Here is a 63,762-nt window from a genome sequence, read left to right as displayed (position 1 = left end):
TAACAAACTTAAAAAGTAAATTATGCCTCTATGCTGATGATGCAAATTTAATAGTTTCTGGTAGATCAAAAAATGACATTGAATATATAGGCAATAGTAGCCTTGAATCTATATATGAATATTTATCTTGCAAAAACTTATTGCTTAACTCAGAGAAAACCAATTATATAAATTTTTCAACTGCCCAAAAAAAACCTTTAAAACCTAATTTAAAAATTGATAACAATTACTTAACTCAAGTGACTCAAACTAAATTCTTAGGACTAATAATTGATCACCATTTATCTTGGTTGTACCACATTGATAAACTAAAAAGTAAAATTTGTTCAGGTCTATTTATGCTGCACAACTTGTCTAAACTCTGCTCGTTGAATGTTTTACTGAAGGTTTACTATGCTCACATAAACTCACATATTGCATTCGGCATTGAATTATATGGTGCAACAACCATTCAAAATTTAGATGGTATATTAATTTTACAAAAGAGAGCCATACGTATCATGTTAAACTTGGGAGAAAACCAATCGGCAAAACAGTATTTTGCTAAATTAAATATCCTTACAGTGTATGGATTATATATTTATAAAACTATAATTAATCTAAAAAGTTTGAGGTTTTTTGCCGAAGCAATCTGAATACACATACACTTCCAAAATTGGGAATGTCACATAATTATAATACTCGGCATCGGAACTACCCAGCCATCCAGAGGCATAATTTAGAGTTTTATAATAAAAAACCCACTGCTGCAGGTACTAGGTTTTTTTATGCTCTGCCTAAAGATTTAATGGAAATTAATAATATTAAGACATTTAAAAAGAAATTGAAAATATTTATATTAAGCAAATGTTACTACTCATTTAGTGAGCATTTTGATAATATTTTATAGAATTAATTGTATTTATTGACGCCATTCTGCATTTATATTTGTAAAATGTAAATCTTGAATAAAGTGTTTCTGAATCTGAATCTGAATCTGAAGTGGCAACGTTGCAAGTAGGGTTGTAGCATTGACTTTATATCTCTACACAGAGTGTAGAGATATAAAGTCAATGGTTGTAGCAACTGTTTTGTTTGGAGAAAGCTAATTGAGCTTTAGAATATGAAAGCTTGGTTACTGGGCTATGAACACGGCTGCCTTTAACCACGGCCGCCTTTAACTCCAAGCCGCGCGGCCTTCGAAGTGGCAACTGGCAACGTCGCAAGTGGTGTTGTAACAGCTGTTTTGTTCTCCTTCAATGTAGCCAGTTCCTCTAACTTTTACATTCAATTTTAAAGTGTACTCTTACTGTAAAAGGCTAGAGGAACTGGCTACATTGAATAAACAACATCTTCAGACAACGATACAACAATACAATCAGCTGATTATTTTGTAAACAAGTACATTGACTTTCAACAAAGCAGCTGTTTTAAAATGTTTGGGTGTTTATTGTGAATTTTAAAGACAGTAAAAAGGTGTGCAATTTTTAAGCCATACTAATGATTGATAATTGATAAAAAACACTTTTAGGGTGATGTAATATTTTATTATTGTTTGAAATAATCTAAAATCGTTTAAAAATAACTTGCAAAGCGGACGGAGACTGTTGCATTGTTGTGGCAGACAGGCCACATGCCTTGGCATGCACTACACCTAACCTCTAGCGGTCACGTATTACTAAAGCTGCCATATCTCAGCTAATATTCATCCAATCTTAAAGTTTAAGGTGTCAATAGATTTGTAATTAAATTTTCTTAAAAAAGTTAATTTTGTGAAGTTTTTGTAAACTCAACGGTTTTTGAGTTATTTAAGAAACAAAATTTTAAATGGCCGCCATTTTGTTTTATGAATTTTAAAAATGTTCATAACTTTTTCGTAGCTTTGTCTAGTTGTCATAAATGTTTTTGCAAAGTTTCAATTTCGTATCTCTTACCACTTTTTAGAAGACAATTTAATAAGTGAAAAAACAAAATGGCGGCTGTGTGAGTAACTAAGGACTTCCGGTCAATTTAAATATGATATTTGGATTTGTTTCTTACCCAGGAACAATACCCTAAAATATCCGACAAGAATTCTGAAACACCCTGTATATTGTGTATTTACGATGGTTAGGACTGTGAAAATATTGACTCGGCTTTAAATGTACGTTTTAGCGAATTTCCCTATAGGGAAGTAGCTATTACCGTAGGTCTCATGGTAAGACCTAAGCCCGGGACCAATTTACTTTTTCATTTTGATGTCCCCAGAGGCCAAAAACACCATTCGTTCAAATTTTTATATATATATATATATGTCCATCCGCACGATAACTTTAGTAATTTTTGTCCGATTTTGATAAAATTTGGTTTGAAGGTGTAAGGCGGGATAAACTTGAACGAGTTCGCGAACCAGCATGATCGGACTATGGCAATGGGGGTTTACGGGGGGTTTTATGGGGTAAAAATTGGTTTTTCCCATTTTTGACCCAAAAAAACATAAAATTTTGCAATTTCTTTCCAAACCATTTTGTAGAGCTTAAAAAAACAAATAATTTAGTATATTGAAGTGTTATTATGCGCCTAATGGTTACGGAGAAAATTCCAAAAAAATTTAAATTTTAAATTCCCATGTTATTCTTATGGAGAACAAGTAAACTGTTGTAGTTGGCTTGTTTATGAACATATTTTGATCAAATTTGGAAAATGTTTTTATTTCTTACTAACTATTAACATTTTACAGAGAAAAAAACAGTTTTGCCCTCCCTGTTGCAGCAATCCTAAGTACTCGTTAAACTAATTACATTTAAATAAGGAATAAATGTGATATGATTAAGGAAGCATTTTAGTGTAAATCCTATCAGGCAAATGGAAATTCGCTTAGTCTGCAGGTTTGCTGCGGCGGGGGTATTTAAATTTTCAATTCATTTCTTTTGTTTTCAATTCTGTATTTTTTAATTTCAATATTTTAATAAGTTTATGTTCATAAATTTAAATTCAAATCAATAAAGTGTAAATTAATGAGCATTATGTCACCTGTCTACCATGTTATCTATGGTACTGTTTATAATCTATGGCAGCTCTTCTGGTAGCAACAATACGAACTATCTGCTCTGTTGGTGGGAGCAGTAACAGAGTATTGGCTTTTTGGGTTAGCAAACTGTTGAAAATAGCAATAACCCCCTAGCAGCACACCTTCATATTCAGCCAATTTTCTGTGTTGTTTTTTAACTGTAAATAAGAGTATTTTGTATTTTATGCTGTTACACATACATGCTTCTTTTATTTAGATATGAATAAACAAACTAAGAACTTCCCAGTTTTTGTGAATTTGTCTGGTATAAATATTTCATTAATTTATAAGAAACCTCCTAATCCCTAATGTTGCCTTGGGTAAAAATACAGGTTTTCTGTAAGGCATTTGTTATCGAATATCTACTAAATTATTCTTGTTTTTTAGCTCTAACTGGTAGCCCCAAAATTGGACAGTTGTATGATTTGAATGTAAAAAATTTTGAAGACCAGTTTTCCCAAATGTAGTTTGGAGGTTTAAATGTAGAAAATTTAATCAAAATCGGATAATTTTTTATCGAGATATGTACTTACGGGTTTTTAAGGACTTCATAGTAATCGTCTCACACATGTCTTACCATGCTACTCAACTTGAGTTGAGTAACTTGGAGTTGAATCAACTACAGGTGAAACTATAATAGGTAGTTGACGATTGTGTTTACACAGCTAATTAGTTACCAACTACTAGAAAAAACTACTTTTAAAAATCATATCAGAAGATTGTGATATTTTACAATTTTGTGTATAATAAGCTATTGCAGGAAGTATAGGCGGTAGGTAATGTTTTATCAAGAAAAAGTTTAACAATCAACTGTTCAACAATCAACTTGAAACAAAAATATCAGAGTCATTCAATCTGAGTTGGCTGTCAACTTGAGTTGATCAACTTTCATTCAACTAGTGTTTACATCATAGATAAAACATAGTTTACATGCTTCAACATTAATTACAACAATTAATTGCTTTCAACATTCAACTTAAAACAGGTTGCTCAACTCAAGTTGACCCGTGTAACCCTTTGCTTCTTCCCTGTTGGGGAAACTTGCTAAAAATGGAAATAAATTATTTTCCATGTGATGATGTTTTGTAGTTAATTGTATTCAAAAAATATATACATTTTTTGCCCAAGTAAACAAATAGTGCAATTATATTTATTTGAAAAGAAGAAACACTGCAGTTTTATTTATACAATACTGGATATATTCGTTTTGGGTCCTCCTGAACCCAAAAAGTGGTTTTCAAAGTGATGTCTGTGTGTGTGTGTGTGTGTGTGTTTATACATAATTTGCCTCCAGGATTGATATATTGACATAAAATGAGGTTACTAACCTGTCGTCAATCAATCCTCTATTGTCTTGGATGACTAGTTTCGGGGTTAAAACCCCATTTTCAAATCTCTTCAGTCTTCAAAGATCTTCGAAGACTGAAGAGATTTGAAAATGGGGTTTTAACCCCGAAACTAGTCATCCAAGACAATAGAGGAGAGGATTGATTGACGACAGGTTAGTAACCTCATTTTATGTATGTGTGTGTTTGTATGTGTGGATGTGTACAGATCAATTTTCCTATAAAGCCCCTAAAAATAGTGAAAAATTGGATTTTTGTAAAAAAATCTGGTTTTGATTAAAATTAAATTAGTATGTTATGGTCCTTATAATTCTAAAAAAAATTTAACTTGCTGTAAAAATTAAGGCTCAAAAGTTATTTGTGATTTTCCCCATAAAATATCACAGTTACTCCCACCGCATACCCATGATAAAGATTGTTGACAAGCTAATGAGAGAAAGTATATGTCAAATTGCTGATGCAATTTATTTTATAACTTTATGAAATGGCAACCATACAAATTTTTTTGCTAAGGGTGTTTATTTGAATTATTTTATATATTTACAACATCACAATACATCATTAAAATTGACAGGTGAATAGTCAAAGACTACTTGAATATATAGATGTCTGATTGTTTAATAGAATAGAAAATAAAATTGTGTTGTACAAATAAAAACAATAAAAAAGAAGTAATTATAAAATCCCATCAAAAGAGAAACCATTTAGGAATACTGACTTTAAAAAAACCTTTCAAAGAATTAAACACCTTCTCCAATATTGTATTTGTATAGATCGTGTATAAAGCTTTTCTAATTCTGAGTAATACTTTTGAATAGGCTTTAAATTTGGTTAGGGAGTCAAGTGGTTTTATATTTTTATTTAGTGGCAGTTTAATGTAAATTTTGGGCCCTATTTACTGTGTGGTGAGAAATGGAACTAGTTTAGCTTGTGCAGGGGAATGCAGTTTTGTGAGAGTTTTAGACAATTTTGCATATAGGTAATACACTATTACCCGAGGTCTCATGGTTAGACCTGGACCCGGGACCAATTTACTTTTTAATTTTGAGGTCCCCAGAGGCCAAAAACACCATTCCTTTAAATTCATTATTTATTTATATAATATGTTTCCGTTAGCACAATAACTCTTACAAAAATAAGCCGACTTTTGATGAAATTTGTATAAACGTGTAAGCTTACATGAGGCGGTCCATTCCAAAACTCACTTTATCAATTTTTTTTAAATTGAGTTATTGGTATCATTGCATTTAGCAGATAAAGGCACATTTGTTCATTATAAAATATTGTATCAAAACTTGTTTAATCCTACTAATATTTAATGTTAAAAAGTGTGTGTCATTTCCAAAACTCACTTTATTTTGATTGAATTATTCGAAAACTCACATAATCCACCAGCCAATATGAGGGTGTGTTTTTGCTTTTTCAAAACCATCCTAATCCTCTTACCCAATCGGTGGCCTGAATTCAGTCATGTGACTTTGTTGTCATTTTGGCTCTGTCGTCTGACTAACACATGAGGAGGAGTATTATGAAGGATACCCTGCTCAAGATGACAGTTTTGTAGTTTAGAAGGGTACGGTACTCTTGCTCTTAAAGTACCAATCAATTAATGTGGAAGATGTTAAAACTTACTTAAAACTCATTTTTCTCAAAAACTACACATATTAGGACGAAAAGGCATGCAATAATACACAAAGACACATATCTTTCACTTCAGATGAAACAAAACATAATAATTCACTGTCAGGATAGTTAATGAAAGGTTTTTTTTCATTTCCTGCAAATTTTAAAAATAAGGATAATGTGAGTTTTGGAATGGACCGCCTCACATATTCAAACAAGTTTGCGAACCAGCATGATTGAACTATGGAAACAGGGGGTTATGGGGGGTTTTAAGGGGTAAAAATAGGTCTTTACCATTTTTGACGCTAAAAATATAAAATTTTGCAATTTTTTTCTAAACCGTTTGGTAGAGCTAAAAAAATAATTTAGGATAATGAAGTGTTGTCATGCGCTTAATCGTGAAGGAGACAATTCCAAAAACTGCAAATTTGGAATTCCCATGTTATTTTAGTCATCTAGTTTGTGTTGATCAAATTTAGAAAACTTATTTGTTTCATATTTTTCTAGCAACATTTAACTATAAAAACTATATATTACCTCCCTGTAGCAGCAAACCTAGGTGCCGTACTTGTTAAACTTACGTTATTTAAATACAGAATAAATATTTTCAAAAAGACATTTTAGTAAATATTCAAATAAAGCAAATTGAAATTCGCTTACTTTGCAGGTTTATTGGGGTGGGGATATTAAAATCTTGTACAGTATCATAATTGTGTTGAGATATGTTTAGTATGAATTTGCACATGAACTACCCATGGTCAATGATAAGCACTTTAAGGTCCTTGTCATTCCTATTGTTAAATTCTGCCTGCACAACTTCAGTAATGCACCTTTGTTTATTGATGACCCCAAATAACCGGATGCTTATTTTAAAAAGAGCATTACTCATTTGCTTGTTATATGTGTCAATTTAAATAATTTTTACTACATTAAAATGTTTTCAAACTCTTGCCATTTAAGAATACACTATTTTTACTAAACATATATTTGACTACACTTTGTCAGATGCCCTTTACTTAGAAAATAATGTCAGTTAGGTAGAGTCCACTTTCATTCATGCAGCTTTTAATAATTTTCTTAAATTCATCCATTACACGACACGTCTACTATATAATTTTCAACATTTACCGGTTAACATAACACTTTTGGTCCCTAAGATCCATCAGGGTTCGGGGTTTGTTACACACACTCAAATTCGGAGACCTTGGGGCCACAGAATACAATTAAAGGTAAAGTTTAATAAAACCTTCCTAAGAGCATAATAAACACCAGGGCTATTGAGTTATTTTATGTTTGAAGTAAATACATAAATTGATAGGTAAATTTGTTTAATAAAATAGAACTGAACTAATTCATGAGTCAAAAACTATCAACAAAAAAAATTAGCAAAAACAAGTTAAAAGTCAACTGCAATTTAAATAATGTTCAAGACATATCAAGTCATGCATTTTGTACTATGTTCGTAACTATGTAGTGTACTATGTTTGTATCTATGTTGAAAATAAACATAGATATTGTTCATAAAATGTTTTTGTCTTACCTATGACCTCAAAAGAGTGCTTGAAAATGTCAACAATTAGGAACCAAAATGCTTGCCAAACCATTAAAATCTTAAAACCATTTAAACAGCATCCTGACAGTTATTATTCAGCCAAGAAGCTTCAATTCAGAGGGATCCCATTTTCCTCAAATTGTTAATCCACCTGAGAATTAATTGTATTTTGGCTGAATAAAATATCCTGGCGTCTAAGATGAATGGAAACTATATTTAAAAACAAGTCGGTGCACTGTTGTGATAGGCTTGTCATTTCGCATACACATCATGAGCAAACCTGGACGGAGATTACTGTCCAATGCTTTATGGCTAATAAAAATGGCATAATATGCAACAATGAATAACAACTCTCTCCCCTCCCCCCCCCCTCATGTCTATCATAACACCTCTCCTGCGCATATACTATCCGTTTAAAAAACGTCCGGTTCCTGTTGGTCACCCTGTATATTGTTAAGTTAGCACACAATATTCATAAGGTAAGCCATTGTTTTCCGTTTCCGTTGACTCTTCATTATCACACCAGTATGTTATCAGGACTGTGTGATTGTGTTTGTTATTTGCGAGTCTATTGAAATGTGTAGCAATAATTAAAGGTAGTTCTTTGGGTTAGTTTAAACAATTAAAAACTATCGTGAAAATGATTGGTTATATCAATTAGAAAAAATAATTTTGCTATACTTTAGTGATTTTACCCTAGAAACATGAAATACACCAAAGATGATAAGAACATGCTGGAAATTTATCGCAGAAAATCAACATTTAATAGTAAACACCTTGAAGAATTCATCGAAACAAAAGAGGCAGTTGACATAAAGGTAAAATTATTAAATACAAAATATTTATACAATTTGTATTTTAATTTTTGACTTCTGAATAAAAGAAAGATAATATTACAGAATTTGTTTGGAAACTGTCAATTCAATGGGAATAATATTTTTATCACTTGAAATTATGTTGACTCTAAATATTGATCTTGAATTCCTGAATATTGTGAACGAATTGAAAGCTACTCTCCAATTATTGATGATTTTATTTTACCTAAATATACCACATAGCTTATTGGATATTCACAACTCATGTATGGGATCAAAGAGTACCGGTAACTTTGTACTCTTTTTTTGGATGGACCATTAATGGTGTTAACGTTGGTTTTAGAGAGAAGTGTTCCGAAGGCTTGAAAATGATCCGCTATTTCAAAAGTCTAACACCTCAGAAAATCTGGACCAGATAAGAAAGATTACTCATTTACGAAGTAAGCGAATCGCTGACTATGGAATCCTTACTGATCCAAGACAAAACAAAATGCCACTGTGGGTAAGTATAGTGTCGAGCTTGACATACGACATGCAAAGATTGGGTTTATTTGTATTTTCAGTACAAGAAAACCTCACACTCTAAAATTCTAATATACAGGGTGTTTCAAAAATAATCATCCAATTTTGAAAAATCATAGCTATGAATCCGATTTGATCAAACAATATACTAAAATAATATAGAAAGATAAAAATATATAATATAGAAAGATAAAATAATTAGAAAGAGGAAGTTCTCAAGTTTCATGGAAAATATTCAAAAGTCCCATTTTCAAATTTTAACCCCACCAAAAATCCAAAATGGTGGACATCTGAAAACAAAGGTTTTTTTTAACCGGCTATAACTAGAACACGTTAAGATCTAGCAAAGACTTGAAACATTTTTTATGGTCAGAAATTAAATTTTCTACAAGACACTCTTGGGCGTTTTCTGAAAATCGCATCCCTTCAACCCCAAAAAACGCCCTACTTTAAAAAATTGGCATTTATTTTCAAATTGTCAATTATCTTAACAACTTTTTTCTACCAAAGTAAATTTTTATTGCAAGTTGTACATATGCTGTGCATCTAAAGGGGACCATATTGAGCACCTGTATGTAAAAAAATCTTTTACCTAACCCACCATGTTAAACTTCCCTATCCCAAGCGTGATGTATACAACTTCCTTACTTCTCGAGTGATGTAAAATATCAAAAACTCACTCGGTGATGTAAAGAAACCCATTTAAATAACATTGAGTGCTTAACTTAAAAAATATACCTCTATGGAGCCAACGACGTTCAACGCTAGAAATCAGCTGTGCGCTTGAATGTTATTGTTATGCTTTAAAGTATTTTCCTAACCTAGCTTTTGTTTGTAAACGAACGTTACTGTTAGAAGATGAGTGAAATGGATAGTGAAAAATATTGTTCGTAACCCTATGTATATTGTCGGGTCAGGTAAAATATTGTACGTTACACGTTACGCAACAGCGTACGTATTTACATCACTTGGGTGAATTATGCTCGTTGCACAACATTCACCTGCGTGATGTAAAAACGCTCTTACTACACTTGTAATGTAAATAGCTATATTACTTACTCCTTAATATAAAATTTACTTCATATCCATTATTCATGAGATTATTAATCATGTGATTATTAGTTTTCAAATTATAAACCTACGAAAGCGGATGATTCTTTTTTGAAACACCCTGTACTACTTTTTATTTGGGGTTTTAGTTTCATATGTTGACAAATTTTTGCATGATAAAATAAAAAATGTAGGTATTTAAAATGAAATGATATTTTGATAAAGGTATATAGGGATAAAAATAACTCCTTTAGCCCCGCAACACATAGGCATAGATTGAATACATACGTTATATCTGTAGAATGGGGAAAAAACATTTTGCTGCCATTAGAAAATAAACACATTCATTAATAAGGCAGGATAGGACGGGAAAGTTCTTAGTACATTGTGTCTCTTTACCGTACTTAATTGATTGGGACTGAAACAGTCAAACAAGACCAAGTCCCAGCCTGCAGTCTTTTTTATTCAAAAAATAACAATATAAAAATGTCTCTCTTGTCTTTTGAACAATGCTGACTTTGCTAGAAGTGTACAAACAAACCTTACTGAGAAACTATTAGGTGCTACTATAGCTGTTACCCACAGGCTTGATCCCGTTTGACTTCATAAGTATTAATACAACTATTTATTGGTTAAGTTAAGCTGAAATAAACAAAACAGAATACAGTAATACAATTGAATAAGTACAGTAAGTAAGTAAGTTTACACCTATCTAGGGACTAAGTTTCATCGGACCAACGGTGTTCGAGCTCATAACGTTCAAATATATATACAAACTTCCTCTTTTATAAATATATAGATGATATGATACTTTTATTTCCAAAACACATTGTCAGCATTTAGTTTATTTTTACAAATTATTTACAAATAGAGTACTAATGAATGCATAGACATCATATACAACATTATTATGCCAGAATAATCAGAGTTAATTATGCAGCAATAATTTGCTGGTGAGCAATCATGCTTGTCTTGTAAGCACAAAAGCCACTATATTTTCTATGTATGAGTTAGTTATATTTGACTTTAAATTACAACGTTTCAGTTTCATGCAGTTGTCAGTGCCTTAGTGCAATATGACGTCAATCTCCTCATCAAATCCGCAATATCAACTCATTTTTTTGGGGCGGGTGTCAGAGGATTGGGCAATCACGAGCAGCAGAAACATCTTGAAGACGCTATGGATGAAAAGGTATATTTAAGAAACTTAACAAAGTACCGGTACATATTATGTTTTCTTTTTAGATGTTTAGTTTGAAAATAAAATAGAACCTTTGACTAGGTATATATAGTAAATGATAGAACACATAGAAATCTTGTTAACAACTATGGACATTTGGCTTTATTAACTGCAATTATTGTATGTAGTGCAAAATCAAAAAAGTACAAACTGTGAAAGGAAAATAAACGGTATCAGTAATCTGACACTATAATTTCTCCCATTCGCCTGTCATTGTCACTAACCCTTATCACATGGGCAAGCGGAGGGAGTAATTAAGTATGGTAAAATTAAGTTTCAATTGAACTCAAAAATTCTTTATTCTTCTTTCATAATTAATTTTGAACCGTAATTTTTACAGAATTGAGGGGTTGTGTTATTTTGTCTAGAGTTGAAAGACCATAACATGCTAAATTCTATCCAAAATCATTTTTGTCTCATTTTCCTACTGTAAGTTTATCAAACGCCTGGAGATTAGTGCCCAAGTACCAAGTTTAATCAAAATTTGACCACAGAGGTAGTCTATTCTGTAGCTCTGTACTGGTACATATCCAGACAAACACACACACATAACTCGGAAAACCACTTTTTCGGTTCAGGGGGACTCAAAACAGATCCAAAATTCAAACTAGAAAGTTTTACAAAAAATATTTCTCCGTACACTATAAAAGGTAGAAAGTAGAAATTGCTAATGATAACCAGTTTTAAACTAAAATTTTGTTATTGCTGTATTTTAAATTAAAACTGTAATAACTAAAGAGGAATTTATTTCTTCAAAATCCTGAAAAATTTTGTTTATAAATGTGTACAAAAATTAAAAAAAAGATTATTAGAAACTGAAATTAAATAAATTAATCAGTAAAAAACTTTTATATTTAAATTATTTATCAAGGCAAAACATCTTCTTTTAAATAGATAAGTCACCTCCACATCGTGTATATTCCTTTAGAAGAAATTTTATCAGAACTGAATTCACTATCAAAGTTGTAAAAACTGTTGGTTTGTTTAACTTGCCATTATCAGTTTTAAAAGTTGACCTATATCGCTATATCAGAAGTCTTTAACAAGAATCAACATTCCTTTTACTAATATAACAAATAAAAAATACCACTGTAAATAATCTGTCTAAAAGTGTTTTAACACTTTCAAACACTTCCTTATGGTTTAATGAGAGATGCAAATTTAGCATGGAATAATCTTTAAAGTACCGTATAAGAGTGAAAATTTAAAAACGTACGTTTTCAGGAAACACACTTTGCAAATTTTTTTCCCCTTTTTTCAAAACTTTTATTATTTTTTTGATTTCATTAACATTTGAAGTTTCATAAAATGTCCATGGTAACGCAAAATCTTTGGTAGTTTTTTTAAAAAAAGAGCATCTTTAGTGGAAAAACACAAAATCCTGTCACGACCATAACAGACGTTTAAATGAATATTAAAAATACTGTAGTTAATATTATTTTTATAACTATGTTTTGCTATAAACTAATTTACTTTTATGACCATTATACATTAAAAAGGTCACTGAGCTTTTAGTATATTTGGTCTTTCTAGAAAAAAATAAAAAACTCAAAAAAATGGAAAAAAAAACCAATAATATCTTTTTAAGTTTGTATAACTCCGAAAAAACTTACCTGAGACCCGAAAAATCGTTATGTTTGCATAGAGGCGTGCTTCTTTTGTGTATAAAACATTAAAATATGACGATATTTTAATTTTTGAAATTTTTATGACAGAAATCATAAACGTGATGGTCAGGGACAAGCGGTACGGTCGTGAATTTTATAAAAAAATCTAAATCTTTCTAAACAATCCTTTAATTATACTGTTAGTTATAATAAAAATATGTGTTTCAATTGAACTAAACTGTTCAAATTACAATTATATTAAAGTTATTGTCACGACCAAACACACTATAATCCATAAGGCTGGATAGGTCGTGAAAAAACCCGCGATGGTCGTGAAACTTTGGTCGTGAAATTACGTGTAATTTGGCTCTGTTCTGGCGGTAGCTCTGCACCTCATGTTCGAGGATACAAAGTGGACTTCTAGGTTAATCTAGCAATTGAAATATCTTATAAACAAAAATTAACACCATGTCTACTTCATCGAATGACTATGTACGGTCATGGACACACCAAAATTACAAAAAACACAACCTTTCCTGTATTAATCTTGTAATTCCTCCTTTCAACTCGAAACGACCGGCACTACAATCCTGACGTACACCCCGAACTAGTCTCTAAAACCAACTGACTCCATCAACGCCAGGCTTGCCACTGTCGTGCTCCAAAGTTGAAAAATTTTCCCAAATGGTCGTGACGCCAAATCGAGGGACAGACTTATTATGTCATGGTAGTCAGTTTGCAATGACAATAAAATTATAATATGCTCCTTTTTTGTAAGTTTAATAACCATTGATGACATAAAAATATGGCTTTATATATTTCTGCATGAATAATTAGTCTAAAAACAGCGTGAAAGTTGGAAAATGTACCCTAGTAGGGACACGTCATGGTCGTGAATTTCGAGACTTTAAAAATACGAAAAAAATACCTAGAACCTATTTAAAACCAAATAAATGTGTGTAACATGTTGCCCCCATCCCAAAAAATATTAAAACACATAATAGTAAACTACAAATCGAGTAGCTACGAAGTAAAAGGCCAGGGACATGAAAACGTACGTTTTTAAATTTTCACTCATAAGATTATTTCATGCCAAAATTTGCATCTCTAATTAAAACTGAAAATGTTGTATCTTGGCTCAATACTTGATTATCAACAAATATATTGTATAGACTTTAATTTGTTCCTAGTTGTTTTGTTGAAAAAGATACAAAGTTTGACTTGTCTGAATATAGAAGGAAATTTTTGCTATCTAAAAAGTATTTAAGCTATAGAGAGCAATATAAATATCATCCCATATCTCCCAATATGGGATGATATTTCAATATTATTAACAGTGTCAGCAGAGACAACCATTTTTGTCTTCTGTATAAAGCATGTTTTTGTGTCTCTGCCTCAAGTAACTCCTGGCAGACCCTTCAGGTACCTAGCAAAGGAACCTTAACGGGCCTGCATGTATTAAAAAATGTACAAACTGCCGCAGTGAAAATGCACCTCTAACAACTGAGACATTTGGGATATAACTTGAAGCTCAGTTGCCATTAATATTTGTATCCAAATAGTAATGTTAATGTTGGAGACAATTAATTGCAAACGTAGACAATATTTTTGGGTAATCTATCAGTGTTTACTATTTGTTGTAAAACAGCAGGATTTAATGTTGTTCATTTCAATTTTTTGAAGAAAATTAGAGCTACATTATTGTACTATTATTAATCTTTAGGTGATTTTAACTTTATATACAGTAACATATTATTTATTCAAATTAGTCAATAGTTTTATAATTGCTTTACTTTTAGCGGAGCCGTGTTGTCGAGTTCGATGTTATATTTTATCGGCCGTATGTGTGCGCACTATGTGTTTATTCGTCGTGTGTTTGTGTAAATGTAAAAAACTGTTACTGACGACCTTCATATGAAGTAATATCATCCTTGTACACACCTGATGATGACCTCCTAGCAGGTCGATACTAGTTGTGAAGACAACAATCGGATTGCAAGAATAAGGTATTTAAACCACTATCACTAGTTTAGGTTGGAGCTCGTTCGCTACGCTAACTTGCCTCCAGGTTGAAGTTCGTTCGCTACGCTCACTCACCTTTTGGTTGCAAGCTGTTGTCATAAATGTAAAAAAATAATAGTGCTGCACCCTGTTGGTAAACCTATTAACTCTTTAATGCTATTTAACATCACAGAATCAACTTTTGTTTAGTTGAACCAGCTGTTAAGATTCTTTAATTCCATTTAAATATGATTACTCATAAGGTTAACATGGGAAACTCCAGAGCCACTGGGCCGGAGCGCGAAAGCCCGATCAGAATAAAAACTACTTTTCCTATTTAATGCCCAAAGAATCGGTGTACCGAATTTAAGCCTCCTAGGTAAATTTGAAGTGGGAGAATTAGTGATGAATGAGTGAGTGAGTCAGTGAGGGCTTTGCCTTTTATAAGTATAGATAGTCAATAGTGTTATTATTGCTTTACTTCACATCTCGGGGCCCTAACTGTACCCCATCAAAACCAACTTTAATAATCAATAATATGTTAGCTGTAGAGTGTTGAACTATTATAGTATATTTTACATTCCAGATAGTTGGTTGCTTCGCTCTGACCGAGGTGGCACACGGTACAAATGCGAGAGCAATGAGAACCACAGCAAGATTTGATCCAGAAACACAAGAGTTTGTACTACACACAGAAGACTTTAGAGCAGCCAAATGCTGGATTGGAAATCTTGGTAAAATATATGTTTACCGTACACTAAAGTACACATGCAGGCTGAGTGACTCTGGCTTTTATCCAATTCAAAATTCAATGAATATGATTACATCTTACATAAAAACTTTTGATTGTCATGTGGGATAAAACTAATTGGCATTTATCATCAACATACCAACATTTTATTCTGTGGTATTTTTTTTGCTGGAAGCAAATAGAGAAGGAAGAACCTAAACGCTTTTTAGAGGAAGCGGTCCAAGCCCATATAATATAACATATTTTGTTGTGGGTGTGCCGGGAATCAAATCCGTCCCTCCCACATCAAAGTCTGAGACGCAACACACAGATTGTATGACAAAAAATAAGATTTAAAATGTTATCAGGTCAATCAGCCACTCATGCAGTGATTTTCGCACAGCTCTACACTCCTGATGGAAACAACCAGGGTTTACATGGCTTCCTTACTCCGATAAGAGACCCAAACACCTTCTTACCCTTTCCCGGGGTCATCATAGGGGACATGGGAGAGAAAATCGGACTTAATGGAATGGATAATGGGTAAATATGTAAATTTGGTGTTGACATTCAGATCGGAAAATGAGTTGTGTGTCCTAGATAAGAAGTGTCCAAGAACTTATAAAGTTTGTTTGCAATCATTATTCTTTTCAACCCAAAATTTCAAGATGATTGCCATGGTCATTCATACACGGTAAGCAAGGAGTATAAACTTTGAAGCTAAGCCTAATGCTTTAATTGTTCTTGTACAAGGCTGTCTATTTTCAGTTAACAAAATAAATTTTTCTTTGACTACCACAGATTGTGTGAAAACTGTATCTAATTTAATTTCCCTCCTTTTGGTTCTGGATAATAGTAATAAAAGGTTTAAATCAAATTGAGCCCTGCTTTACCTTATAAACTATTTTTATTTTAATAATGCCTCTTAAAATAATGCCTTTTTAATAATGCCTCTCCTCGTTTACTTGTAAACTTAGCCTAAACACTGTAGAACTTTATATCCAAAACATTTTATTGACCTTGTTATCTTCAACAGGTTTTGTATATTCAACCAATATCGAATTCCAAGAGAAAACTTACTCAGCAAATATGGGGAAGTCACTGAAGATGGCCAATATTTTTCACCTATCACAGACCCTCGGAAAAGATTTGGTGGGTTTTAAAAACATATGAAAATCCTACATCAAATGATTCACACATGCATCAACATAAAATATTTAATGTTGATACTCCTCCAATATTAACATAATTTGTTGAAAATGCTCTTGTGAAATGACCGATGTTTTAAAAACTATACGTTATCTTAATTAAACAGAATTTATCTTAATGGACATAATTTATTATAAAAAATTAAACACTCTTAAATTCCTGAGACACTAAAGTTTTTTGTGCATAATTTGTAGGATAAAGTTAATAAATATGAGTGAAATATAACAGAATGAATGTATGACATTACATATTATTGTTGAAAGAACACTTTTTGCCCGTGTGATGAACTATATTTTTCGTTATATTGCAACATTATTTAACAAAATAAGCTAGAAAACAAAAATACTTTTCATCTAAAAATACCTTTCAAAAAAATTTTCAACTTGTTTCCAATTATGCTAATGAGTCCAAGCAAACTAACAAAACTTACACAGGGATCATTAAAAAAATTGCAAGAAAACGTTTTATGGTTTTATTTTGTAACTAGCTGTGTACCCGTTCTACGCACGGGGATCTTATAGTAATCAGTTGAAACCTTCTTATATAAAGAACAGCAGTTGGTTTGCATATTTTCATATATGCTGGCCAAACTATTATACATAACTTCATTTTATGTCGTTTGTTGTTGTTCCGGATCGGTATGACAATCAATAAAAGGCTAAATTACCTGTGTCCGCTGGTCGATCCTAATACAGGAGATGCATTTAGGCGATCAGTCCTAAAGGTCTTTAGCTTCCCCATTAGGTGCGTCTTGGAGTTTTTGAAACACATTATTATTATTATTATTATTATTATTATTATTATTATTATTATTATTATTATTATTATTATTATTATTATTATTATTATTATTATTATTATTATTATTATTATTATTATTATTATTATTATTATTATTATTATTATTATTATTATTATTCTTTGTCATGAGAGCCGAAGCCCCCTGACTACATACCCGGTACCTATCGGAGACATACCCGGGCCCCATGATGTAGGCCGAAGCTTACGCATCAACCTTTAGCACATCATGGGCGGATGACTTAAGGTCATCAGGCTCACCGGCTGCCGAAGCAGACCCTTCGGAAAGAGGTTTGCCCCTCAATCCTAACCAGGGATTCCGGCTACTTGTTTAAGCGTCACTCCACCTGGGTTCCACCAGGTACAGAGCCCTAGAGGACCATAATGGAGCGCCCCGACGCATTTAGTGCAAGCAACACTCGGGACCTATCTAATCCCTGACAGGCAGAACCCGCCATCATAGCCAGAAGGAAGGGGACCCCTCCCATTTACACCACTACCCGATCGAGGTCTTACCCAGTTGCTGGGAAACCAGAGATAACCAGAGCGATAGATCCCCAGATACCCCTGGCGGGCTCGGACCCAGCACCCGATCTACTTCGTTTGCCCGTCAGACCCAACATCACTGCCAGGCCATCAGGGTTTCCCAAAAGGAGGCAGGTATAGAAGTGGGACCCACCCGGATGAACCTATCCACCAGAGGTGGCGACACCCTTGACTCAATTGAGGTTCCGGGAAGAACCCCCCACACTCAAGATAACCATACCGTCCGTGATCAGAGACAGGGATTGGTTTGCATAAGTGCCTACAAACCGTTACCCTCACACTGCGGAAAGTTACGTTTCCCTTGAGTGTCCCCGTGAGCTTACGGGTACTTGCCCGTTTTCACCTCCAGGAAAGGCTACTTCCAAAGTCGAGGATTTGCCACACTGAATGCTGGTCGCACACAACAAGCAGGCCGAAACCCAAAGAACCACAGACACAGGTAGGTTAAAGATTATGATGCACTTCCATCTCTCCTAGAGCTAAACACCCCTCCATCCTGGATGAAGGAATGTCACTGGGACCCAATGCCCAGTCGTCCATGTCTGTGGCCTACTTGAAATGCCGATACCAACACCGAGCAGTTACCTCCCCTTTGGGGGCTAGGTTTTTCACCTCCCAGGACGAGGCTACTTCCAAAGTCGAGGATATGCCTCACAAAATGTCAGTCGAACACAACAGGTAGGACGAGCCCGAAGAACTCAAGTCACAACCACAGTTACAGGTAGGTGAGGAGTGGCGGAATTAACGGCGTCACTGAGAGCTAAACACCCCCCCACCCTGAATGGAGGGAGTGTCACTGGAGGCTCCCCCTAAGGGGCTGGCGCTTACCAGTCGTCCATAACTGTGGCCTACCTGAAGTGCCGGGTCAAACACCGGGCAATTACCTCCCCTCTGGGAGAAACACATACACGAACTGTACACTTATACACATGACGAATAAAACATAAATACACAGTAGGCCTACTTTTATTTTTACTATAGACAAGTAGACGCGCGTCGGTCGTGTGCCGAGTCTCGACTGAAAACGCTCATTTAAAAAATGTAAGTTTCCCAGAAATATACAACATTGATTCAAGGTCTATTTCCCGGTTATCAAAACTCAAGAACAATTTTATACACAAAGAATCTCTATTTTCATTTACTGTTACCCTACATATTATTGCACTTGCGATTAATTAAATCCGTTATGTAAGGAAAAACGTTTTTAATCTTAATTGGTTTGGATTTGCTTTCAAGACGTGATCGGAAATGGTTGCGGTATTTGTAAACAACATTCTATGTAAAAATATCAGTGACAGCTAGAAGAAATAATCTTGATTTGGACAGCTGTTCGTTATTTCATAGAAGAATATGTGCTAAACATTGGGAGAAAACTTTACAAAACATCGCACAAAATTGGGTTTTTAAACGTCCGTCATTTTATTTACAAAGTGGTGACGCCATATTTTAATGGCTAAAGACAATTTCGCCAATCCAGTGAATACATTAAAATGATTTGGAACTTGATAGGTACTCTCGTTTTTCAGGAGTAGGCCGCGTAAAATGGCTCTTGGGTCGTAACAGACATGAAGACAGACAGAAATTTAGATGAGACTTGTTTCGGTTTCTCTAATGTATAAAACGTAAAAATAACCTAAAAGTTTATGATTCTGAGCAATGTACAGACAAAACTCTAATTTTATTTATATAGACAAGCAGCTGTTTAGTGAGTGATTTCAATAATTTCGTCTATTACAATTGTGTGTCAGTGGGTATTTACCGATTGATATGTCAATCTATTGAAAAGAATGCAACAATAAGCTACCACCGAGGTAATAAGTTGATATGTACATATGATTGCTACATACGACTAAAAAGGCTTTTTACTCGCTAGGGAGTGAACAAAGCTATTTTAGATTGCAAGGTATGTACTAAAAACTTGCTGTTTTTTCTGCAGATGACTAAAAATACAATTTATCACACATAAATCATTGCAAAAGTTTATGACCAGATATTTTATAGCATTTTAAAACTGTTAACCCCCTCCTTTCCACCAAATTGTCTGTTCAAGATTCTCAGTAGAAGCTGGACACCCTGTACTGTATTTACAAATTTCAAAACAATTTTCAATTGAGAAATCTCATCACATCACAGAACACGTCAGCTGTCAAGGGCTCATAACCAAGGCCCCACTAGAAAAAACAGGCCATGCTGCAAGGATCCATGACGTCACACTAGTGGATAGGTTTCATTGATAAATGCATTGCCATCACCATTCCCATATGTTTTAGGTAAAAAAAAACAAGCTGGCTGTTTGTAAGATTTTAATGGTAAGAGTTTAGTACAACTATCCACCACTGTGACGTTGTGTTGCGATGCCCGTGCTGCAGCATGGCCTGTTTTTTCTAGTGGAGCCTTGTCATAACCATCCCAGTGATGCTCAATATGAATATGCCATAAAAATATCAAAATTGCCTTAACAGTGTTTCCCTACCCCTATTTATTGGGTGGGCATTTATAAAACAACCATTGTTGACGAGAGTGTCTTGGGGTGTTTCAGGGTTTTCCCTGGGTGCCCTGCTGGTGGGCAGAGCTGGAGTGATAAGCATGTGTGTATCTCTATTGACCATCTCTCTGACGATTGCCATCAGATATTCAGCCATCAGGAAACAGTTTGGTCCGTCTGATGACAAGGAGCTTTCAATCATCGAATATCCATTACAGGTTGTGTTTCTGTGATGAACTATTTTATATCTGAGAAGTGTATTAAGTTTGTTCAACCAAAAAATATTTTTCATGGATGAGCTTTTGAAGGTACATTTTCCTGCAACGATTTTTTTTTTTTATTGTATGGAACATTTTGGTTTTAAGAAATGTTTTACCATTACACTCTTCAATATAGTTGCATCATTCCATAGTTATTACGAAGATACGATTCAGAATATTTAAGTGGAATACAATCAAGTAAATGAAATAGAGTCATTTTACAATCTACTACAAAGACTACAGAGTAAGCCTAAATGTTCCATTGATTTAAATATGTTCCAACAAACATAAAGCGAAGCTCATTGCTGAACTCTAAATAATCAAAACATCTTTATCTAGAAAACTCCACAACATATACCAGTTATCTCTCTAAAACCTTCAAATTATTTACTGGTTTCAAAAGCCTCTTTTTGTCATATGTTCCCTTTATCTTATGAACCCAAAAATCCAAGTATGTATTTCCATGTATGTAAAACACGATTTCATCGGTGTACACAAAAACACAAGGGGTTATGAATGAAAAGGAGAAAGGACAATATGAGAGTACAACAGAATTCACTTACCCAGAATTGTTGTCGAATTACTAGCTTCCGTCCAAGATGGCCATACCTTTTGTTTAAGATGCCCTTTTCTACCAAGCCACAATTAGCTGAGCTTGTCACACCATGAGTTGCACACCAGATCGATGTGGTGTGAACCTGTAATCTACTGCAGTATCTCCTGGTACCACTTAGACCTCTTGGCCATTGATCAGCCCTTACAATCCACCCCAGTAACAGTCCTGGTAAAGCCGATGCTAAAGTGGCAATATATTCCAAGTAAAGTTTTAAGTAATTTTTTTTAACTATGCTTACTTGAGACGGCTGTAATTGAAGATATTAGGTTTCTTATGTTTGTTGTTGTAATGTAATTTAACAACTGAATTTCATTACAGCAATGGAGGTTGTTCCCACATTTAGCAGCGTTGTTTGCTATGAAAGCGTCAACCAGGATAATGATGGAAACTCAAAGTCACCTCTCTCAATCACTTGGGGATCCATCAAGAATTCTTACTCAGGTAAAATTCGGCATTCAAATTCAAATTCTTTATTGACACAAACAAATTTTATAGACTGTTATAAGCAGTAACGGATGTCACACTATTGTATTTCAATAAAGTTTTTGAATAATTATTTTCCTCACTAAAATAGCTATATGTGGTTACAGGAAGAGATGGATACTTTAACTGAAGAACACGCCCTGCTGTCTGCGTGTAAAGCAGTTTTCAGTTGGAAGACCCAAGTGGCAATTCAAGACTGCAGGGAGTCGTGTGGTGGACATGGGTATCTCAAAAGTAAGCAATGGAGCACTGCGCTTGCCTAGAGATTAAAGCACAAGGAATGTGAAAGCCAAAGATCAAATCCCACCCGTTGTCAGCTTTGGCTAAGTGATAATGCTGAGACCCGCATGTCGGAAGCCCACCTTTATAGCTATAGTTCCACCTATCAAAAATACCAAAAGGAATGATATTTCAGATAAGGAGAACGTTTCTCTGTGTTGTATAAAACTCCCTCTACTATAAGTTGTATGATAACTATTTAGCAGACACTTGTTTATCCAAAATGTTTATCCTATCCATATGGTATGAAAAATATAGTCATATTTGGAATAACTGACTCTTCGGCTCCGACTGTGTGTAAACTGTCCTAGTGTTATGTGTGAAACGATCCCGGGCTAGAGTCAGAGTTCTAAATGGTAGGGTAAAAAATTGTTCCATTTTCCTGCAGTCAAGGTTATTTTGCTTACACCACATAATTTTTATTAAGCGTTTGCGTTGTTGAGATCCTCAAAACAGTGTTAACAGCTGTGCTACAGTATATCACACAAGTTTGCAAGTCTCCTTTGTGTGATAATTCAGAGACCATTCCTTAATAAATATGTACATACCAGAGGTTTTAATACACATCCTTTCAACCCTAATACATTATTTAGTTTTATTTTATTGACACTTGTTTTGAGGTTCCAGACTGGGGGAGTTGAGGAATGACAATGATGCCAACTGCACATACGAGGGGGACAACAACGTGCTACAACAGCAGGCTAGCAACTGGCTGCTGCGGCTGTGGCGGTCCCGCGGCAGGGAGATGTTCCCTTCACCCCTCGGTTCTGTGAAGTTCTTGTACCAGAGTCACCCAGACCATCTGAATGCCACAACTGAGGAGGAAGTTTCCCAGCCCTCTGGTGAGTTGGGAAACCCTAACCCTCTTTGACAGGACAACATGAGTGAATAAGTAGCAGCAGTTTATAGAATAATATTAACCACATAAGCTAAAACTATAAAAAATATAATTTGTGTAAACGGTGGTTTTCAATACATGTGTTGGGTGATTAGGCATGAAGAAAACCCTCTCTAAAAACTCTCTCTTTTCAATTCCTATCTTTCTTACTTTGAAAATGCTGTCAGAGCCAGTGAAGATATTCTATTTTTTGTGTATAGTACGAGTTTTGTGTTTCTTATGCCAATTTTGACTCTTTCCCATTCAGGCGATAGCCTGCCATCCTCACAAAAATATGTGATAAAACCGAGGATCTTGAGCTATATGTTACACCCTTAACGTACAAAATTATCGTTTTATGAATTATCCTCTATTACAAAAACTTTTTCCATCACACAAACTAAAAGTGTTGTTTCAATTCTCTTTCTTTTTTTTTTTTTGCTTTGCCTTGGCCCAGTCGCCCTGTTGCGTTACGCTGAATGCACCGGCGCACAACCAAAATACGCTTCTAGGAAAACAATCAATAGTGTCTGACTGGGTAGCACAAATAATGCATTGTACACCACTTAGAAAGTGCGTTGCTAGGAAAACACGTCTTAAACTTGAGCTTGTGCTGAAAAGAGTGAATCACTACTGTATGCTATAGTAACTACATTACATGCCTATAACAATAAAAACCTCTTCCTCGTAATTAGAAGAGAACTTAGATTTTAGATGTAATAATGTATCCCATTTCTCCAAAGATTTAACTGGACCTGTGTAAAAATCCAACATTATAGTGTGATTCACATTACTTTGTGGTCTCAGTGATTATTGCTGCATATCATTGGCTGTTGTGCTGGCTCATGGAGAGGACCAATGAGAGGTGTGAAACACTGCAGAGCTTTGGTCATGAGAGGTTCTCTGTTCTGAACCATTCCCAAGTCTATAGAGCCAAGAGCCTGTCTATAGCTTATGCTGAGGTAGGTTGGATAGCTTAGATTAATAAACTAATTCTTCATAAAACTACATTGCAATGTTTGACGCAATATGTGTTTATTATGTAATTAAAGAAAAAAAAATTGGTTTACATTAAAGTATTACCTCAACATGAAACACACAAAAATAAAAAAGCTTCTTATTTTACTATAGGGTGAGAACTCTAAACAAATTCAGTGGCAAAATGGAGTTAAATTATCTGTGTAGCATTGTTACCGACTAAGATCAGCTGGTTATCTTAAGCATAGACAAAAAAAAAATATATATAGACTGACAAAGGAAGGTTTCCCCGATGTGCCGCTAGAGCGTGCTCAGGGTTCGTCAATTTTGCTGCCATCATCGATTCACCGTCTGCTACCAGCACTACCCACCTTGCAAACAAAATGCTCCTATGCAACATATCAGACCCACTTTTCAATATGGGTAAAGTACAAAATTCTGAAACCCCGTAGCTTTAATGGAAAAGCCCATTTTTATAAATCCCCAGAAATTGAAAAAAGAAACTGATTAAACTCCTTCCCCCAGATTCCGGGTAATACTCAACCCTGGCTCCAAATACCAACTTGTCATGGCAACGCTCGTTTGCGCTTGAGGCTGAAGCGGTATGCCTCAAAACTACACGGCACTCCTAGCGGTGGATGCCAGAATATATGATAACTGCAGCACTGCTGTCAGTCTATATTTAATTCTTTGGTCTATGTCTTAAATCAGGACCATTCTTCAAAACTCTTATTCAAACAATCAAAAAGCCTCTGACATTTCTCAATAAACTACAAGTTTTACATCCAAACAGGCTTTAGAATTTACAATAAGATGAAAAATGCACTGAATCATTAAGTTCCAATCGTATACGAAGCTTCTCTAATTAAAATCTAAATTATGCTTTAGTATTTCATGCTGAAGAGTTTCTGGGGGTTGTGCTGTCGTGCTGATGGTCACAGTATACAAGCACAGGCTGTGCTGACCAAACTGTGCTCACTCTTTGGACTTTCTTGTCTGGACAAACATCTTGTCTACTTGCATCAAGGTTAGTTGGCACAGCATGTCAGACATAACAATTTTCCTATACATTTTTAGTTATTCCAGGTTCTAGTATTTGATTTATAATACAGTAGTTATTAAATTTTTTGTCGGCATTTTGCCCAGCTGTATACATAAAAATGTACATTAAAATATTTTAAAGAAGACTACACCAGCTCTATAATTTTCAAATTAATCTACGACAGTCAACAACTGACAACAATGAAAAAAAAAACAGCAACCCACTGGCAACTTCATAAAGATCAGAGCAACCGCCCGAACATAAAGCTGAAAATTCCTTACCCTCAACTTAAATTGAACGCCAGCTCTAGTCCAAGAAACGAAACGAAGAAAATAAGATCTCATCATCCACCATTTGTTGAACATCGTATTACTAGCTCGATCTGACTATTGTGTTAGTGTGACAACAAGAAGACACTCTGAAGATACCACACATGCTGGAAAATTGTGCATAGGTAATAGGTTATACAAACTACCACTCAAGAAAAAAAGGTGCTAATAATAACAAAATTAATCATAACACGTCAATTGATACCTATTACAAACTAGGGTAAACTATTGATTCCTCAAATTTATTTGAAATGCTATCTCCCCATTATCTAATGATTTATTGCTAAATTAATTAAATTTCTACTTGGGTAGTATTTTGTGAGCTTTAATAAATTTTTGTCCCAAAATTGAGAATTTTTGCATAGACGTTGTTCCTGTGCAAATGTAACTATTTTGCTCATCTTATTGTACCCATTGTATTCTTTTGATATTTTCATTCTTGGTTACACTATTGTACAGTTCTCTCTCTGTGCTTTCCTTTGTGATTTTTCAGCATTAGCTTGGTTTGCATGTATAAATCTTGTGACATTTCAGTTACTTTTTTACCTGAGGGCAAAATAAGATTCAAGATTACATAGCGTCAAAATACTTGTTTTCTCCTAAATCACAGTTTAAAATGTCTGTAATAGTCTCTTAAAAATATAAACTTACAATTACCAAAAATAAAATCTACCAATTTCTTTACTACTGCTAACATATTACTTTTTCAACTTTTGCTTGATAGTTTTGCCATAAATGAATTCTAAGTAAAACAATTAAAGACAATTCCTTTGATGTTCTTATATTTGGAATAATTTATTTGTTCAGTGTACAGATAGGCCTACCATAAGTCAAAAATAGATTGACTATTTAATTTTTTGATATTCCAATAGAGAGTCGGGTTCTTTCTTTAAGTATCTTTAAACCTGCCCTTAGGTGGATTCATAGATGGCCATCAAAGCCAGTTGATACAAGACACTGTTCTGAGTTTATGTGAGCAGTTGAAGAATGAAGCCGTTTCGTTGGTCGACGCCATTGCTCCTCCCGACTTCATTTTGAACTCTGTTCTCGGAAATTCTGATGGCGAAGTAAGTTATGTGAAGTGAACTCAATCGTATTACAACTGTAATTAAAGCACTTTTTTATTTATGCAGCTTCAGATTCCAGATAACAATAAGTGGCAACATGATAGAAATCAGGAACATTTATTTTATTTTCAAAATAAACGGGCTTCCTGTAAAATCATATCATACTAATATTATAAATGTGAAAGTTTGTGTATTTGTTTGTTTGTTTGTTTGCAGTTCCAAGAGATTTCAAAAATTACATTTTACTTTTTTTATTAGTCTCTACATTGAGAGTTTTGCTGAGTCTGACCACACAAAGAAATTATGTGATTATCGCACTGTGCCTGTTTCCAGTGATTTCAATTATGATTGATTTTGTTACAGTTATACAAACACCTGGAACAATCTCTAATGAGATCAGCTACTCCGATGGGACGACCTGATTGGTGGAAAGAACTCTCAGGAAAATTTAGATCTAAATTGTAACTCAATAAAAGGTATCAGCAAACTGACACATAACTTACTTTCTCCTATCAGCTTGACATGACATTAAAATTGAACGTCCTACTGCCTTTTTAAGGGGAAAAATAATGGGTTAGTAATAGGTAGTATGGTGAACAAGTGTAATCCTATACAAATTAAGAATGAATAAAAAGTATCAGCATCAGCAACTCTGAAACATACGGTACTTTCTCCCATTAGCGAGTTTTTTTTTTATGGATCAGCTGGAGTTGTATTGTTAGTTCCACCCTGTTTACTGTAGGGTTGTGTTTTGTTTACAATTTGCTTCTTGTTATTTCAGTTATTTAAAAACTTCTTTAACCTAATAAAACATCTAAACAAGAACTCATCCCTTAGTTATATAGCTTAAAATAATAGAAACAAATTTTGTTGCCACAAGCGATCAGTGTTACCAACGAATTAGACACAGAAAACAAGCTTCAAAATTTACAATGGGATAAGAAGTCTACTTGTGTTGGTGAGTCAACGGTAAAACGTAAGAGTAAATGTGTGTCCAATTGCCCAAAACTTGGACGAGATTGCATAAGAGGATTCAAAAACACAAGAGAGGTTCCGAAAACACATGAAGAGTACTATTATCTAGCGGATTCCGCTGCTGCAGCCCATCACATTGCCACTGACCTCCCTATCACGTTTGTCTTATTGAGGCCAGTGAGCCAAGTGGTAATTGGAAGGAAATGTGGTGCATAAACAAGTTTATCTGTACCTTATTGAGGTCATCCATGTTGAATGTTGAGTCTAAGGCCTACAAATAAAACTAGAAAATCTCACTATCAAAGTTCTCTAGCTGCAAATTTTTTCAACCCCAAAAAAAATTTCTCGACTTTAATGATAGACTTTTTTTATGATCTTTTTGAAATTTTCCTTAAAAAATGGATGAACTCCCAAACTAAAATAAATGCACATCATTTTAGCGAATTTCCCATATAGGGAATAAGCTATTACCGTAGTACTCATGGTAAGACCTGGACCTGGGACCGATTTAATTTTTCATTTTGAGGTCCCTAGAGGCCAAAAACACCATCAGTTCAAATTCATATATATATATATATATATATATATGTGTGTGTGTGTGTGTCCGTTAGTGCGATTACTCGAGCAAAAATGATCCGATTTTAATTAAATTTGGTACAAACGTGTAAACCTACGTTTATTCAAAAGATTTCGCGATCCAGCATAATTGGACCATGGGAACAGGGGTTTATTTGAGGTTTTATGGTGTAAAAATGGGTTTTTCCCATTTTTGACCCTAAAAACAAACAGTTTTGCAATTTATTTTTAAACTGTTTTGTAGAGCTTAAAAAAGAAATAATTTAGTATATTAAAGCGCTGTTGTATGCCTAACGGTCATGGAGAAAATTCAAAACTGTTGTAATTTAAAATTCCCATGTTATTCTTATGGAGAAAATGAAAATTGTTGTAGCTTACTTATTTATGGATATAACTTATATTGATAAAATTTGGCAAATTTATTTATTTCATCCTATTACTATTGATGTATGGTCAAAAAACACTTTTTACCTTCCCCGTAGCAGCAAACCTAAACACTCGTTAAATCTAATGTTATTTAAATAGGGAATAAATATATCGTATTTACGGAAATATTTTAGTAAAAATTTACCTAATCAGACAAGTTGAAATTTGCTTAGTCTGCAGGTTTGTTGCGGCGGGGGTATTTATATGTATTTTAGGTATATTTTCAATGAATAAGTTTCTTCCAAAAAAGAGCGATTTAACGACAGCACATCCACATTGATTGGAATACAGTGTTCCGCTCTACGCTTCTGCAAATTCAAACTCAAACAGTTTTATTCATGCAAATCTTAAATTAGCTACAAAATCCCAAGTGCCATGCAAAGCACGAGCGGGATGAAAAACATAAATTTTTATTACCTAATACAATATTTATTTTCTTGTTGCTGGCAGCAGTGGCAGCAAACAGTTATTTTTTCCTTCTTAATCACTTTTACTGAACAGTATATGCGAGTAGACATTTCCTCTTGCAACAGTTTTAATCATATAATTAATACTTATTTTATAAATAAATCTAAATATATAAAAGGCAAAGCCCTCACTGACACACTCACTCACTCACTCACTCACTCACTCACTCACTCACTCATCACTAATTCTCCCACTTCCCATTTACCTAGGAGGCTGAAATTTGGTACACCGATTCTTTAGGTATTAAATAGGAAAACTAAGCTATTTTTATTCTGATCGGACTCTCGGGCTCCGCCCCAGTGGCTCTGGAGTTTCCCATGTTAACCTTATGAGTACTCATATTTAAATGGAATTAATGAATACTAGTCCCAATCGATTTAAAATAACTAAAACCATCGAAAACCACACCTCACACGACCTTAAACGTAAAAACAAAATTATTCAGGATTAAGGGCCCTTCGGAACAAAAAGGGCCCCAAAAAGGGCCTTAGCACGCCCAAAATTTTGGGGACTCATCGGATCTTCATTTCTCATATTATTAGTAACTCACGGGTGAAATTTCATGAATGTACAAATTTTGTTGTTTATATGGAGTGTTTTTGTATTATTTTACCTGTACTATAAATAAATGTACTCAATGCGTTTCATTGGATTGAAAAATAAAATAAATAACAGCAATTAAATTATACAGCTGATCAAAATGTAAACAATTGTGTTCTCCATAAGGATAACATGGGAACTTTCAAAGCCAATGGGGCAGAGGCCAAGGGACTTTTTCAAAAATGTAAGGCCAGTTTGCAAATCTACGCGACACGCTCTTTCCAATGAGACGTCAATGGATAAAATCAGTTAAGAAATGGCGGAGGAGTTCAACCGACAAAGTTTCGTGTAGCGTATTAATTATATAGATTAACTGCTGTTTCAATTTTAAACAAGTTGGTTCTGTTCTATGATGTGCAATATCATTTAAGTTACAAGGATTACCAACAGGGTGCGGCACTATTTTTTTTTAAATTTATGACTACAGCTAATTTGCAACCAAAAGGTGAGTGAGCGTAGCGAACGAACTTCAACCTGGAGGCGAGTTAGCGTAGCAAACGAGCTAACCTGAAGGCAAGTGAGCGCAGCGAACGAGCTCCAACCTAAAGGTGAGTGAGCGTAGCGAACGAACTTCAACCAGGACGTGATTGAGCCATGCGAACGAGCTCACTTATGAAGTAAAACGGGGTAAAGCCCGTGGGTACAGCTAGTAAGTTATAAATAAATAAATCAGAATAAATTTAATGAGAATATGCTTCTTTTTTTTAAAGTCTGCAAATAAATAGTTTGCTAAATAGCTAAACAAAGCTAAAAATAAGTTACAGATTATTTATGGTATATTATGATTGACAGAAAACAGCAAAGCTTTTGACTTTATCACAGACATTTAATAATTATAAACTTCATTACAAAACATTTTTACAAACACATTAAAACATTTTGGACCAACACAACAAAACTGATTCCTACTATAGTTCAGCCGCTTAGAAAACGACCTGCGTTCTAATGCTAAACCAATGCTGGAGGAGGTCGCTTTCTAAGCGGCCAAACTATAGTTTCCTTTTTAAAAAGGCTTTCTGCCAACAAGTGATATTTTGCTGATCAAGATAATCTGACAGGTTTCTAGACATATACTGATATTTAAAAACTAACATACAAACAGTATACATGCAATTGATTCGAGGTTACCCTAAAAAAAACTTTTCTTGTTCAAAAAGATAGCTCACTCTATCAGATTTTTTAAAACCAAATACTGTCCTCAGTGCATGTCTTTGGTTCATGATGACAGGTTGTAAGATAGTAGGATAAGTAACTACCCCCAAAATGCATTACCTATTCCATATTTCATCACACATTCAAACCCTGAAGTGTACACTTGTTTTAAATTTAATTCTTACTAAGTGATACAAAAGCATAATTTATTTTCATTGAAAGTTGTTTTACATACTGCTCCTACTTAAAATGATGATCAACAAACAATCCACTATATTTGACATATTCTACTACTTCAATACAACTGCAAGACCAATTATACATACAAGAGTGTTTATGGCACAATAAGTAAAATTCATTTTGTAACAATCTGTTTTCAATCAGCCAATTTGATATCTTTTCTAAATCCCTTTCTTATTTTTAGTTTCAGTGATTCTTTATTTGAAAGCAGAGCACAAAAGACCTGTGTCATCAGCATAATATTTCTGAATACAAATCAAGCTGCAGCTCCAGCAAGTCTTTTATATTTTTTTTAAATAATGGGGTCCAAAACCTCTCCTTGAGGGGTGCCAAGCTGCAAATCAAGCACTTCACTCAAAACACTATTAAGATTAAGTTTCACAGCCTGCTTTCTTCTTTTACAAAAAGATTGCAGCTTGCAACCACTCCAAAGCCCTAACATCACATATGCCATATTTTCTAAATTTTGAAAATAGCACATTATTATGATCCAAAACATCTAATGCTTTTTGAAAATCTAAATACACAGACAATTAATGTATATTTATGTTTGTCAATGGCATCAGTGATAGTAGGCTACTGACATGTCTTAATTGTTTAAACTAATTACCTACCTTAAAAGTGTTCATAAACAAGCAATTACAACAGTTTTATTCAACATAAAAATGACATGGGATTTTTAAATTTTCTCCTTAACGATCAAGCACATGACAATGCTTATTTAAATAATTTTTTTAAAGCTTTATACAATTGTTTAGAAAGAAATTGTAAAATGTGGTGTTTTTAGGGTCAAAAAAGGGAAAACCCGTCGTTTTACCCCATAAAACCCCCAATAAACTCCCGTTCTCATAGTCCGATCATGCTGGTTCGCGAACTCGTTTGAATAAATGTGTAGGTTTACTCGTTTCTACCAAAATTCAAAATAGTATCAAATTTTTACTTGAGTTATTGTGCTAACGGACACATAATTAAAAATTGGCATGTTTCATACCTTTAGGTAATTTTTTCTAACATGGGTCTCTTTCACCGTACATAAAAATGGTGTAAAGACCGGAAACATAGAGTTTGTGAAATAAAAAAATCATTTCGGGGTGCTGAGTTGGCATCCATACTTTAATATTTATATTAGCGCCCCTTTATCCGAACAATTCTATATTATTAAATAGTATATGTATATATTTTTATTTAAATTTTTGGATATATAATATGAATTTGGTTGGATGGTGATTTTGACCTCTTTGGGAACGTTTGAAGCTCAAAACGAAAAAGTAAATCCCGGGTCCCGGTTCTAGGTATTACCATGAGACCTACGGTAATAGCTTATTATTCCTCTATTTGACGAGCAGCCACCCTCGGTTGAGCTACGAAGGAGAGTACTTCGAGAAGCCAACCCCCAGATTTAGCGGAGCACGACGAGTCATCCGCCACCCCACCTGAGAGACCCCTTCTAGAGATGATAACCCCAGCAAGATCTTCCAGCAGCACAGCACCAGCCTGCTACGCTGCAACCGCCCTCCCGGGAGCAAGGGCAGGGAGGGGGTAGGTGGTTTAGTGGGTATACTACGGTGGCACCCGTAGGAGTCCCACACTCCCCCGGCACGTCGGACGCTCCAGGAGGTGCGGTCATCGTATCGGGAAGTGCGTAACGCATTCCACCTACCAATAAAAAAAACCTCTATGGGAAATTTGCTAAAAAGATGTACAGTATAGTTTTTGTCTGGTTCCATTTTGCCTAATCCATGAAATGCAGAGACGGCATCACAACCTGTGATTGCAAGGAAAATAAAAGATTGCTGCAGTTTTCTGGAGAGAGTTAAAAGACAAAACATTAAACAATGTTTAATTATTTTAATTATTAATGGCTGCCATTTTTAAATGACCTAATCAAACTTGACCATTGACAAACTTGGATTATATATCGTATTCAAGCCCGTGTATGCCAAATTTCATTAAAATCGGTTCATACATTTTGGTATAATAACCAATTCATAGCGACCCAGCATCCTCTTCCGAGCGCCATATTGATGACGTCATTACGGGCGACCAAGGTCCTTAAAAATTTCAAATTTATCATACAAAAAGGGTTTTTAAATATATTTTATAACATTTTTAAACTTAATTCAACCTTTGTACGTGTTCCAGTGGCTGACAGTGAAAAAAGTGCTTGTACCAGTAGCTGACTGTCAGTTGTCCCAGTAGCTGACACTGGAACTATAAATGTACTAGCTGCTAAACCTAAGGGTTTTATAATTTATAAGACGAATAAAATCTAACTTAATCAATCAATCGTTGAGATGGGGACGCCACCTAGGTGCGTATTTTAACCCAATATATGAGTGAAGTATGAGTGTAGAATGGTGTGATGACCTGTGTAGCTTTGTTACTGACTAAGATCAGCGGTTTCATTAGTCAGGATCATTTATTTAAAGCCCAATGATCAGGTAATAATTAAATTATAAAATCATGTAAAACGTTATTAAGAAAATTTATTTTACATAGGCCTACCTATTTTAAAATAAAAAATATACATTTTTTTTTAAATAATTTGGATTAACTTATTAATTAAAAAATTAAAATGTGTGAAATCAAACACATAATATTAAACATTAACTATTCATTAGGTTAATGCAGGATGGGTTTAGACTGCTAAAAACATGTTCTTTCATGTACTCTCATCTTCACAAAATATCCTCTGTTAGCTAGTGGAACTTGTATGGCTTTTGCTACCAAAGCCTGACATTGATATAATTTTAAATCCAAAACCCCTAACACCCCAATTTTATCATGAAATTGTCAACAAAGGTATAATTGATAAAAAATAATGAGCCTAATCATTAATACTATTTAAGAAATTTAGCGAAATGACAAAAAACCAAACTTACCTTCTTAACAATTTCATTAAGGGAATCAACTAAATGTGATGTGTACAGACAGGGTCACTTTCAAACCACCACCATTCACCGAGTGTGTGCTAAATTTCACTGATTTGTTTGTAAACAAATCAAGAATAAACATATTCTTCTAACAATGCAATCATGTGTACATATTTTTAAGAGACCACATTATAATGTAAAGAAACTCAAACGGTCAGCTTCTGGAGCACTGTCAGCTACTGGTGCATTTACCCTAGTTTTTCATTAATAAATTAGTCTTTTTATGATAAACTGTCGGTTTTATTGCTTTTATTATGTTCTTTTTCGATTCTGCATCCTAAGAAACATAGAAAACGACACCCCACTTGCTTGGATCCCATAAATAAAAATTTTCTCAAAATCACTACCCCCATAAACGTAAAACCCCATAAAATTGTACTTCCACCCCCCACAATCACTAGGGACTCTTCAGATTCCAATACTGGTAATTACTACGTTTCCTGAAAGTTTCATGAATGGACTAATTTTTATGTTTTCTACTGGGTTTTTAGTATAATTTTACCTGTACTAACAGTCATCAGCATTAAAACAATCTGTTTTGTTCATTGACTATAGACTACAGACCTCACCTAATGTATAATCAATGGTATCTGTCACTGAGTCTATCTGCAATTCTGTACTTTGTTTTGTGACTCTACTGTCTGTTTGTAACTCGTCTACTAACTCGTCTGCTGCGTCTGCTGGTATTGTTTGTTATTGTTTTATGAATAATAAACATCAAACTTTAACCTTAAACGTCTTAAATCCAACACAATTTCTTAAAGACACTAAAAGCTATTGTTTACACATCTTTGGGCAAATGATAGGATTGTAATAATTAAATATTGTTTGATAATTTAGTTCCAATATAGGCGTTCCATTTTCTTCTTGATTTAACACCATGGGGAAAAGACAACATCAAAAGGATAAATTGTAAGTTACCTATCTCTTAAGCTGTTGAATTTATCTTGGAACATTTTTCAATTTATTAACAATCGAAAAATTGAGTTCACTCTAGCCTATGTTCATATTAGTGGTGCTCTAGGACATTCTGTTCTAATTTACGGTAAGAAATTCAAAGTTCCAGAGAATCAAACAGGTAGAAAGTAACTTATCGGGATTTCCCTTAGTAAAAATAGAAGTAATTAAAGTTAAAATATGCATCCACACAAAATCTAAGCCATACTAACTTATAACTTCCTTAATTTCTCATTAAATTGGCAGTGCTTTTCTTAGTTTTATTTCCTGCTCAGCATAGGCCTTACTTATGTGAAGAACCAAGTACTCCCAACACAGACCAATAAACAGTAGGCTAACAACAACAAACATTTTTTGATCAGTTGCCAACACAGTGATCTTATACTACAGTGTGTGAGGGTCGAGGGATAGGTTCTGTCCCAGTTGTGGTAGGGCCTAGATGGTAGGGTTGCCACCTTCGGTTAGGGAAAAATCGGGATATGCCTCCCTCACCCCTGGATTAATATAGGCTTAAATACAGGCATAAGCTAAGGAACTAAAATCGGGGCTGTCCCGACAGAATCAGGACGGGTGGCAACCCTGGCCTATGGTAAGAAAGGGAGCAGTGTGACTCTTCCTACTGCCAGAGCCTAAGTTTTTAATGGAAATATGAAAAAAATATTATAGATTGAAGCTACACCAGTTCTCTAAACTACAGAGCAAAAACTCCTCAGGAATAAAACACCATCTCCTGATTAAAAAACAGCGAAAACTGGCAATTAGCATATTCGGTAAGCTTATTTCCCACAAATTCCTCACACAAAAACGTCATCTGATCGAGAAACAGGTAGGCCTTCAAAGCACTCTATCTCACCAACTTATATTTTTGTTATTTCACACAATATTTTGTTGATGTTTGTTCATATTATTTACAGAGGAGTTTAGGTTTTTTTCCAAAATATAATTCATGCCGTCACCATGTAGCCTAATATAAATTTTTTTTAAGAAAATTAAAATATTTAAGAATTATATCTTTGCGCTGGGCCTAACTTGAATATATTTTTTTGTTGATTTTATCGTAACACGACTGATTAAATTTTGCGCCAGTTAAACTTAGTTAGTGAGCCGAGAAGCCAGGAAAGGACTTATTGACAGTTGGCTTCAATACCTACGTGATGTATTATAGGCCATAGCATTATATAGGCCTAGTTTAGTTATTGCGAGTCTATTTTATTTCTTGGTCACTGGTAGTTTATAGGCCAGATCAGTGATTGTTTTTGTGTTAGGCCTCTTGTGTTGACTGGGTTTGTGTTTAAATTGTGACATCACCTTAAGAATTTGGATTTTTTTGTAGTTTGATGCTGGTGGAGTCTTAAATAACCACCAAAACATGCCGAATGAACGTTGCAAGTTTCACTTAGGCTACACTTAAACTGTAGGCTATGATAGGGATTTTCAGACAAAGTATGATCAAGCTTTTAAGCTACCGAATTTAGATATAATTTTTTATCTTCCCACAACCCAACTCATCAAAGTTGTATTGCTTTTTCAGGTATCTGACTTATACAGAATGGACGACTTTGTATGGTGGGAAAAAAGAAGGACCAGAAAAGTCTAATTTCCGTCGTTTGCCGTTTGATCATTGCTGTGTAAGCCTCCAGCCTTGGGAAAATCCTTATTGTGACCGAGATGGAAATATTTTTGAACTTGAAGCGATACTTGGATTTCTGAAAAAGTTTAAGGTCAACCCTGTAACTGGAAAGGTAATGAATGCATTCTACATTATATTTGAAAAGTATGTTCGGTGCAAACAATCTTCAGCTAAAAAACAAAAGCGTATAATGTTTAAACCAGTTTTAGCTGGAGTTAGGTGACAAACAAAAAAGTTGTAAGTTAGGTCCATCAATCTTGTTTATTTGGGAGCTGATGATATTTAATTAAGTTCAGAGGAAACCTTAGTGCAAAATAATGTAGCCTTTACCGGTAGTATAAATATTAAAACCACATTAAGCTATAATCTATATATCTATACTTATAAAAGGCAAAGCCCTCACTGACTCACTCATCACTAATTCTCCCACTTCCCATTTACCTAGGAGGCTGAAATTCGGTACACCGATTCTTTGGGCATTAAATAGGAAAACTAAGTAGTTTTTATTCTGATCGGGCTTTCGGGCTCCGCCCCAGTGGCTCTGGAGTTTCCCATGTTAACCTTATGATTTTTCATATTTAAAAGGAATTAATTAATCTTAACAGCTGTTTCAATTAAACAAGTTGGTTCTGTTCTATGATGTTCAATAGCATTAAAGTTACAAGGATTACCAACAGGGTGCAGCACTATTATTTTTTTTATTTATGACAACAGCTAATTTGCAACTAAAAGGTGAGTGAGCGTAGCGAACGAACTTCTACTTGGAGGCGAGTTAGCGTAGCGAACGAGCTAACCTGAAGGCAAGTGAGCACAGCAAACGAGTTCCAGCCTAAAGGTGAGTGAGCGTAGCGAACGAACTTCAACCAGGACGTGATTGAGCCATGCGAACGAGCTCATCTTGAAAATTAAGAAGTTAAACGGGGCAAAGCCCGCGGGTATAGCTAGTATATATATAAAAGGCAAAGCCCTCACTGACTGACTCACTCACTCACTCATCACTAGTTCTCCTACTCCCCATTTACATAGAAGGCTGAAATTTGGTCCTTTGATTCTTTAGGCATTGAATATGCAAACTAAGTTGTTTTTATTCTGATCGGACTCTCGGGCTCCGCCCCAGTGGCTCTGGAGTTTCCCATGTTAACCATATGAGTACTCATATTTAAATGGAATTAATGAATCTTAACAACAGCTGTTTCAATTAAACAAGTTGGTTCTGTTCTATGATTTTCAACAGCATTTAAGTTACAAGGATTACCAACAGGGTGCAGCACTATTATTTCTTTTACATTTATGACAACAGCTAATTTGCAACCAAAAGGTGAGTGAGCGCAGCGAACGAACTTCAACCTGGAGGCGAGTTAGCGTAGCGAACGAGCTAACCTGAAGGCAAGTGAGCGCAGCGAACAGCTCCAATCTAAAAGTGAGTGAGCGTAGCAAACAAACTTCAACCAGGACGTGATTGAGCCATGCGAACGAGCTCACTTATGAAGTTAAACGGGGCAAAGCCCGCGGGTACAGCTAGTTTAATTATATAGTAGAGCCTAATAGATCCTAGGGAACCTTTATACCTTGAAACCCATCTGTATCTAAAGTAAAGCTAGCCTATATTTATATACACAGTGGATCGATGAGCCAGACATCTCCAACATAATTAGGTACTGCTCAAAATTGTTCCTTATGTTGTAGTGTAGACTATTATATTCATCTAATATTTCAGCCTTTGGACTCCAAGTCTCTGATCAAACTCACGTTTCACAAGAACGCCAAGGGAGAGCTTCACTGTCCTGTCTTGTACAAACCTCTCACCAAACACTCCCACATGGTTGTGGTTGCCAAAACTGGAAATGTCTTCTCACACGAGGTATGGAAGAATATTGTTGATACTATGCACACTGAAAAATATCGGTTTAACTCTTTGTCCCCCAAATGTCGAAATGTTAGAAACATGAGTAATATGAATTAAATTCAGGGTATAAAAATCTATGCAATTATAAATCAAAAGAATCGGCAGCCTAGGAGTGTTTAGAACTACTACGCTTGGGTATTTGGTTAGTGCAGTAGTGTGGTAGTCTTTCTTGTAGGAAAGATCAGCAGTTTTCTTTCTGGACTGGAGACAGAACCTTAGATTCAGGGTTCAACTCAAATCATATCTTGGTGAGATCGGATGTGCAACTCACGAGGAATTTAGAGCATTAGGGGCCCACCTGAAATAAACTGTGGACGGCTTAGGTAGAAGTTTGATGAAAAGGATGGATTCTTTGAGATTTTTTACCTCAAATAAGAGCACTAAAGTTATCTGGCTACATTGTAAAGAAATCAGCCAGTGTTGCTGCTGTAGAATAGTAGCCGTCAATTGTATCCATTTCTAATTCTTCTATCTATGTGTAGTGAAGTATCATGGTGCTATTTTTGTTGTGTTGCAGTTTCCAGCAATCTTAGTTGCTGGAGCCAATTTTACATCATTTTGCAACTTGTTAATTTAATAAGTTGATTCAGGATAAAAAAATTTCCACTCCTTATTTTGCTCAACTACTGTATTCTGTAACTACTGTAATCTGTACCGTATTCTTACTTACAACAGGCTGTGCAACAGTTGAATATTAAAATAAAATCTTGGAAAGATCTCCTGACGGATGAACCTTTTGAGAAGGCTGATTTAATTACACTACAAGATCCTTCAAACTTGGCAAAGTTTAATATCTCCAACTTCCATCATGTCAAGAACGACTTAAGAGTTGAAACTGAAGGTAAGACTACTTTAACATGTTAAGCCTCTGGATCACATATTTTAGAAATAAAAGGTTAAATACCTGTAGTACTGTCGGTGATCCGGGTCAGGTCAGCTTGCTTAACCTGTTCGATCCCATAAGACAGCATTTTCTGAAAAATTACTCTACAGTATAACCAAACAATGTTAACAATCCAGGTACTTTTTGTCAAACATAGACCGATAATAAAGCATGATTGTATCATAACATAGCCTTTAAAGTAAGGGTAAAATGTTAACCTATATTTTAAACATTTTGCTATACATCTTTTGTTGTAGGTATCTCATGTTGTATTAAAAAATTGCTGTTTGCTTACTAGTTGGTTCTTTATTTTGCAGAAGAGCTTGAGGCCAAAGGGAACCCTGAGGCTCGTTTGAAAACAGTTTCAAAAGAAACAAGGGACATTTTAGACACTCTCAACCGTGAGTACAAAGCTCCTGAAGTCAAAAATGAGGAGAAAAAAATCGCCGACAAGTTTAATGCTGTGAGTTTTTATAAATCAACAAAGCTATTTTAGGATATGATTTCATAAGATCCTGTGATTAACTAATAATTTATTACTAATCTGTTCATTTTTTCAATAACATTTAAAAATACATCTTTTCTTAGGTTTTGAGTCACAATTCTTATATTTGTTAATTATGTTAATCTAATTAAACAATATGATTTAAATAATAATAGCATGTAAAGTTTAGAATCTGACTTTAGAGTAACCGCCTCCTTAACAGGTGATAGCCTCCTCGTACCAAATATAGAACTATCAGAGACTACACATTGTGCCATTTAATAGTAAAGGATTTACTCATAGGTTTACATTATGCAGCCGTTAGTTGTCAAGGAGTCAGCCACTGGCAAAATAGTAACACCTACAGTAGTTTTTCAAATTTATTCTACCTTAATCAGATTTGCCGACCCAATTAAACTAGCCAACATGTTTATCATGAGGAATGAAATAAAAAGTCTTCAAACTAAATCGAGAATCCTTTAAATTATATGAGTCTTAGTGTAACAAAATTGTTCTGAAATTTTAACTTTTGGCTAAAAATATCATAAAATGTCCTTCAGCATGGCAATGTTTAGGTTATACTCTTCAGCATTCTAAATCAATGTATTTTGCAAGTTTTGTAAATCAGTATTTTGACGGATGAACATGTTTTCTTAATTTCACTCCTCAAATAAAACTATGTCTTACATTATCTTGATAAGTAATTTTAATGTTTAAGCTAAACTTCATGTATGGCAATTTTTTCAAATTTATATAATGTTTTATGGATTTTCAGGCTCATTATTCTACAGGAGCTGTGGCCGCCAGTTTCACATCTACTGCAATGGTTCCACAAACTGAACATGAGGCAGCTATCATTGAAGAAGACCTTGTCCGCTATGAGAGGGTTAAGAAGAAAGGTACCTAAATTTGAATGAATCATTGTTGTGTTGTAAATTTAATTTAGTGCTTACACGGTCACTATTACAAATATACAGAGTTTTCCAATCATATGGATGAATGAATATTTGTGCTCCAGTCAGTGTCCTCCCACAGAGAGGTCACGTCCTGTATTGACGTACAATATATATTTTTTGTCAGTGTTTAGCTAATATCTTTGTAACGGACTGTTAGAGAGCCCTGAACCATTTACGGTGGTCTGCAGGGATCTCTATCACACATTTGTGTTGCTTGAGTGATTTCATGTAACAGTTGCAAGGCTTTCAGTTTTTTATAGCAACATGCAAGGCAAAGAAAAGAGTGAACAATGTAAAGTACATGAGAGGAAATACAAATAAACTCAAGTAGTAGCGCAAGATTAGGAATCACAAAATGTTAGCCATGATTCTGAAGTTCTTTGTGCAATGGATTGAGCATCTAACTCATCTCTTATCTGATTCAAAATGGAACTCTGCTTGATCCTTTGGTGTAAAGTTGAACTTGTTGTGATTATTTATTAACTCACTTACAGTAAGAGGTTATTTTACTTACTTACTCTCAGGGCCATGCATATCTAAGAATATATTTGGCCGCACCAAGAGGTTATTTTAATTTAGTTTTATTTCAGGTTATGTTCGTTTGGTCACCAACTTCGGCCCACTGAATCTTGAGTTGTATTGTGACATGGTTCCCAAAGCTTGTGAGAACTTCATAAAACTTTGTGACAGAGGCTATTACGACAACACAAAGTTCCATCGCTCGATTCGTAATTTTATGGTTGGTATTCATAAACTGCATTAGATGCTGTATAGTTTTAATATTTCGGCCCTTACTTTAAATCGGAGGTAGTTTGGTTTTTAATGAGACCAATTATGTGTGTTTTGTTTACGCATGCATTTTAAACCTAAAGTTACATGGTACTCTCGCAGTTGAGAAAACTTTAAAACCGTGAATGAGCTGTGTTCCCGTAGCATAATGAATATATCTCGCCCAATCACAAATACATCAAGATCACATCTTGCAATTGCGGCAACATCGTAATTTTTGACTATGCAAACTTGATGGCTTCTACCATGGCTTGTTTTCCCAAAATTCTCAGGCGCTTAAATCTCATAAGGAATACCTCAAAAAAATGTTCTTCTATTTTAAGTTCTTCAATATTCCTCTTTTTAACAGTCAGCTAAATTTCAAGTGTATGAATAATTTTTTTAAATTATTTTCTTTTGGCTATAGTTATGAGAGATAAACTGATGTCCTGTTTTTACCTGTGAATGAATATTATTGTCTTATGATGGGGATTATTGTAAAATATAAACTATAGGTAAAATATGCAAGCTACAAACATGAATTTGTATTTTCATGAAATTTGTGTATACTATTTATTTATTTTGTTTTTGTTTTTCAGATCCAAGGAGGAGATCCCACAGGTACTGGCGAAGGTGGTGAGTCCATTTGGGGGAAGCCTTTTGAGGACTTTTTCAAACCTAACTTGACCCACGCAGGGCGAGGGGTTCTGTCCATGGCCAACTCAGGTCCTAACACCAACAAGTCTCAGTTGTAAGTCAGACTTTGATTGTAGAATTCTTTAATACTTTTTAACTTAGAAATAATGCACTGCTCATTATTTTAAAAATTACAGTACAATGCTGGCTAGTCTGAATTGAGAAGGGCAACTTTTTTGGTAAACTTAGTGATAATCATTTATTGTAAAATATTTACCAATACAATTTTAGTTAAAGAGCCTTTTTTGTTTTAAAGTGAATTCTAGAAAAATTTGTTGGAAACTTATACACAAACTCCAGAATTGTTGTATGTCAATCAGAATTGTTGAGTGTCATGACACTACCATTTTTGTAAAGTTAAATGTTGATTGTGATTCGTTTTACAGTTTTCTGACGTATCGGTCTTGCCGTCATCTCGACAACAAACACACTGTGTTTGGAAGAGTGGTTGGTGGCTTGGATACGTTGTCCAACATGGAAAGAGTCGAAGTTGACAACAAGGACAGGCCAATAGAGGACATTATAATCGAGAAGGCTCAGGTTTTTGTGGATCCTTATGTGGAAGCTGATGAACAGGTTAGTTGTGTTTTCTGTTAAAAATTTCTTTGTCAGTCAGAATTAAGTTAGGTAGCTATCAACATCATTTCTTGCACAGCAGTTTACATTAACTCATTAGTTAATGAGATAGTTGTGTGTGTCACTATTTAGGAATGTTCGGTTCGGTTAATTTAGAGTTGCCGTACACACATCGCGTGTTTGTTTATTTACTTGGACAAGATTTGCATTAATATATTTACCTGCCATTTGGTGTCAATAATGTAACTCATATTTAAATTTTAAAGTTTAAAATTTATTTTTACCAACTTTTCTTTAATTTTAAAAGTATTATTTTAAACTAGGAAAATAGTTGAACATTCTATGATGACGGTGACATAGATCAGCCACTATCTGGGTGTTTAGTAGCAGAACAAGTTCACATTAAATAGTAAAAATAGTTTAAATTGTAGACTAATTAATTGTTTTCAAAATCACAACTTGAACTATACATACACAGTAAACTAAGTGTATTTATAAATATATGGTATAATTGACTCAAACATAATAGAAATTCCTAGTCATAATTTTGAGTTCCTTAATAGCACAATGATAAATTTGTCTGTGATGTTTTAGCTTGCGGCAGAAAGATCTGAGGAACTGAAAAAGAGAGCAGAAGAAGCAGCTGCAGAACAGACGTCGAAACCTCGAGTTGTTCCCAATCAACCTTTGAAAGCCTTCCACGGAGGTGTGGGGAAGTATATCCGCCCGGAAACATTAAACAGGTGAGTTGACAGAGTTCCTAATTCAGAGTTATACAAATTATCCGCAGGGTTAAAATAAATATAATATCCGAGGAATAATCAAATTTATGATTTTTAATTGAGTAATACAGTATCTTGAGCTTAACTGAATCAAAGGATAAATAGCTCAAGTTAAAGCCTATAATTTACTAATTATTTTGTTTTTTGATTTGAGTCTAAAACATATAAAAAAACATGGACAATACTAGAGCTATTGATTTTTAATCATAGAAAAATCCTCGTGAAAAATAATTTTATGTTGGTTGTTCACCTTGCGTGTGCTGCTTGAAACTCGTCCGATTTGAATGAATAATAGCTTAAATGAAAGCCGGTGTTTGACTAAAGATTAAAATATAACTGGTTAAATACATCTTAAATTGAAGTAAAATTCAAAAATGAATAAAATGTTTTTTGGTCGAGTTATACAGTAGGTAAATATATGCCGATGCTTGATGTGAAATCTTTGTGTTTATGCCTTCAATTTGTGACCTCAATCATGAAAATTGGTCAGGTAGAAGAGCCAAACGACCTTGGAGAAGAAAAACCAAATTTAACTCCCATAAGAAATGCATGGGGAGCAAATTCCGTTTACGTATAAGCTGATTGGGATTATAGATAAATATATGCCGATGATTGATGGCAAATCTGTGCGTACATACCTTCAATTTGAGACCTAAATCATAAAAATCGGTCGGGTAGAAGAGACAAACGAACTCGGAAAAGAGACACCAAATTTAACTCCCATAAGAAATACGTGAGGAGCAAATTTTGTTTACGTATAAACCGAGTGGGATTATAGATAAATATATGCCGATGCTTGATGGCAAATCTGTGCGTGCATACCTTCCATTTGAGACCTCAATCATGAAAATCGGTCGGGTAGAAGAGCCAAACAAACTCAGGAAAGAAAAACAAATTTTTTAAAAAAATATATAAGATTATAGTTTTAATGTTTTCCTTGAAATGTTGAAATCATTAAATGGTCAAGGTTCTTTTGGAGTAGTTCATTGCACAACCTCCATGTATTGTCAGTGGATTTTTATTCCTAAACATGTTCGATTTGTGATCTGGAAGTCAATCATAGAATCATTATGTTTTGGCTTTGAGTTTGGTAGTATTGTTAGTGTCGTATGTCAGGTTGCACGGTGGTTGATTGGTATCAAACATAGTTTACTGTGTCTCGTTTAGGTCTAGTGTGCAACACATTGGGTGGGGAGAAAACCACCTAAAATAAATGGTTGACAATTTGGTTGGTTCAGTGTGCAAGTTCCACCTCAAAACAGACATTTTGCTAATTTTCACCTACTATTACTGCCCTATTTATGTCAAACAAGAATTTTTTATGAAAGTTGATGAGACGAGGGAAAACATTATAAAAATAAGACGAGATAATATGAAGATTAAATATAAGAATTTCTAAGGCTCGATGAAATTGCGCCTTACAACAAATTATTTATGAATACTGTTAATGTAAAGTTGATATTTTACAGCAAAGAGAAAATCTTATCACCTTCAGAACCCCCGGCTAAGAAGAAGAAAGAGGTTGGTTATCAGTTCAAAAACTTTAACTCCTGGTGATCACAAATTGCATACAAAGAAGAAAACTAACTGTTCAATACTTGTCAACTACGTTAACAGTGATAGCTCAGTGTCAGATAATGATGGACAAACTAAGTTAGACTAACTTACTATCACCTCAAATTGGAAGTGAAAATTATGATAAATGCAATTTGAGTTTTATATTTTAATCCAACAATAGAACAATATATTGTCTTGTTTTTAACGTTAATTTCTAACTTAGGTGTTTATTGCCTTTTATATTTCCCTCAGGTTATTATTGTCAAAAGTTCAACATTAAAAAAATTCCCTGATGAAAAAAATACAACTTTTCCTTAAAAAAAAAAACAAAAAAAAAATTAAAATCTTAATATTCATTATTAGTATCCATTTGCAGTAAAACCAATCACTTTTTGTACGATGTTGTAAATTTTAACAAATGTTTATTTCATATTATATATTGTACATTTAGGAGAATACATGAAAAGTTGATGTAAATAACTGTTTACTTTTAGTTTTAATATATAATAAACAAATACAAAAAGTACATTGTGCTTGTGTTGTTTTCTTGGGTACCGTACCTCAAGATTCACGGCTATACATCTGGTAAGGAAATATTTTAGTGCAAATCCAATAAGGTAAGTATGATTTTTGAAACTTTGGGATGAAATCACAGTTGTTTTTTTACTTTTTTTTAACAAAACAAAAGACATTTTTGCAAATTTTTACTGTGATCAGTCCTATGGCTTAAGGCTACCCTACTATATATTTATCGATTATACCATTTCCAAATGTTTACACTGAACATATTGCTATACATTACAGATACATATATCAAATAATACATCTGGGGAACAAGCTGGTCTAGTGCTTAGAGCACGGGACTTCGGTCCCTGAGGTCCCGGGTTTAAATCCCACAAAACCACCAATGGATTTTACCAAAGTGATAATGCGGTAACCCCTACTAGCCTGAAGTAATGGGAAAAACAACCCCAGGCTCGTACCTAGTGTCCTAGGACAACACAAAAATAATATATTTATATTATTAGATCTGGAGATTGCTTTGTGCAATATTCTAATTTTGAAGGCTAGGCTATATTTCATGCATCATAGGAGACACTACTAGCCTTATCTTCATTTTTTGTTCTGACTGTAAATTTGAAAACCTTATGTTAAATTTAATTATATTTTATCTCATATACTTGTTTTACTGGCCAGTTCTATCCCAAACTGGTCAATTTTGTAAAGTGTTATTAATTTGTTTTACTACAACAGTCCAATTATTTGATTAAACTCTCAGATCCCAATTATCAATTGTTTAGTATAAATTAAACCTGTCTATTAAGTTAGCAATGTAATGGTACCAGTTTGCATTGTTAGGCTCGTCACACACTGCGTCCAGTCAGGTGAAATCGGATCAGGCATGCCGGATCAGGTAAATTCGAAAACCATTAATTCAAATGGAAGTGCCCACACTGCATCAGGTCCGGTGCGTCAGGTGCTCTCCGGTAAAATTATTTCGGTCGAGAAGCGATAGGCTTCAGGCAAGCTTCCGGCACCGGAGAGCTCGCGCATGCGCAGACAACTCCTAATCACCACGTAGCAGCAGACGTGGTTTTTTGGTGATTGTTTATACGCTGTAAGTTTTGTTACAAAATGTCATTAGAAGAGAAATTGATTGTGCAAGTGCAGGAGTACCCTGTGCTATACGACCTGGGCCACAAGGGCTACTACAACTTAGTTATTGAGGAAAATATTTGGGAAGAAATAAGTGATCAATATAATACTACTAACCCTACTATGATCTCTTCGTCACTGTCACTGTCACTCATTGTTAAAATTAAATTTTGTTATAACTTTTGCAAACAGTTGTTGATTAAACACTTCTTCAACTGACAGTATCCGCTGTCCTCGCATAGACTGGTCGCCGGAACTGGAACGCCTGATGCAGTGTGGAAATTTGCTGGATCCGGCGAAAAACACCGGATCAGAATAAACCGGACCGGAGGCAGTGTGTGACGAGCCTTAATCTGTCAATCTGTCAAATTTTAAAACATAATTTTTCTGAACTACAGTTTTAATAAATACACCAGAAGAGTTGGTAAAGGTGGTTTATTTTCTATTGACCTCAATTGCACTTAAAGCGCTCTGCTCTCAAAACGATTACAGCACCTTTGTGATAGTTTACTCTATGCTTACATATGTGAAGCAATTGGTGTAAGCTTTTACAATAAATGATGATGATTAGTTTTCTTTCCTATGAATATTTCAATGGTAGTTTATTATCCTTTCATTTTGTAACCACGACAGAACACTGTCATTAAGCTGCACCGGCTTAGGCTATTTCCATACAAGGGTTTACAATCTCAATTAATTTGAAACTAAACTTTTTGACACGTTTGTTTTTGCTTAAAAAGAGACTTTGCACTAGGTGTTACATCTAATTTGGAAGGTAGTATTACATTTCCTATCGTTAAACTTTTCCTCAATGCAGTGTTTACTTTAACCAATTTATTTCTTGTCCTTTTCTCACTGCTAAGAGTAGATAATGGGGTCGAACAATTAGAATTTAAGGATTTAATTTTTGGCAGGACAACTTTTGCTTCTCTCCCTAAACCGTCAGCTCTCCCTTTACTGGATTCATTTGTTGTTGTTGATGAAGGTGTCAATACTCTTCTTTGAAAGTATTTGTCTTTAAATATAACTTCATTAAGTTTCATTGCATTTCCCAACAGTGAGACTTTTGGACCATCTAGGGTTTGCTTAGAGCAATGTTTCTTTGGAAAAGAACTTTCAATGAACGAATTGCTTTGAGAAATATCAAACTTAACAGTAAACATTGGCTTATGTCTTTTCAGCATTTCTTTGAGTTTCATGATATTGAAATAACCTGCTGTTTCACCTGTTGGCTGTAATTTCAATTCTGCTTTAACCCTTTCCGGTGATGTTTTCAACTTGAAGCTCAACTGTCGGATAATGTTCTCCTCATCATTACTATCAAGTAATTCGTGCGGTACGTCCACCCAATGACCCTTGTTGGTTATCCAAGGATCGCGGAAGATACTGTTTATCGTCAGTCGTTCTTCCCAACGAGGATTCATAAGCCCTTTGATCAACGGAATAAAATCGAGAGAATAATGTTTTATCAATTTAATGTTAGCTTCAGATAACCCTTTGTAAATAATTTGTATAAACTGTCCTCTCTTTTCTGGTGTTTTCAATATATTAGAAAGACAGGGAAATGGTAGCTTTCCAGCAGCCAACGCAAACATAATTACTCCGAATGCCCACATGTCCACCTCTGGGCCGTACTTGGTGCCTCGTAAAAATAGTTCTGGAGCGCAATACTCCGGCGAACCGCAGAGTGTCTTGAGTGGAGAGTCCAGAGACCAAGTGTTGGTTAAACCAAAATCTACAAGCTTAACATTTCTCTTCCCAGCATCCAACATGACGTTCTCCAACTTCAAGTCTCTATGGACAATACCTCTCGTATGTAAGTATTGCAAAGCTGATGCAATCTGCCGGCTGAATCTTCTTGTGGTAGTTTCATCTATTTTCCCTTTCTTTTGTTGAACAAAGTCACACAGATTTCCTCCCTGGATTATCTCAGTAACCACATAGTATATATTATGGTATGTCATTGTCTCAAAAAGCGTCAGTACAAAAGGATGGTTTAAACTTTGAAGAATATTAGCTTCCCTGAGATGGTTTTTAAGCATATAGGTGTTGCATTTTGTCAGGTCCATAACTTTTACAGATACGTAAACATTCAATGGCACATGAACAGCTTCTCTGACAACTGCAAACGATCCCTTACCAAGAACCTTCCCAGTGAACTTATAGTTTCCCACCTGAACTAACTTTGCCTCCACTAAATTGACTGGGGGAGAGTTCAAAATTGTTTTTGTCATGCTAACTAAGTTTTAAAATTGGATCAAAATAAATTCTTATAAAACTCAAGTAAGTTTGTAGAATACTTAAACTCTTTTAAAAGAGTATGGTTAAGTTATTGTTTATATGAGAGCTAAAAGTAAACATGTTGAACACATGTTATAACATAAGCTTTTGCCTAAGTCCTATGTCACATTATACTGATGATATCCATTGAAACATGCATTCACTTTGCCATAGACAACTCTTATTTCAAAGTTACAGGCATAATCAGGCTTCGGACTACTAATTGGATCATTGAATGCTTTTAGGATCATTTCCTTACAAAAGCCTGATTAAAACTTTTATTTTTATTTAAAAGATCAATTTGGGTGGTGATGGAGTGAAACATGTTAAATTATTTAATCTAAACATTGATTTATTTAGTGTAGCTGTCTTAAAGAATTTATTTACTGATCAGTAAATAACTGATTTATTTTCTATTTAATCTACATCAATAATGTAATGCTATAATACTATAGGCAACTAATAAGTAATACGTAATGCTGATTCCCTTGTAGTGCAGGAAAAAAGTGTAAATTTTAGCCTAATAGTGGAATTTGAATTTATCAGGCTGAAAATTGGTGGAGATGTCGTACATACAGCTGAGAACATCATACTAAAATTCCCAAAAAATCCCACTTGGGCAACATGCCGCCATCTTGGAAAATGGCCGCCGTAATGGATTTTCCCCCTTGTGTCATATATTCAAGCATAAAACCACTCCTATTTGTGATAAAAACATGCAGTTTCTTCAAAATTATTTGTCGGGATGTAATTAAAATACTTTGAGCCAATGCAAATAATTGTGTGTTGTAATTTAACATGTTTATGCAAAAAATAACCAACAAATTTTTGAAAGGTAATATTAGTCTTGGATTCAAAATTGATTTAAGACCTCTTTTACTCATCGGGAGAAAAACTTACCAGCATAATTTTTTTAGAATAGGTCAATATGCACAAGAAAATGTAATAATATTTGTTTTTGGTCTATAAGTATGCCGTCATATTGACGTTGAACGTGCGATTGCAGCCTAAGTTTTAGACCACTTCGTGGTGGAGACTGTAATATAATGCTGTAAATGAAACGAGTTCTCATGCAGCATGCTGAAGTGAGGGGATATGTTTCCACATTAAAACCCTTAGCCAACGCAACCAACAAAACAAGGCTCATTGATCAATTAGTAAGCCATCCAAACAGAAACTGAATACAAGCGGTGAGAAAGCTGATGCAGACCGTCTAATTGTCCAAACAGTCATCCCACTAGCCAATGAAGAAAAAACTCTGCAATTGTTGGAAAGAACACTGAGGCATTCGTCCTTTTATTGACCCTTACCGACCATGACAAAAATATCTTAATGCTCATTCCACTTTCAAAAGCTCATTAGCAAAAGATATTTTCATCCACAGCACTGCAAAATAGTAGGCCTATGGACAATGTCAACGAGCATCTTGTTTTCCTGCATTCTATGTCCGGTTGTGATACCACGTCAGCAACCTACAGGAAAGGGAAGATACAAGCATTCAATGTTCTGGAGAAATCACCAATTCTTTGCCAACCAGTGTAAGTGTATGTGTTCAATCGGGCGGAATCCACACAGATGGAAATTGTCAAAGCTGGATAGGAATTTCTTGTAGCCCTATATATGGAGCAAAAAGCGGTCAGGGACTCAAAAGAACTCGATACAAACAGTACCTGGAAGTAATATCAAAACGTCTTGACTTTTAATTTGACCTTTCAACACTTCTACCAACTTCTGAAGCTGCTAGAGAGCACAACCTTAGATTGTACCACCAGGTTCAAGAATGGCTAGGGGTTTCTCTTCCACCTACAGAGTGGGGATGGAAAAAGAACGAAATAGGTACATTTACTCTAATTCCTACTTCAATGCCCCTTTACCTGACAACCATCTCAACTTAAGATAAGATGTGCATGTAAGACTGGATGTAACAGGTATTTTGGGTGTCTGAAAATGAGTTATCTTGTTCACGATTGTGTATCTACTGTACCAACGGTTGTGGTCACGGGATCAATGCCACACCAGTACTAAATGAAGAAGGGGACATTAATGTACCTGATTTACCAACCCAGTTCCGTTCTGACTGGGAAGTCAACAAAACCAACATGCAAATGATTCCATTCCACTTTGCAGCAAGAGGAAAAAGTCGCATCAAAGAAAATAGTTTTTATAACTCACAAACTTATCAATAATTGTCAAACAGAGAATATATTCATTTTTTTTTTAGTTTGTATAAAAAAGAAAAATATTATGTATCAAATAAAAGTAAGTTATAAAAGTAATACTAACACAACTGTTTATTTACTATTAGTAATTTAATTCCATTTACATAATTTTATTACCGTCACCACCATGATGCGGTCTAAAACCTAGGCTGCAATCATGTGTCCAGCGTCAATAAGACGGCATACTTATAGACCAAAAACAAATATAATTACATATTCTTGTGTGCCTTGACTTGTTCTATAAGATTTAATCAGAGAAGTTTTATCCCCGATGAGTAAAAGAGGCCTTAAATCAATTTTGAATGCAAGACCAGTATTACCCTCCAATTATTTTTGTTCAATTCTTAGCATAAAAATTTGTAATTTCCATACAAAACTATATATAATGGCTCTAAATATTTTAATTACATCCCGACAAATAATTTTGAAGAAACTGCACGTTTTTATCACAATTAGGAGTGGTTTTATGCTTGAATATGTGACACAAGGAGGGAAATCCATTATGGCGGCCATTTTCCAAGATGGCGGCATGTTGCCCAAGTGGGATTTTTTGGGAATTTTAGTATGATGATCCCAGCTGTACGTACAACATTTCCACCAATTTTCAGCCTGATAAATTAAAATTCTGGAATCCAACACTATTTTCCTGCACTATTGGGAGTATGGTTAAAGAAATGAATAGGGTAGATCAATGTTATGATGGGTTTTTCATATTTTAAACTCCTGAGATTATTTGTTTAAAATGCTTATTAGCAAATTTCCCAGTAGGGAAATAGCTATACCGTAGGTGGCATGGTAAGACCTAGGCCCGGGACCGATTTACTTTTTCATTTTGATATCTCCAGAGGCCAAAAATACCATTCGTTCAAACTTTTATATGTGTATATATATATGTATATATATATATATTTATATACGTCCGTGAACGCGATAACTTGAGTAATTTTTGTCCGATTTTGATGAAATTTTGTTTAAAGGTGTAAGGCGGGATAAACTTGAATGATTTCGCGAACCAGCATGATCGGACCATGGGAACGGGGTTTTACGGGGGGTTTTATGGGGTAAATAATGGTTTTTCTCATTTTTGACCCTCAAAACACACAATTTCCCAATTTCTCTCTGGACCTTTTAAACGAGCTTAAAAAACAAATAATTTAGTATATCAAAGTGTTTTTGTACGGTTAATTCAAAGAAAATTCTCCTCAAAATTTCCAAAGAAATTTGTTTTTGTACAAAGAAAATTCAAAAAATTGTAAATTTAGAATTCCTATGTTATTCTTTTGGAGAATATTGTAAAATGTTGTAGTTTGCTTGTTTATTGACATATTTTGACCAAACGTTAAAAATATATTTATTTTATACTAAGCTATTAATATTTTCCTAAAAAACAGACTTTATTAGTTTCCTTGTAGCAGCAAACCTAGGTACTCGTTAAACCTAATGTTATTTTTAGATTTGAAAATCAATTTAGACAAATGGAAATTCGCTTAGTCGGCAGGTTTGCTGCGGCGGGGGTATTTTTTCAGTCAGCTATCATTCTTTCATAACCTACACAGAGCATTATGCTCTATGATAACCTATCAGTGTGTTTTCCCGGGAGTCTTCAAAATTGGGCCTGCTAGAGAATGAGCTGTGGTGTATTTTTCAAGCTTAATTGTTGGTCCTGAGTTAATTCCTTATCGTTTGGTTTAAATCAAGATTAATGTATTTGTTTTTAATTTTAAAATGTATTTTGGGTCTAGCCGTACACGTTTGTCCAAAAAAAAATCCGACCTTACTTGATACTGGATACTTAATGTACACTTGGACTAAAAGAAGGTGCAAAAGAAATTTATGTAGATCAATATTAGGTAGGTAAATAATAAAAAGAGTTGATCAAAATCTTGTCAGAATTTAGAAATTGTTTTGAAATGTAATAAATAGAGATTTATTTTATATTTTATTTACTATACTAAATAATGTAAAAAATTAAATAAAAGATTTTCAAAATATATTTAACACGTTGTTTTTGTGTTGACATTCTTGGAAGCATTCATATTTCTCGTTCACTATTCAAAAACTAGCCGTGAGGAAGATATATGCAACCATTGACTATTGGATGCAACATAATCATGTGAATTCACCAATCAACTGCGGGTTCCAATCATAATAGAGATCGATGGTTCCCATCAGTTCCCCATCCACAGTATAGCAAATTACAAAAAATACAGTTCAAAGGTAAAACCTTCAGTTAGTTGTAACTTTTAAAGAGCAAATATTACACTGAAAATTACTTGATACAGGGGTAAAAATAGTTCCAATCAAATACTGATTATTTTACTTGGCTTTCCTCCACCAAAACTTAATCCCTGAAGTACTGAGGCATTCCAAGTAAACTAACTATATCTAGGACCTGGGGATTTTAAAGAATTACCGTATTCTAAATCCCAATGAAAAAAACTGAATCTCAATTTCTTTATAGGCCTAAGTAGTAGTAAAAAAGTGAAAAATCGTTGTCACTTTTTGTCACAAGCCATTTTGATTCTATAATATGATTAAGTTTATATCATATTTTTATCTGCAGTCATTAATGAGTGTAAAAGTCAAACCACAGGTTTCAATGACTAGAGGGGAGAAAAATGCTGTGCAAGTAAGTAGCGCCATAGATACTCCATACTCCTCAAGTATGTTTTATCTATGGTAGCGCTTAAACTTAATAACTTCTTGATCAGCATCGTATGTGTTATTTAAACTACCTGAAAGTACAAATATGTCAAAACACACTTGTAATAAAAATATATTTACACTTTATACATTTATACTGTTTACTCACAAGACGGTAAATACATATAAACGATGGTAAGTGGTGATCAATTTCGACTGGACATTCCAATCATCATCAGACCCATTATCAGAATCATTTGCCTATTGGGTCTGATAATAATTGGAGTGTCCAATCGAAATCAATCCCCACTTACCATATTTTATATGTATGGCTGTCTTAAACAGTACGTGGTAGGTGTAAATATATTTATTACAAGTGTTATTTGACATATTGTTGTTCTTTAAAGCATTTAAACTTCAGCAAGATCATAGAAGTGTATCAGAATGTCATTTTTCATAAATCGTATACTTTTAACATCAAAGAGTTGTTTTTAATATAGCGATCAAATATCTATGGTTTGTAATATAAATGTTTTTGAAAATTATAAAATGTCTGTTTATGATATTGTTTAACTATTAAACCTAATTAACCTCAACCAAGCAAGGTTCGGTCCCCCGGTACTATATAATATAAATGAATTTTAACTGATGGTGTTTTTGGCCTCTGGGGACATCAAAACAATAAAGTAAATCGGTCCCGGGTCCAGGTCTTACTATGCGACCTATGGTGTGGTAATAGCTTATTCCCTATATGGGAAATTCGCTAAAATACTGGTTTTTGATGAATTTAAATAATTCACATTGTACTCGCAAGCCCAAACTATTAAGTACAAATTTTAATTTTAGAAACAGCATGTTTTTTTACTTTTCTTTGCTTTAAAATCGTAATCAAAGAGTATATCACTAGTATCAGTGAGAGAGTATCAGAGCCTAGTTGTATTATTGTGCTAAAAAAAATACAAAATACAGTAGTGCTAAAATAAACTAGTGATCTGATTTTTTAGGTGTAATCACTTAGGTCAAAAAATTCATACTCAACAAAGTCAAGTTTATTTCACATTTCCTTTTTTACATTACATAAAGTTAACAAATACTTAAAATATAACGATCATAAGATCTTAAAAATATGCTTTAATATAAAATTATAAGTATAAAGAAATGCTAACATCATCATTGCATCATTATGTAACAAAATCATGTAGTCAAGAACATGATGTTGTGATTAGCTCATCCCTACCCTACTTATCTGTACATTACAGATGCTAAAGGAATCATGGTCCCTTATGAGCTTTAGATAGTTGACATTTTAAATCACACTCTTACAAATCTTTTAAAATATTGTCCTAAAAAGTTTTCTCTGTCATAGCCTATACGGATCAGTTGCTGAAGGTCTAAGTCCCGGAAGGTCTAATTAGACCTTCGACACACATTTTGCAGTTTGTACTTGTTGCTGAGGGTCTAATCTGGCAGTATGTCGAAGGTCTAAGAGTACAGTCAATGCAAAAAAAAACTCATCCACTGATACTGTTTTAGACCATGCGGGATTATACCTTGGGCACACAATGTATATTTTGTAAATAAATGTTTATAAAATGAGAGTTGCTGAAGGTCTAAGTCCCGGAAGGTCTAAGATTCGAGTCCCGGAAGGTCTAAGATTCGAGTCCCGGAAGGTCTAAGATTCGAGTCCCGGAAGGTCTAAGATTTGAGCCCCGGAAGGCAGGGCCGGATTTAGCATTTTTGCGCCCCTAGGCCCAAATAATTTTCCGCCCCCTAGTCTGGTCACATTTCTTCAAACCTTTATTAAAAAAAATATAATTCCTATAGGCCTGAGTTAACTGCTTGAATAACACTCCTCTTTGGAATCAGAGCAAGTTTTTTTTTAGAATTGACTTGTTTAGCCTTAACAAAATGTCTTAAACACTTTTAGCAATTTTATGCTTTTAATAAATGCTCACATTTGTGGCCGTGGGACTGAAACAAAAAACTCAACCACCCGAGCATTCCTGCAAAAAAGAAAACATGGCCATTGATTCCAATTCCAGGCCCAAAAAATATGAACTCCATACAGTACGTCATACCATAGATTAAACCTACTCCTATTAGTAGATTTGTCATCATTTTGGATTAGCTGAAAACAATTCTTGTTATTTTGTTTAAGGAGTATGTTTTATCTATGTTTAAACCTAGTTTATCCAAAATAAAACGATCTACTGCTGTAATCATTAAAAATAGGTCGTATCCTGTTTATTTCACTAGAAATTGAAACGCACATCATAGAACTTACCCTAAAATAATAGGAACAAAATTACGTCAAAACTAATGTCCAGTGTCACCAACATGAACTTGACATTGAACAATTTTGAATTAAGAATGTCATAAGAAGTCGACTTGAGTAATATTTAATCTTTGGTCGTACTGCATCTAGGTTATGTTTCAAAAGCAAAACAGAGCAATATTCCGGCCAACCGTACCGACCTTACTTAGGTCTGAGGAGATAAATGACAGCATTACTGTTGTTTTGGAGGGTATCTGATGTTTTGGAGGGATGTTTTAGAAAAACTAATCTAAAATCTAATGCAAACTGATATTAATATTTTTTCGTTAATTTTAAAGGTAAATACATCGTTGTTTTAATATTCAACACAACTTATTATATATTTTGACTTGATCCTGCAGATTGTTGTAAACTAATTAAAAGACTTAACTTTTGATGAGAGGGTGGTAACAATGTCTAGCACGCATGCGCCCCTAATCACTCTGATCAGTAGTACCTCAGAGTAATAAAACAAAAGTAGTACCGAGCCCGAGCCAGCCCCTTTGGGCGCTCGTCAACATCCCTAGAGCCTACTGCCGTATAACCAATGTTCTTTAATCTTTACCAATTTTGTAATGAAATTGATGCGTAGGCCTAATTCTGAAAATAGTTTAAATTTCCTAACAATTATTTCTTCTTATGAAATTCAGAATCACAATGCTTTGGAGTTTTTTTTATCAACTATGACTTTTTATTTTAGAGAGCCTAGGTATACAAAAAATTTACTCACGGCCGTGCGCCCTCTGGGACCATGCGCCCATAGGCCCGGGCCTACCGGGCCTATTGGGAAATCCGGCCCTGCCGGAAGGTCTAAGATTCGAGTCCCGGAAGGTCTAAGATGCGGGCGGGCATTGCATCGCCAGAGATGAAGGCTATACACTATACAGACAGGTAATAACGCAACAACTTTTAGAGTTGTAAATATCGAGATGTTTCATTCACTCCAAAAAGTAATTTTACAAATTATTTGCCTGTTCATTCGCTCCACTGTTCATTCAATCCAACGGGTACAGTCAGCTCTAGAAGTAGACTAACAAGTAGAAAATATTAATTTTGCATTTTACTGTACATTGGATCGAATGCACATTGGATTGAACGATCAGGATAATTTAAATGTGTAATAATCTTAAACTTAAATTCCATATCCAATATATAATCAAATGTATGTTTTCTGATTGAGCATACAGTATCATGAACTTAACTGATTATAACTATCAATATATCATATGAAAGCCTTTATTTTAAGAAGTATTTTAAGACCAAGACATATAAAATAACTTAAATAAAAATAGTGTTACGTATTGCAGATAAGTACTAAGACGATTATAGTTATTGTTGATTCATGATTCAGCAGTGTGCTTTAGGTAGTCCGTTCTTAATAATCAATAGCTCAAATGAAAGCTGGAATTTAACTAAAGTTTTTTAGAGCAAAACATATAGGGTTATGTAATTTGAACTTGTGGAATTCATCTTTAATTTAGTAAAAAAATCAAAAATATCAATTTTTTCGTCGAGTTATACGTTATTTAAATTATTGATGATGCTTGATGACAAATATATGCTTGCATAGCTTTATTTTAAGACCAAAATTATGAAAATGGGTCGGTTGGAAGAGCCAAACGAACTCGAATATAAGTCAAAATGAATAACGATGCTTAATGGCAAATCTGTGGTGCGTCCACCTTTAGTTAAAGGCCAAAACTATGAAAATCGGTTAGGTAGAAGAGCTACCCTACTTGGAAAAGAAAAACCAATAATTTTAATAGATGGCAATAATTGGTTTACCATCATGCATAATCTAATCATACGAAACAGGTGTTAATAGTTTAAATATCGTTATTTAAACGAATTTTCTTTGATTAAATGTTGTTGTTTACAATTTGTATTAATTTGTATTTAAGTGTGTTCCTTATGTTAAGTGTGTTGTTCTAATGTTCTGTACCATTAATATTTGTGGGTTAAGTGGTGTATGGATTTCATAACCATTATTTTCCTAGAGATCGTCGTATTTAACATCAACTCTAACTAGTTTAACCCCCGGGCTCTGTAGCTAGTTAACCATAAAAATAACATGAGAATTTAGAATTTAAATATTTCATTTTTTTCCTTAACCATGAAGCGTATAACAAAACGTCCAAAAAATTTGATTTAAAAGCTTCACAAAATTGTTTAGAAAAAAATAGCACACTTTATGTTTTTCTCGTCAAATTTAATAGGTTCCGGGTCTAAGTTTTACCATATGGGTACGGTATTTACTTGTTCCCGACTTAGTAAATTCGGTAAGGAGCAGAACCTTGGGAACGTATCCATGTATCAGGTTATCTATTAAAAATTTTTAGATAAAACAATGAATTTAATAACGAGAAGATAAACGAGATAGATAGATAAACAAGAAGATAGAACAAAATTTGAAACTCTCCTCCAACAGTAGGGGCTGTCGTGAAGATGCTACCTGACAACACGCCACCATCTAGATAGTCGAAGTGTTGGGTCGACTTGTAGGTAGCCATTTAAGTGCCATGGTGATAGTATAATAATTAACTATAATATATAGTACATTTTCGTTCTGTCCGCCAGTAATTTTAACACGGGAATATGTTTTATTTCTTCATAAACCCTTCATTAAACCCTTACCTACTAAAAACTGTCCTTAAGTTTAGGTATTTATGTAACTAGTGAGCCAAGTGGCACTTTGCTGCACATGAGAGAAATGTGAACGTACAAGCCGCAGGCGACTGTGGAAAGATTCTCGAGTGCAACAAAGGCACTTTGCGCTCGTGTTACAAATTATATTTTTCCAACATATAATCTGGATAATCTTAAATACGATGTCATCTTGGAGAGTGGTGGGGGTTAAAGGGTAGCCTCTGATTCCAGTTGAAGGGTGTATACATTATGTGTGAGGGAACACGGACCTCGGTTCCTGCGGAGAATGTCATTTTATGCCACATGTCACACTGTGTGCAAGTAAAAACGATCACTACCCTCCTATCGGAAATTCCGTGAAAAAGTTTTAAACTTTCCATTAGGGTTCCGAAGTCTTGCTCAAAATCACTTAATATTGATATTAAAATTATTCTCTGGCATTGAACACAACGTTTTCGGTTGTATTTGGATCCGAGGTCCCGCACCAGGACCTCGAAACCAGCGGGGACCTCGGACCCACGGTGGAAAATCACATCGATCGCCTCGGAACCGGCCTTATACGCACGCACAAACTCACAAACTTTTAAATTTATAATATTAGTAAGATGAAACTATTGATTGGCTAAGTTAAGCTGAAATAAACAAAACAGAATCCTGAACACCAAGGTGGTTTTTTTACCAATTTAAACTGATGTAATGATTTATTCTGAGCTATAGCAACTGTTATGGCCCAGCAACTATGCCAGTAACAAAAATTAAAGTATCCAATAGTAAATGTGTGAGAGTTATTAAAACTATCACTAAGAATATTACAACTCTAAAAAACTCTAAACTAAAAGTTGATGCGTTATTGCCTGTCTGTATAGTGTATAGCCTTCATCTCTGGCGACGCAATGCCCACCCGCATCTTAGCCCTTCCGGGACTTGAATCTTAGACCTTCCGGGACTCGAATCTTAGACCTTCCGGGACTTAGACCTTCAGCAACTCTCATTTTATAAACATTTATTTACAAAATATACATTGTGTGCCCAAGGTCTAATACAGTATCAGTGGATGAGTTTTTTGCATTGACTGTACTCTTAGACCTTCTGGGACTTAGACCTTCGACATAATGCCAGATTAGACCCTCAGCAACAAGTACAAACTGCAAAATGTGTGTCGAAGGTCTAATTAGACCTTCCGGGACTTAGACCTTCAGCAACACTCCTGCCTATACCACCATCAGGTGAATCTTCACAAAACTACAAATCCATTTAGTTAAGGCACTGTAAAGGACACTTCTTCCATTTTATATTTTTACACAGTAGAGTCATATCATAATAGTAATTTGTTTTCTCTTTGATATTAGTAGCCTATGGTACAATTACACCTTAACCTCAAAATCCAAAGTGAAAACTAACTTTTGACTCCAACTGTTCACTATAGTTCACTGTATTGTATGGTAAAAAAGTTACACCATTTTGTGCATTGGTTTTTTTTATGAAATAATATCTTGATAATTATTATTGATAACGATAAATTCATCCATAGATTGTTTTTGTAAACCGCTAGATTATTGATTAAATAGTGTGTTTAGTGTTAAACCGCTTAGTTATGAAATTATACCATAAAAACAAAAAAACCTACATATTTTTCAAATACAAACCACCCTCACCCCAAACCTGATGCCCAAATGGTGTAATGTACAAATACAATACCATACAATACTATATTGAACAGTTTTTAGAGGTTAGAACATTTTTTTGCTTAATGCACCTTACTATTTCATACTCCACAATGACAGCATACCTATTGCCTGTTCACGAAGAAGGTTAACATTCAAACCACACCCTTAAAAATCTAATCAAATACATAACATAATAGATTGTTCAAGTTATATCCTGATTGAAAAGAGGCTGGTCTTCTACCAAGCTTAGTGGGAAACCATGAAATGTCAAAGCTTCATTTCACACACAAAACTTATGGAACACAATTTGAACAAAATTTCATGTACGTAAGGAGATTTTACTTTGGGCATTCAAAAAATGTAAACTCACATTCAAGATTTCCTTCATCAATAAGCTTATATAAGGTGCTATGTGGAATCCTCATGCAATTATTTCCATCATCTGCGATACTTTTCTCTCCATTATTACAACATTTCACCACAGAAGCCTTTAATGTAGACACATCTACAAACTCACCTTTTTCAAACTTGAATCTGACAAAATATTCATTTTTCAACTTCCCAATTGGAGTTGCTTCAAAAGTAAGTTCAAAATTGTTCTGACTTAAACTATATGTAACCCAGAATATATTGTCAAACACAGAGATAAGTAAATAACCAATTTCGTAATCCTCAGGATCAAACTGTCGCCAAACCCAAGTATAAGATGAATTTGCTTTATACCTATAGAGTAAGCGACAATGCTCTTTCTCATAGTGATCCACCAGTTTGATCAAAGAAATCACAGTGTTGCAATCGGTTTGCCTACACTGTACAGGTCTGAAACCACAAAATTCTTCATGGTCACTCCCGGGCTGCAGAATGTCTAGGCAACCATCTCCATGGTACTTGCACTGACGAGGTATGGCTTCCAGAATGTTTTTTAAACACACAGGATTCTCTGTTGTTAACGGACCTTCGCAAATCGGGCAGTCATTTAACTTCTCGCAGCAGCAGTTGCAAACCCCATGGCCTCTGCTGCATGTCTTAAATGGAATTTGGATTGTGTCCAGACACACTGGACACTCTACAATCCTTTGCAGTCTATGAAGAGATGACGAGATGTTCTTCAGTGTAGTTTTTAAATTTTCCTGAAAAGAAAATTTAAATCACGAATAAACAAATTGTTTATCACACAATCCACATCAAATTGTAACATACAAATATATTTAAAAATACCCCCACCGCAGCAAGCCTGTAGACTAAGCAAATTTCAACTTGTCTGATTTCATTTTTACTAAAATCTAATATATAAAATTCTCGTGTCACAGTGTTTGTCTGCAAACTCCTCCGGAACGACTTCACCGATCGTTATGAAATTTGGTGTGTAAATTCTGTAGGTATGCGAATCGGACGTAAACTATTTCCCGTTTCGAAATTCTTAAAAGGGCTCCGCCCCAGTGGCTCTGGAGTTTCCCATGTTAACCTTATGAGAAATGGAATTAATGAATCTTAACAGCTGTTTCAATTAAACAAGTTGGTTCTGTTCTATGATGTTCAATAGCATTAAAGTTACAAGGATTACCAACAGGGTGCAGCACTATTATTTCTTTTACATTTATGACAACAGCTAATTTGCAACCAAAAGGTGAGTGAGCGTAGCGAACGAACTTCAACCTGGAGGCGAGTTAGCGTAGCGAACGAGCTAACCTGAAGGCAAGTGAGCGCAGCGAACGAGCTCCAACCTAAAGGTGAGTGAGCGTAGCGAACGAGCTCCAACCCAAAGGTGAGTGAGCGTAGCGAACGAACTTCAACCTGGAGGCGAGTTAGCGTAGCGAACGAGCTAACCTGAAGGCAAGTGAGCGCAGCGAACGAGCTCCAACCTAAAGGTGAGTGAGCGTAGCGAACGAGCTCCAACCCAAAGGTGAGTGAGCATAGCGAACGAACTTCAACCAGGACGAGATTGAGTGATGCGAACGAGATCATCTTGAAAATTAAACGTAACGGTACTTTCTTTCCATCGGTCTGTCTTAGGGGAAACCTATAACTTAGGCGATACGAAGTTCGCCGGGTCAGCTAGTATTTCCATAAATAAGACATATTTATTCCTAATTTAAATAACATTAGATTTAACGAGTTCTTAGGTTTGCTGCTACTGGGAAGGTAAAAAGTGTTTGTTGACCATACATCAATAGTATAGGATGAAAGAAATAAATTTGCCAAATTTGATCAACATCTATCTATCTATACTATTATAAAAAAGAGGTGGTTGCTGTATGTGTGTATGTGTGTATGGGAAAAGTAAAATCGAAAATACTGGTCGGATTGGGCTGAAATTTGGCATGATGATAGCTCACATTCCCGATTAACATATAGGCATATTCTTATTTCAAAAATCCTTTCGGGCTCCGCCCCAGTGGCTCTGGAGTTTCCCATGTTAACCTTATGAGAAATGGAATTATTGAATCTTAACAGCTGTTTCAATTAAACAAGTTGGTTCTGTTCTATGATGTTCAATAGCATTAAAGTTACAAGGATTACCAACAGGGTGCAGCACTATTATTTCTTTTACATTTATGACAACAGCTAATTTGCAACCAAAAGGTGAGTGAGCGTAGCGAACGAACTTCAACCTGGAGGCGAGTTAGCGTAGCGAACGAGCTAACCTGAAGGAAAGTGAGCGCAGCGAACGAGCTCCAACCTAAAGGTGAGTGAGCGTAGCCAACGAGCTCCAACCTAAAGGTGAGTGAGCGTAGCGAACGAGCTCCAACCTAAAGGTGAGTGAGCGTAGCGAACAAACTTCAACCAGGACGTGATTGAGCCATGCGAACGAGATAATCTTGAAAGTTAAGAAGTTAAACGGGGCAAAGCCCGCGGGTTACAGCTAGTATATCCATAAACAAGTAAACTACAACAGTTTACATTTTCTCCATATGACATAGGAATTTCAAATTACACACAAAAATTTTCTCCATGACCGTTAGGCATACGACAATGCTTCAATATACTAAATTATTTCTTTTTTTAAGCTCTACAAAATGATTTGGAAAGAAATTTAAATTGTTTTTGTTTTTAGATAAATAATTTAGATAAAGACCATAGACCCCCCTTCCCATGGTCTGATTATGCTGGTTGGTGAACTCCTTCGAATAAATGTAGGTTTACACGTTTTTACCGAATTTTATCAAAATCGGATCATTTTCGCTCAAGTTATCGTGCCAAAGGACATTCATATATATGAATTTGAACAGATGGTGTTGACCTCTGGGGACCTCAAAACAAAAATGTAAATCGGTTCCGAGTCCAGATC

At 34.7% G+C, this 63,762-nt stretch overlaps 4 protein-coding genes across 4 annotated transcripts in view; 2 read left to right on the top strand and 2 right to left on the bottom strand.

The window, feature by feature from the left end:
- Positions 1 to 8,144: 8,144 nt before the first annotated feature.
- Positions 8,145 to 26,990, top strand: LOC128983139 (peroxisomal acyl-coenzyme A oxidase 3-like). Its single transcript, XM_054402312.1, has 14 exons — positions 8,145 to 8,367; positions 8,708 to 8,866; positions 10,982 to 11,128; positions 15,371 to 15,518; positions 15,883 to 16,057; positions 16,551 to 16,666; positions 20,607 to 20,770; positions 21,747 to 21,869; positions 22,019 to 22,145; positions 22,811 to 23,032; positions 23,875 to 24,029; positions 24,934 to 25,072; positions 26,332 to 26,483; positions 26,847 to 26,990. The coding sequence occupies exons 1-14, from the start codon at positions 8,254 to 8,256 to the stop codon at positions 26,946 to 26,948; spliced, it is 2,043 nt and encodes a 680-aa protein (XP_054258287.1). The 5' UTR covers positions 8,145 to 8,253; the 3' UTR covers positions 26,949 to 26,990.
- A 7,587-nt stretch (positions 26,991 to 34,577) lies between these two features.
- Positions 34,578 to 45,236, top strand: LOC128983138 (RING-type E3 ubiquitin-protein ligase PPIL2-like). Its single transcript, XM_054402311.1, has 11 exons — positions 34,578 to 34,765; positions 36,342 to 36,552; positions 38,158 to 38,301; positions 39,022 to 39,187; positions 39,547 to 39,692; positions 40,489 to 40,612; positions 41,260 to 41,408; positions 42,037 to 42,188; positions 42,520 to 42,709; positions 43,304 to 43,452; positions 44,961 to 45,236. Exons 1-11 carry the CDS (start codon positions 34,734 to 34,736, stop codon positions 45,046 to 45,048), a joined length of 1,551 nt encoding a protein of 516 aa, XP_054258286.1. The 5' UTR covers positions 34,578 to 34,733; the 3' UTR covers positions 45,049 to 45,236.
- Positions 45,237 to 47,287: 2,051 nt separating this feature from the next.
- On the bottom strand, positions 47,288 to 49,027 carry LOC128983137 (hormonally up-regulated neu tumor-associated kinase-like). Its single transcript, XM_054402310.1, has one exon. The coding sequence runs from the start codon at positions 48,936 to 48,938 to the stop codon at positions 47,409 to 47,411; it is 1,530 nt and encodes a 509-aa protein (XP_054258285.1). The 5' UTR covers positions 48,939 to 49,027; the 3' UTR covers positions 47,288 to 47,408.
- Positions 49,028 to 59,939: 10,912 nt separating this feature from the next.
- The window catches only part of LOC128983136 (uncharacterized), a 20,258-nt gene continuing 16,435 nt past the window's right edge, over positions 59,940 to 63,762 (bottom strand). The window contains exon 3 of the mRNA XM_054402309.1: positions 59,940 to 61,603. Within this exon, the coding sequence (XP_054258284.1) occupies positions 60,812 to 61,603 (792 nt within the window). The 3' untranslated portion in view covers positions 59,940 to 60,811. The remainder of the gene's footprint in view (positions 61,604 to 63,762) is intronic.

Source organism: Macrosteles quadrilineatus, unplaced genomic scaffold (genome assembly GCF_028750875.1).
Source record: "Macrosteles quadrilineatus isolate MER2022 unplaced genomic scaffold, UCM_ALF_1.0 Scaffold_1__1_contigs__length_201487025, whole genome shotgun sequence".
NCBI classification, from domain to species: domain Eukaryota; kingdom Metazoa; phylum Arthropoda; class Insecta; order Hemiptera; family Cicadellidae; genus Macrosteles; species Macrosteles quadrilineatus.
The sequence above is the reverse complement of the archived record's forward strand: the minus strand, read 5'-3'. Positions and strand labels throughout refer to the sequence as shown.

What these genes read in the sequence shown, in the direction of transcription:
- LOC128983139 (XM_054402312.1), top strand. Translation starts at nt 8,254, where the DNA reads ATGAAATACACCAAAGATGATAAGAACATGCTGGAAATTTATCGCAGA. An exon ending in GGAAGTTTCCCAGCCCTCTG is followed by an intron (nt 23,033 to 23,874) that starts GTGAGTTGGGAA and finishes TTGTGGTCTCAG; the next exon opens with TGATTATTGCTGCATATCAT. An exon ending in TGTCTATAGCTTATGCTGAG is followed by an intron (nt 24,030 to 24,933) that starts GTAGGTTGGATA and finishes ATTATGCTTTAG; the next exon opens with TATTTCATGCTGAAGAGTTT.
- LOC128983138 (XM_054402311.1), top strand. Translation starts at nt 34,734, where the DNA reads ATGGGGAAAAGACAACATCAAAAGGATAAATT. An exon ending in CTTAAGAGTTGAAACTGAAG is followed by an intron (nt 39,188 to 39,546) that starts GTAAGACTACTT and finishes TTTATTTTGCAG; the next exon opens with AAGAGCTTGAGGCCAAAGGG. An exon ending in TCGCCGACAAGTTTAATGCT is followed by an intron (nt 39,693 to 40,488) that starts GTGAGTTTTTAT and finishes ATGGATTTTCAG; the next exon opens with GCTCATTATTCTACAGGAGC.
- LOC128983137 (XM_054402310.1), bottom strand. Translation starts at nt 48,938, where the DNA reads ATGACAAAAACAATTTTGAACTCTCCCCCAGTCAATTTAGTGGAGGCA.